The sequence below is a fragment of the Equus quagga genome, chromosome 17, assembly GCF_021613505.1.
Source record: "Equus quagga isolate Etosha38 chromosome 17, UCLA_HA_Equagga_1.0, whole genome shotgun sequence".
Taxonomy (NCBI): domain Eukaryota; kingdom Metazoa; phylum Chordata; class Mammalia; order Perissodactyla; family Equidae; genus Equus; species Equus quagga.
Window position 1 is genome coordinate 29,728,334 of NC_060283.1, and position 71,282 is coordinate 29,799,615.

At 47.7% G+C, this 71,282-nt stretch overlaps 1 protein-coding gene across 3 annotated transcripts; it reads right to left on the reverse strand.

Moving 5' to 3' along the window:
- Positions 1-13,811: 13,811 nt before the first annotated feature.
- On the reverse strand, positions 13,812-53,920 carry EHF (ETS homologous factor). 3 transcript variants are annotated; one of them, XM_046643549.1, is made up of 9 exons: positions 53,757-53,920; positions 33,018-33,117; positions 29,100-29,345; positions 27,005-27,067; positions 24,258-24,326; positions 24,071-24,139; positions 18,746-18,805; positions 17,307-17,502; positions 13,812-17,200 (listed from the first exon to the last, which is right to left on the reverse strand). In XM_046643549.1, exons 2-9 carry the CDS (start codon positions 33,112-33,114, stop codon positions 17,101-17,103), a joined length of 900 nt encoding a protein of 299 aa, XP_046499505.1. In that variant the 5' UTR covers positions 33,115-33,117; positions 53,757-53,920; the 3' UTR covers positions 13,812-17,100. The 3 variants fall into 3 exon arrangements, with proteins under 3 accessions (XP_046499505.1, XP_046499504.1, XP_046499503.1); XM_046643548.1 differs by having other exon boundaries at positions 18,746-18,808; positions 53,766-53,918; XM_046643547.1 differs by having other exon boundaries at positions 18,746-18,808; positions 53,757-53,918.
- Between the last annotated feature and the right edge of the window lie 17,362 nt (positions 53,921-71,282).

Here is a 71,282-nt window from a genome sequence, read left to right on the forward strand (position 1 = left end):
AAATCGCTTTTCTGAGCATGTTTCCTCCTATGTAAAATGGAGTTCTGACTCCAACCTGAGAAGGCAGTTGAGAGAAAAATGCAGTAATAGATGAAAATGGGCTCCACCGGTAAACGGCTAGCAGAAAGGAAACAACTGTTAGCTGTTAGATCACCAATCTGGGTTTTTCTTTTGGCTTGCTTTATTTTTGTGGTTTGTTTTGTTTTGTTGTTGTGGAAGGAGGGAAAAATTTTTTAAGGCTTAAAATGAGTAAAGAAAATGTATCTTAAAACAAGCATATATAATCACAAAGGCTGAACAATGCACATCCTTGCCTTCATTCAGCATTCACCACGTGCCCAGAGCTGTGTGGCACTGAGATGGAACAGTCAACATGACTAGCGCCTGCCCTGGAGGAGCCTGCAGCCCAGTGTATGTACAATCACACACACAGGAGAAATTTCCAAACCCTTCCCAGGGTGGCAGACTACGACAGTGTAGCGGCACGGAGCTCCGGGCCCAGGGAAGCCCTGTCCTGGTTCTGGTTACAGCAGGAAAAACACCAGAGTCTTCTCAGATGGGACAGGTTTGGTCTAAGGTCCCACTGGCTCATATCTGTATCTTTCCTGGATCTTGTTTGACTCTGGGATTCATTGTCAACTTCTGCCTTCGTTTTCCCAGGTCCTGGCATAACAGGGTGACTTGAAAAGACTTTCCTCTTTCCCACGAGTGCCCTTTCCACCCTTCAAAGTATTCTCTGGAAAGGAATATAAAGATCAGAGCAACAGTTTTAAAATGATACTTTCCTTGGGGACTCAGACATAAGCTTTCTTAGCTAATGTGCTGAAATTTGTAAGGAAAACAGGCCAAGAGGGAAACAAGTGTTCCCATAGCTTCTGGATGTAATAACAAGGCCAAGATTATTATCTCTTAAAGAAAATAGGCCCAGTCATTGCTGGTGGAGAAGGACGAACTCAAGCGGTAAAGCCCACAGTCTAACCATCTTGCCCCATCAGGCTGAACGCAGGATATAAACAGGAAGAAGACCTGGGGACACAACATGATCCGGAAGGCAGAAGGTAACTCATTGGTAGGGAAGAGGCAAGTGTGGGGTCTTGGGAAGTTACTTAATGTCTTGAAGTTAGGATGAGAAACCAAATACAGACGCATTAAGTTACTCCATAAATATTTGTCAAGCACCTCAATGGGTGCACTTGTACCTAATGCTGCATAACAAATTACTCTGAAACTTAGCATCCTGAAATAGCAAACATTTATTTTCTCGCACAGTTTCTGAGGATCAGGAGTCTAGGAGCTGCTTAGTCGAGTGTGTCTGGCTCAGAGTCTCTCGTGAACTTTCAGTCAAGCTGTCAGCCAGGGCTCCAGTCACCTGAAAGTCTGAGTGGGGTGCAAGGAGTCACTTCCAAGCTCATTGGTGTGGCCATTGTCTGGAGGCCTCAGTTCCTCAGCACGTGGGCCTCTCCGTGAAGCTGCTTATGACACAGCAGCTGGCTTCCCTCAGAGCAAGTAATCTGAGAGAGAAAGAAACAGAATGCCCAAGAGGGAAGCCTCAATATCTTCTGTAATCTAATGTTAGAAGTGACATACCATTGCTCTGCCACAGTCTATTGTCCCATGGACCAAACCTGGTACCTGAGGGAGCAGACTACAAGGATGGTAGTGCCAGGCAGTGGGGATCTCTGGAGGCCATCTGGAGGCTGGGTGATTTGCCCTGAAGTGACGACCCAGACCAATACCCTCCCAACTCAGACACTGTGGGATTCCTAGACTTTATTTATCTGAACAAAGTAACTTTTCTATCATTCTGCAACCAACAAAACCAGAAGGGCAAAGACTTCAGATGAAATCCAGCGACAGTGCAATTACCCCTTCCACGTATTGAGAGCTCCCCTGTCAGGCAGTGTGCAGACTTTCCACAGATTGTCACTGGCCTCCGAGCTGCTCAAGAGCAGTGAGCTTTGTGTTCCTAGAGGCAGAGGGAAGGATGCATGATCTTTTCAGGTCCTTTCCAGACCAAGATAGCTTTTTTTCTTCCTGGAAAACTCTTTTTAGTATTCATTTTCCTGTAGGTCTGCTAGCGACTAATTCTGTCTGTTTTCGTCTGCTTGAAAAGTCTTTATTTGGCCTTAACATTTGAAGAATATTTTTTCTGGGTATAGAATTTTAACTTGGAAATTTTTTCCAGAACTTTAAAGAAGTTATTTCATTGTCTTCTGGCTTCCATTGTTTCTTAAGAACAGCCATGTTACTCCTCTTCTGTTTCTCTGCTTACTTTTATGATTTTCCCTTTGTCTCTTGTCTTTGTGTCTGTTTTTCAGAGTTCAGGCATGAAAGCCTGGGTGTGGTTTTCTTCTGAGTCTTTCTTCTTGGAGTTTGCAGGAATTATTGAACCTGTGGGTTTCATCCATTTTGGAAAAGTCTTGCCCATTCTCTCTTCAGTGTTGCTTCAGCTCCTTCTCTCTCTTCTCGCTCTGGGACTCCAATTACACAGTTTTTGGACATTTTCACTGCCTCCATGTGTCTTTTCTATTGTTTAGTTCTTCTCTAGGTTTTGCTCATTTGCTCGTTTGGCCTTGTAATGTTTTATTGAATTGTGTATGAGAAATTTTCAAGACTCTGAATAACGTCATTCTCCTCCTGAAAAGGCTCACCTTCTCTTCGCTAGACAGATAGATTAGGGGCTATCGACTTTCGCCAATCAAGCTCATGTGAAGTAGATTTGCAGTCATGACAAGGATCCATCACTGCCGGTTTATCTTCCTTTTCTAGAATTCCCAATAAGAGCCTGAGGTGTTTATTGAAGATTTTTCTACCTGTTTGGTCCCGAATCCTAATTCTTGTGCCTTTGGCGTTATGACACTAGCAAAACTTCCTTCCACTTTTCATAGCCTAAGTTTATTAGTCTCCTGCCATAAGCAGCTTCAGAATTTGGCAAATATTGAGGGTTGGGGAATCTGATGGGATGTTGGCATCAGTTCTCTAGCCTTCTCTTCTCATTGGTGTTCTAATTCCTCAAGGATCTTCTTTTTGTCTCTCCAGCCCCATGAGACTATCAAACTCTCTATGCTTTCTCTGCCTCTCAGTAGCTGCCTCCTGCCTGGGCCTTGGTCTCAAATCCAAAATTGAAAAATGCCCTGAGTTTAAAAAGTCACTTAAGGGGCTGGCCCAGTGGCACAGCGGTTAAGTTCACACATTCCACTCCGGTGGCCCAGGGTCCGCCAGTTCGGATCCCAGGTGCGGACATGGTACCTCTTGGCACGCCATGCTGTGGTAGGTGTCCCACGTATAAAAGTAGAGGAACATTGGCATGGATGTTAGCTCAGGGCCAGTCTTCCTCAGCAAAAAGAGGAGGATTGGCAGCGGTTAGCTCAGGGTTAATCTTCCTCAAAAAAAAATAAATAAAAATAAAAAGTCACTTAAAATGTCAACACATCTTTTTGCATGATTCCTTCTTCCCCTCAAGTCCTAGTTGCCTTAGCAGCTCTCAGAGTCTTCAAACTTTTCTAGTCATTTTGCCAGGAGCTACTGTATTATAGTTGGAAGTAGAAGTCTATAGCATTATTTAAAATTTGAAGGTGTTTTGGTTTCATTGGACCATGGTTTTATTTTATTTTTATGAAGGGTAGGAATAGGAAATGCAGCTGAAGAGTCTGGTATGTAGATAACAGAAATATTTTTAAGACTTAAAGCCGAGAGATGGCGTGACTGGAGGTGTGTGTCATACGGGGTTTCCTGGCAGAGGTGTGTGGGATGGGATGGAGAGGGAGAAAATGGAGAGATCAGCTGTTGTTTCCCTACATTTTGTTCCTACTTAAGAAATGACCCAACATTTAAGGCTCCTGCTTCTTGCTCTGAAAAATCAGAAAAAGGTGTTCTCCCTGCAACAGTGAGCTTATGGGCAGCATCTCCTAACACAGTAAGGAAAGACAGTTCAGGGGCCAAAATAAGAACTTTGACGCCAGGTAGAACTTGGTATAAATCCGATCTCTGCCAGTAACTGAGTGTATGAATTGGGTAAGATCACAACCTCATTTTTCTGAATCTCATTTTTTTGCCTGTAAAATAGGATACTGATGCCATGTAGACTTGTTTCTCAAGTTAAATGTGTCTTTAGTATCACGGTTAAGCCCGGATTTAAGCCCAAGCAATCTGGCCCTGGAGCCAAGTGTTTAAATACAAATATATGCATCCTCTCTGAGAATCAGAGGTGGTTGTTGAAATTCCCCAAGTCAGATATTTCCAAAGGACAATATTTTCCATTGCACAGGTCAGTTGGGAGGCAAGAGGGATCCTCTCGAGGTCACCCGTGTCCTGCAGTTGTCCTGGGTCATAGTTTCAAGCAGATCAGAGATCAGTGGTTCCAAAGCTGGACCCTTTCAGGAGATGACAGGAGAGGACTTTGTCCTATAGACAGACCACTGCCATTAACATTTCTGATAAAACCTTGTCACCTTCATGAGTATGAGTCAAGCCTACTCTTACTCTGGATTGTCTCTACCTGTCCCAGGACTGAACTGTACCCAGTGCCTTAAAATACTCCACAAGAGGATGAAATGGGCTCCATCTCTTTGCCAGGACAAGTCTTTTTTCCATCTCCCAACACACCCACTGATTTCTTCTTGGCTCCCTTGCATTGGCCCAGCCCCAGGTACAATCTTCCCATAGGGAAATAACTTATACTCTGATAGGCAAGCTGTCACCACAATGTCCTACTCCTCTTTAATAAGAATAAAGCCCCAGAGAGAAAGAGAGAAACTCCCAAAGACTAGGCCACACGTTCTCTGTTCTCTGGCCTCTGAAGCTTTGTTTATGGCATTTTCTTTTCAGGAATACTCTTTTCCTTAGCCCCTGTCACCAACTACCCTTACAATTGTATTAATTAGTACTGTTCATTTTGCAATCAACAGAAAATTCAGAAATCTAAAATGAGGACATATTGACTCCTGTAACTGAAAAGTCTAGTAGTAGGGAGGGCTTCAGGTGCAGCCTGATCCAGGAGTCCATGATATTATCAAGGATTCAGCACCAGTTCTCTGAAATTAGGTTTGGCCTGCCCCTACTCAGTGTATTGACTTTATCCTCAGGCTAACTTCCCTTATGAAAGCAAAACAATAGTTGCAGTAGTTCTTTTTTTTTTTTAAGATTGGCCCTGAGCTAACATCTGTTGCCAATCTTCTTTTTTTTTCTCTCTCTCTTTTCTTCTTCTTCTTCTCTCCAAAGCCCCCAGTACATAGTTGTATATCCTAGTTGTGAGTGGCTCTGGTTGTGCTGTGTGGGAGGCCGCCTCAGCGTGGCTTGAAGAGTGGCACCTTGTCTGCACCCAGGATCCAAACTGGTGAAACCCTGGGTCACTGACCTGGAGCGCACGAACTCAACCACTCCGCCATGCGGCGGCCACTGAGTAGTTCGATGATTCACATCCTCACATCACACAATCTTGAGGAAGAGAGTTCTGTGTCCCAACATCCCAAGAAAAAGTCCCCAGACTCGCTCCGCCTGCATCAGCTCAGGTTGCAGAGACAACCGCCCGAGGATGCAGAGCGCTCGGATTGGCTCAGCCTGGGTCACGCGCTCCCCTGGAGTGGAAGGAAGAGCTGGTTTCCTCGGAATTACATGGATCTCCAGTGGCAACTGAGAACTAAAGAGGAGGATGTACGCTCAGGAGGGACCAATAGGAGTGCATCACATTACGAATCCCAGACACCCAGGAGGTGAGTCAAAATAAAGAAATGCAACGTGGACGACCGAGGTCAGAGAACCGGCGGCAAACAACACAAATTTAGACTTAAGACCAAACAACTGTGGAATTGGGATCTCGATTTTGTCGGAGAATAAATCCTCAGCAATGTAAAAATTTTTTTTAAACTAACTCAAATCAGTAAGTGGGGGAAGAGAAACGTGAGGAATAACGTGCATTAATTTCATTGTCTTTCAGAACAAGGAGTCGCTCAATCCTGTCTAAAATGGAAACGTGTACTTTAAAAAAGCACAATCACCCCAGTGTCAATACTTTCATACTTTATTTTCATGAACTTAAAGGCATCTTTTTGGAACTAATATGCTTTATATTAAACAAACGTTTATTTGAGTTCAGAGATTCCTTCCCTTTCTTTTTCTTCATGTTGAATTCAAGTCAAATCGAATGGTTTTAAATTTTTAAATAGTGTGTAAGATCCTATTTTTATAAAATTCTTCCTGTCTCTACACTATTCTTTTTCCATCAAATACCTAATCCATTAGCGTGCTCAGAGAGAGTTTCACAGTGAAAAGTCTTACTTTTGCCCGTGTCCTCCACCTTCCCAATTCCTGGGCCTCCATCCATCTCTTTATTATTCTAGAAGCCTGGAATGGTGCCCACCAAATGTGCACACTGGTTATTCTCAGTGGTGGAATTTGAGATATTTTTTAACTTTCCTACTATTTTTCTATATTTCTTTTTTTTTTTCAAATAGTGATCAAACATTATTTTTTAAAAGTTACATTAAAAATGAAGAGACTTCCTCTCTCTCAAGGGCCCTGAGGACTGGGTTGGCGGTCAGGAGCAGAGGTACCTTTCTCTTCTCTGTCACCCGGACCCCCTTGCTCGGCAGCGCTCACAGCGCACGCGCATCCCTGAGGCCAGCACTGTCTGCGGCCAGGCAATGATGCCTTCCTGTGGCTCCGCGGTCAGCAGGGCTGGGGCCATCAGACTCAAGGAAAAGCCATGGCTCTCATGAGTGCTGAATTTCAAATCACTCTCAGTGCCCCAGGGACCCGTTTATTTTTGCACTTTTGACAAAATTCTGCTTCTAAGAAAGCCTGCTCGAACAAAGAAAGGACTTCGCTCAGCTGTTCAAACCTGAGGGGCTGCTTCCTTTAGCAGCTTAGGAGTTTACTTGATAGAAAGGTGCTTGCTTGGGAGCTGGGTTCAAGTCCTAATTCTGCCACTTGGGCCAATTTTTTAATCCTTTCTGAGCCTCTGTTTCCTCATCCCAAAGGAAAGATGGTAATAATGATATTACTCACCTCAGAGAGTTAAACGAGATCATACAAGTAAAGTGCAAAAGTGCCTGGTACTCTGCCTGACAGAGTAAGCACCATATAAAGATCAGCCGTGGCTGTTACTGGTGAGCCATCACCCCAGGGGGCAGCCTCACCGGGTGGAGACATGGTTCTTAGATCCAGAAGAACCACTCCGCTCCGCGTGGAACGGGTTACCTGTGTCCAGGGATCCAGGCTCCGCTGCCTTTGTCTCAATGCCCCTCCCACCTCCCAGTCCTACAAAACCTCCAGAGACAACTCCCTGTTCACTTTAGCTTCCCAACTCATCCCAGGGCAAAAATCATAAACATTTCAGGATATTTGGGACTAGAATCGAACTCACTTTCATCAATTCTTGCAACTTTCTATTTGGAAAGACCTCAGAGATGCTCTAGTCAACCTGTCTATTTACCAATGAAGAAACCCATGGGAGAAAGTTTAAGAAACTTGCCTGACTTAGTGATGGGCCCGTCACTGGAACCCAGGTCCCATCTTCCTACATTCCCCTATTGTTGATCACACCGCAATGTAACACTCTGGCTATGTGGCCATCTCCCCCATAAAGCATAAGCTCCAACTTAGAATTCCTGCTTGTTCATGAGCAAGTTGAAATTTAAAGACGTTACGTCACTTGGCCAAGGTCACTCAGCCTGTAGGTGAAGGTGACGGTGTGAGAGTTGAAATTGAGATGGTTCCAAGTCAAAAGCCTGTGCTTTTCTTACTCCGTTCGTCTGCTTCCGGGTCCTGGTGACTTACAGATACCTCCTTCCCAAAGGAAGAGTGGGCATCAATGGAGACAGCACAGTGGGGTGGAAGTCAAGTGGGCTCTCCCACCAACCTGCTGTGTGATCTTGGACCAGTCACTTGACCTTGCCTTACTCTGTCTCGTGCTCTCTGGTGGCACCCAGTGCAGTGCCTGATGCCTTGGTTGTGATCAGCATGTAGTTGAAAATCGTTGAATGCGTGAAGCACTTTTTTCCTGGGACTGTGCTGCCACATCCTTTACTTCTTGCTTTCCCTCTACAGGAAACCTCACTGCAGAGTCAAACATGGGCCTGGAAGCCTGTGTATCCCCATTCGGGTGAGATGTGTCCCCAGGACAAACTTGAGATTGCCTCTGTTTTCGCAGCTCTGGCAGGGATCACTGACGCCCTCGAGTGTGAATGCACTGTTTGTGTTCCTTCTCTTCTGTTTGCCACTGGAGAAGTCCATTAGTGCTGAGGGACGTGATTAAACAGCCAGAGAAAGAACATCGGTGTGTTAATAACTCAGGTAAATACCATTTGCTATTGTCACCGCTGAGGCTTTCAGAGAGGTGGCACCAGTCCTGGTCAGGGACTGTCCTCTTGTCAGCTCCCTGTCTTTCAGCAACCCGGAGAGACAGGTTTGGAGAGGGAGGAGTCTGAAAGGGCCTGGTAAGCAAGAAGAAGGAAAGGTATGGGAAAGAAACGGAGGCTGTAAAAGACACACACGCACACACACACAGAACGAAGCGGAGGAGGGACGTCAGAGAGCTGAGGATTAATGGGACCTCTTACCAGATTCCATCCTCTCTCATGCTCCTTCCTCAGCAGTGCTAGGGACCTCTGCATTCATCGTTTCTTAGCAGCTCTGACTTAGTCCCTCTGGTTCCACCTCTTCTCTTCCACTAATGTCAAGGATATGCAGCTTTTCCTCCCTGTCCTGGCTCGGGACCCGAGGGGAGATGACGTTAGCTGGATTCGAAGAATCAACATAAGAAGGTTGTATGGCACCACCATGGAGGCCAGGCGGAAAATGAGCTTCCTTGAGGATGTCTCCATGTTGGGGTGGAAGACCCCTGTGACTATGAGGAACCCACTGCCAGGGAAGCACTAACTTGGGTGAAAGGATTCAGGAATGGGAAAACCGGCTTCCTCTCGTAGCTAAGAGCCTGGGCCACCGTGGGCCTTTGCATTAAGCTCTCTGTGCTCTTATGATGGGAGTTTGCACCAAATGATCTTCCAGTTCTAAGCATCTCTGGGGCTATGATTTTAAGACAGATCAGACACCAACTCCTCTTTGAATCTTACACCCTGCCTAGGGATGATCAGGTATGACTATCACGGGGTAAAATGGCTTAAAGACACCCGTGTCGGCTAGATAGCATTGTGTTCCCAGTCTAGACATTCTCAAGGCCTCTCTTTGAGTTGTCACAAGTTTAGAAATAATTCCTTTACTTTGTTCAGTGTTCAATTCTTTTCATAACTCTTCCCAAGAGAGACAATAGAGCATCATGGTTAAGACCCCAGCTCTGGACTCAGCCAGGCAGATGTTCAAATCTCAGCTCTGCCACACACCAGCAGGGTGAACTCAGGTGAGATTCTTCACCTCTATGAGCCTCAGTTTCCTCATCAGCAAAATTTAAATAACAGTAGAACCTATCTCATGGGGTTAGAGTAAAGATTAAAATAAAAAAATAAAAGCAAAAAGCTTAGCACAGTGCTTTCAGGTATAAACGCTCCATAAATTACAGAATGATCAAGCATTGGAATCTGTCCGCTCCTTTCCCACAACATTCCCCATTTAAGAGGTGAAGAAACTAGGGAATGGAGAAATTAAGTGACATGTCCACAGTCTCTGGCCAGTTAGAGTTGAAGCCAGGACCAGAAAGAAAACAGCCTACGCCTCCCCATCTCCTTAGGAAGTCCCTCAGCTGAGCTTTCAAGAGACTAAGTTTGAGGGAAAGAAGAGAAAGGGGGAAGAGAAGAGGGCTGAGGATGCACTCTTGGGGAGCACACTCAGTTAGGAGGATGAGAGGAGTAAGAACTGAGGAACGGGTTCTCAGGAAAGCAGGAGAAGAAAACTGCTGCAGAAAACAAGGGAATAGATCTCTTCCAGTCTGCGGAGGTCACCAGTGTCAAAAATCATGAAGTCAAAAGAAAAGCCTTAGAATTTTAAAGTAAAAAGTTCCTTCATTTATTCAACAAATATTTATGGAGTCACATGCATATATTAGGCACATCCTAACTCTGATAATATGTTGGTGAGTATGAAAGCTCCCTGTTCTCTTGGAGCTAACATTCCAGCAGGGAAAATAGATACTATAAAAGTAAAATAATAGAATAAAATATAATTTCAGCTGGTATCAGTTCTAAGAAGAAGATAAAATGAGGATAACACAATGGAAAGTGATGGGGGTTGGGTGAGCACCTGAAGCTCGAGTGATCAGCAGAGGTGGCTTTCTGAACTGAGACCCACATGACTAGAAGGAGCCAGCCGCGTGAAGAGCAAAAGTGCATTTTAGGCTTAGGGAACAGCCAAAGCAAAGTCCCTGAGGCAGGAGTGAGTTTGACTAAGACCTTCAATAGGGCCTTTTCAGTGACTTGATGTGAACAGAAGCCAAATCATGATAGTTAATGGAAAAGAATTGACTCATAAGGAAATAGAGAGCCTACAGGTAGACTACTTATTTAGGAAGGTGGTCTTGAACAGAAGGAAGAAAATGGTATTAGTGCCATTTATAGTGGGCAGTGGGCAGTGGGCAGTGCCAGTCATTTCTATTTGGGAACTTTTCATCTCACTTCACATTTCGGTGATCTCCCCCCATTGGCACTGAGAATGCCAATATCTCAACCAGAAAGCAGCATCCTTGGAACATTTGTCTTAATGACTGTAGGGTATCTGTGGGATTTGGAGATAAGAATAATGAAATCCTCCCCCTCCGAGGCTCCACCGACAGCATCAAGCGTGTTTGCTCTCGCAGACACTGTCACCGTTCCAGCAAACACAGACATGTTTGGTTTGGATCTTTGCTTTTTTGTTGCTGTTCTCTACAATCCAAGATCATCTTTGGTTTCCAGGGCTCACTGGATCTTATTTCACTGTTCGTTCGTTTTCCTCACTACCCTTTCCACCCTTATCCCACCCTCCCAGGTTGGATTCCAGAGCGGGGCTGTCCAATAGAACTTTCTTTGATTATGGAAATGTCCTGTATCTGCATTGTCCCACTGCGGTAACCACCAGCCACATGTGGCTGTTCAGCACTTGGAACGTGGATAGTGAGAGTAAAAAGCAAATGTTCAATGTATATAATTTTAGCTAATTTAAACTTAAATAGTCATATGTGGCTAGTGCCTATAGTTTTAGACGGAAAATTCTAAAGAGTTAAAATTCAGGAGAGTTAATAGTTCCCAAAGAGGACTCATTTTGCAAGTTCTTTGAGATTACTGAGAAATGCGTCAATGCAAATAAATAATTCCCAGGGCAGTGAGGGAAATTCTTCTCCATGAGAAAAAAATGGAATATATACAAAGTGGGCCAAATTTGATGTACGTGAATGCTATCAGCATACTAATTTGGCCCAAACATGAAAATACTGCTTCTTCTAAGTCAGAGAAGTAATCTCTAAAGATCCTCATTTCCCTAAGTGTGTTCTGAAGGGCACTGGTTTCACGAAGGCTTCTTTGACGAAAAGGGTGCATTGTCAAATAGGCTTGAGAAACTCGGAACGTTTTCTGCCTCTCTTATAGATTCACAATGCACATCATCACAATTAAGGCTCTGAGAAATCCTACAGTAAATAACTCTGTCATACATTGTTTAACTCAGTATTTCTCTAACGTATTTAACCATGAAACCGTGTGTGTGTGTAACATTAGCATTCTGATGAACTAGAGAAATATTAGCATTAAGAGTATGGACTTTGGGAAAAAGAGGCTGAGTGAACAACGTCAGCTTTAGCACTCATTCCTAGCTGTGTGACCTTGAGAAAGTCATTTAACCTTTCTGACCTTCATTTCCTTCATTTGAAAATTGGGGATAATATTTACATAGCACAGGCTTCCGTGAGGATTACAGGTAATAACGTATGTAAAGAACATGTCACAGTTCCTGGGACCAAGGGGATCTTCCCCACATGATTGGCTATTATTATTTTCATTGTTTATGAAGTTAAGTGGCTGCATGGCTGAGACTTTCCATGCCCTGGGAGACAGATGCTATAAACTGGTAGAGCTAGTGTTACCCTGGAGACCTGGATGTGAGATGATCTTTTCCACCTCTCTTTGTTCATCCTTCACTACGAATGGACCTCCAGCATTGAACACCTTCCTGCAATTCATTCTCAACACCCCCTCTGGCTCCTCATCTCACTCAAAAGAAAACTAGAGCCTTCATAACGGCCTCCAAGTCCTACGTGATCGGGCCTGCTGGTGCCTCTCTGGCATCACTTCCTACTGTTGCTTAATCCACTCTGCCAAACAGACTTCCTTCCTTGCTGTTCGTTGCACGTGTCAGGAACACACTCAGCTCAGGACCTTTGCACTTGCTGGTCCCTCCAGTAAGGTCATTCGCCCAGTGATCTGCATGGCTCCTGACCTTCCATCCTTCAGGTCTTTACTGAAATGTTTCTTAATCCTGCCAAAACTTGCAATACACCTTTACGTACTCCAGATCTCTCTGCTCCTCTTCCTTGCTCTACCCTTCTTGACTACACACCTGATATGCTATGCTTTGTTTATTTGTTCGCTAGAGTTTTATTCCTTGTCTGTTTCCGCCCAACAGAATGTAAACTTCATGAGAGCAGAGTTTTTGTCTCTTTTATTCTCTGCCATAACTCAGTGCCTAGGACAGTGCCTGGCACAGAGTAGATGCTCATTAAATACGGGAACTGTGTGTGTTTCATTGCTGTAGACCATATGCAGCTCTTCTAAGCCCAGTTGTGGATGGCTTGTTGAAGCACGAAACACACAGTTACAGGCTGGTCTCTGTGATTTTTATTAGTGTTTTCCGGGACCCATCAAACCAAAAAAAAAACATATTCTGAAAAATATAATGCTTTCATAAAAGAGAAATATCCAGTTTGAATTTAACATAAAGGGCAAGATTTCTGATTCTTTTAAAAATGGCAGCAGTAGGGTTGTTTCCCACAAATGGTCAACCCGGAAGCCAGATGGGAAGAAAGCAAGAATGTGCAGATGGCTACAGGAAGATTAACCCCAATTTAGCCAAACTTGTGAGGGCTCGTACATTGGAGTGGCCCGTAAGGCACAGTCTCAGTGGGTGTTCAATGCCCTACCCTTTATTCCACTCTTGGAACCCTGAGAACTAAGGCTGAGGTTCATTCAGCTCTGACACTGTGACTGCTGTGCTGCTCTTGCTGTCACACAGTAGGTGTCCACCCCACAGGTGCATGTGGAGGATCTATTACACCCCGTATAATTAGACAAGCTCCTCACATATGTGGGTCCGTGCTGTGCACAGAGTAGACACTCACACGTGCTTTCTTAACTGTAGAAGAATAATAGAATTGCCTTTCCCTCTTACTATTTTACTTTTTCCTATATTTTATGCATTTGAAAAACAACACACTTGCAAAACTAAAACCTTATATGTGTAGCTAACCTTATCAAAAGATCCCTCAGTATTTTTCAAACAGAAAAAATATATATAAACCAACCCAAAAAGACTAAAACTTAGAACTGCTTTATACTTAAATAGCAATTTATATCATATAAACATATTCATAATCTTCATTGGTTAAAACATGACAGAGGTTCATTACTGGCTTCTTGTATCAGATAATTCTCACAGTTCCTCATAAGGCAACAGAATTCTTATCCATCATATATTGACTTGCAGAACCAAACAGGCTGTTTTGGTTTCATTTCAGCACAGGTAGGAAGGCAAACTAAACAGTCTCACAGTAAAATGTTCATCTAATAGATAACACATCCTTGAAGGTTTGGCATTGTGTTCTTACCCCAGTGAAGAAATGGTTCACATCTTGATTATGGATGTGGCTCCCAATCGAAGAAGTCTTCCAGAAGACATTCATTCGTTAACTCAACAAATATTTATTGAGCCCCTGTCTCGTGCCAGGTACTGGGAAAACATTATTTATAAGACACAGTCCCTGCCCTCAAAGAGCTCACAGTCTAGCAAGGCAAAAACATTGAGGAAGGACCAGCATGTCCAAAGGAAAACACATAACCTGGGTCTGCCCTGCTCAGAAGGCAAGTTCAAGGAGCTGTGGGTATGTCCCCGGGGGCCAGGGCCTTGCTCAAGTTTCATCAAGTCAAATATCTAGGAGCCTCGGATCATCTGAGTCTGGTAAACTCTTAGCAGTACATTTCCTGCCTCAGGTTTCCATGAAAACTACAAATAAGAGCCCACGCCTTTAGCTTAAGGAGGGTTCAAGAAGACCACGTGTAGTCACCATGTGAGCATCCAGCACAAATGAGCTTCTCAAGTGAGAAGCCGTGTGTCCCCCAAAAGAAGGGGGCTTCACCCGATGCTGGCTTATCTTTGGGATTTTGCTCTCCCTTTCAACACCATGGTGGGGGGTATTTGGTTCACACCCCGCATTGGCATGGCTCAATTACCTTGAGTTCTCCAAATCATGAACAGCACATAGAAAATGCACCAAACTCAAGCCAGTAGAGAGATATGCTGAGATCTTTATACTCCAGCCTATTTAAGTAGGAACTGGGTGCCAAGAAACTGTCACTTTCAAGAAATAGCACAATCTGTTGATTACCTGCAGAACTGTCCCCGTTGGTACTCCCCAGACTCACTCACCACCTAGCAAGGCTTGCTCTTCAACAGAGAGGGTGCAGAAAGAGCCAAGGCCAATTTGGAAGAAGGTGAGAAACTTACTGGTTTGGAGAAAGGTAAACTCAGGGAAGGATCTAGCCACTTTAGGTGGTGAACTGGCAAAGCCAGGGAAGGGCTAGCAGAGAGCACATTAGCATATGTCCCTAATAACATCACACAATCCAGACACACAGAGACACACGGACATTAGGTGTTTACAGCAATTTAAATATCTGGATGTTTAATTCATTCTGTGGGACGTACAGTCAAAGGCTGGGAAGGCCTCATAGTTCTTTAGCCTTGCTTGGAAGCAAGGTGTGTCTTTTATGCAAGAATGTCTCAGATCTGTGCGGCTCATTGTTATTTCTCTCAGGTCCCTCAGTAACTGCTACTTGACAACACCTCTGTGGAGGTGACCAAGCTCGACAGAAATCACAGTAGGCTTGGTAGTACCTTCAGAAGGTCATCCATCTCACTAAGTTTCTGCTTCCAAGGTCATCACCCATAATGGTTCTCAGTATAGTTGGAACAAATTCTTAATTCTTCTTGCTTCAAGACTTCTGAATGCAGGACAAACACTTTGCAACTTTGCCTGTGAATCACTCACCCTGCTGGGTAAGTGCTCCATCAGTTGGTGAAGAGCACTCCCTCTTATTGGTAGGAGTCTTCATCCTCCTATTATTGCTCAAGATGGAGAGGCAGGAGGGAGGAGAAAGCCAAGGACGTGGGGAACCAAAAAGAAAAGTCGCAAAAGGGATCTGGACAGTCAAACCCAAAGTGTCCACAGGCTCCTGTTCCTCGCAGCTTGCAGCGCCCAACGACAACTCTGCAGGTGCCTCAGAACAAGCCATCGTTGAAGACCAAGTCCACCTCCTTACTGACAAGCCTCCTGAGCTGAGTTTTCTGTTTTTCTTTTCCATCCTTCCTTTCTTTTCCATTTCTTTCTTTTTTTATAAAACATCCCTCTGAAAGCAAATGTGGGCATTCACTTTAGGATGAGTTGCTGATGAGACAGGAAAGAGGTGCTCCCAAAGAGGAAAGATTGTAAGAATGAACAGCTGCAAAGAAGACTTTCCCGGAACCAACTCCCCCTCTCCCTCTCCCCCTCTCCCTCTCTCTCTCTCTCTCTCTCTCTCTCACACACACACACACGCACACACACACACTCTTCTCTCAGCGTTTCCTCCTACAGTATGATTTTGAGTCTGCTTTGTTAATCCCATTGCAAAAGTCTTCTACTATAGTTCTTGCTGCGTGATTATGTTTAATTTATCTGACTTTGGCTCTCATCTGGGCTTCTGAAAAGAAGTACCTCTAGATATTTCAACCCATTGTCCCTACCATTTTAAAAATTAAAAATAGGTTGACTTTGAAGTCTTGCTTCTGCTTCACTCTTGGGACTAAAAGATCTCACACATCTTTTTGTTCTGAGAATAAACTACCGTCTTCATCTTAACTGGCTACATCACTGGTTCTCAATCATGGGCAGTTTTGCCCCCCAGGTGACATTTGGCAAGGTCTGGAGACATTTTTGTTTCTCACAACTTCAGGGATGGGAGTGCTACTGGCATCTTGTGAGAGAGGTCATGGATACTGCTAAACAGCCTGCAATGCACAGGACAGACAAACAATGCACAACAAAGACTTATTCAGCCAAAAGTGTCAATTGTGCCAATTGAGACACCGGGGACTATAGGAATCCAAGAGCAAACTCATCACCTCCTCCTTTTTCTCATTTATTTTTAAGCAATTGGGATAAAAATAACCAAGGCCGGACCCTTTCTTAAATAACTAGAAGTGAGCAGAGGTGGCAATGGAAGTTTTTCACCAGTCATCCAAGGGGGAGGAGGAAAGACGTTCTTGGCATCAGGTAAATCATTTCTGAATGAGTATGAAGCCCCCCACCATTATTCTTCTCGCTGATTTAAACATTGCAAGTCACAGGATTATGCAGTAATTACAGTCCGGCTGGATTTTGGAAGTCCTCATCTTCCACTCACTGGCTCCGAAAGGTCGGGTTCCACTTCCCAGCGTTCTTTGGTTCATCCCGTCAATCTGAGACGCCGGCGTCCATCCAGCAACCGCGCCCACCTCTCTCGTCGAGATCACGTGGATGCTGGTGTTCGGAGCACACGTCACCTTGTCCTAAATCATTTTTCAGATAAAAACATTTAATGCCCTCTGATTTTTTTTCTTTCTCTTGGCAAGAAGCACAAGGCTGCAAACCCTGTTTCTCTTGCAGTGGAAAAGAACTTCACAATAGAGGCCAAACACGTCACAGCCACATACAGCATCATATTTCACAGAAAACTGTGTACGCTTGTTCCCCAGATAGGACATACTTCAAAGTAACAAAATAATTTTATCAACTGTAGTGTTCCTTCTTCCCGTTAGAAGTAGATATTTTTTCCCCTCGTGGTACATAAATATCAGAGAAAAGTAGTCTTTGAGATATTTATGTCCAGGAGTTCTGGGTTTGTTATCCTTTGGGGTCCGTCTTGGTTTGTGTTCAAAGTGTTGGCAGCTTCAGTTTTCGTTTTCTCTCCATCCACGGGCATTCTTCCCAAATTTATAAACCAGCCTTCGTCCGTCCACACGTTCCAGAATTTCCCTTTTGTAGTAATATCTGTAACAGAGGACGTGGCATAAGGGGGCCGGTCAGATAAGACTGCGAGGGACACGGCCGGCCGTGCGGCCCGAGCGTGTGCGGGGCCCGAGCGCGTGCTCCTCACCTCATGGCTCGGCTGAGCTTCTCGTAGGTCATGCTACTGTTGTTCTTCTTTCTTCCCCACAGCTGGGCCACCGCCTCCGATTTCAGGAACCTGAAGATGCCCTCGGACCGGTCTTCCCACTTGATTAGCCCTGGGTTCTTGTCTGGGTTCAGGAGGATGTCACGGATGAACTCCCACAGGTGAGTCCCTCTCGGATCTGAGGAGAAGCAGAGAAAAAGAGGGTCACGGAGGCCGAAGTCACAGCGAAGCGGCAGCCGAGGGGGCGCAGAGTCGGGACGTCTTCCATCGGTCAGGAGAGACTCAGTCCTCCCCTCCCCTCCAGCAAAGCCGGACCACAGAATCACCAAATATTAGATATAAAAGAACGCGTTTGAGGATGAGCCAGCCCAATTTTTTATTTTCTAAATCGGGAAACTGAGACACAGAGAATTTAAGTGACTTGACTTGACCAAGGTCACACAGTAAACTAGTGGCAAAGCCAAAACTAGGGAACAGATCGCACGCAGCCTCCAGCGCCGGGGGACGGTTCTTCTAAGTACTGTTGACACATTGCTCAGGATTCATTTCAGCTTTTTATTTCCTCGGAGAGCAACTTTCGACCACGTTTATTTAGTCCCTCAACCAAGTGAATCGCTCCCACCTAGTAACTGTGCTTCAGCTAAACACAAGTCCATGGAGTTCTAGAAGTTTAACTTCTGGAAAATATCGGGGGAGGAAGGTCGTGTTGAGGGGGCCCATTTGAAAATGAATCAGCGCCGGTAGTAAGATTAGGAGCCAAATTCAGCTCACCGTCAGTAGACCTGTGACATGCAACCCCCAGGTGTTAATTCAGTTCTGTGGGGTGACCTCACGTAGCAGATAGTAAAGATGTCCCGTCCCCTCTAATTTCTACTGTCCATTGTCTTGGTTTCTTTTTATGCCCCCAACTCCACGTCTCTGGCGTTTCGTGTACTGTCATAAGGTTTTGTTATTGGGGAAATAACAAAACGAGTCCCCAAGCACACTGTTGAATCTTAGGAATAAACAGTCATTTCTTGGGACAATCACTCCACTAAGGCAGGAAGGGAACAATCAGCAAAAGAAAAAATAATGCATCTCAACTGTTTCTTCCCAACTTTCTCCTCTTCCCATCCTTTTTTCTAGACAGAGGGAAATCGCTAACTCGCACCCACAGGTTCTTATTCACGGGGTGTCTCAGATGTGGAACAAACATAACAGCACGAGAGGAAACACTCGATGGGGCTCCGCTTTGAGAAACAGTGGGGGCGGGGCAAGCTACTGTCCAGCAAGTGCTGCCTGCATTTTCTCGCCTCACCTCGTCCGGGGCAAAGAAATGGAGGCAGCAGGCAGAGGCGATATTTGTCTAAAAACAAGTGGCCTCCAGTTACACCCAGCTTGAAGGGAAGAGCCAAGAGCCGTCGGAAAGCCAGCCAACTTACTGTGTTTTTTGGTGTGGGACTTGGCGGGGTGGTCTTGCTCCTTTTTCATATCAGGCGACTCTGCTAAGGGGAAAAATGAAAGCAGCTTAATTTACTTATTTCCTATAATCATCATTTTCATTCACTCACCCACTCATTTAACCAATATTTATTGAGTACCTACTGCCTGCCTGGCACTGTTCGCATATGTGGTGTATGCCAAAACAAAACAGAGATGATAAGTACTGTGGAGAAAAATATTGCAGCATAAGAAATGGGGATAGAAGTATAGAGATGGGAATAATTTACAATTTAATATAAGGCAATCACAGATCTCTCTGATAAGGGGACCAGAAGGATGTGATGGAAGCAGTCATGCAGAGAGCTTGTGGAAGAGCCTTCTGTGAGTGAGAATTATAAGTGCAAAGGCCCTGAGGTCGCTGTGTGTTTGGTATGCCCACAGAACAGAAGGAGGCTATGAGTAAGGGGCAGCGGGTAGGAGCTGAGGTTCACATCACTAAGGCTTTGTGGGACGTTTCTGGATTTTAGCTTTTATTCTGAGAGAGAGGGAAAGCCAGAGGAGGATTTAGGTAATTGAAAGGTTGGAGGTGTTTTTACATAATACAAAAATGTAAACATTTATAACAAAGAAAGATGGCATTTAAACCAGAGGAGTGCCCATTTTTGGTATGCAAAGTTATATTTTAATCAGCCTGACAAAGGGGCCATTGACTGGCCTGAGCTCAGTACAGAGGCCCATGGTGGACTGTGGAAACACACATTAGTTTAACAAATGACTCATTTTGGTAACCCTTGTGACTGACACCAAAGAGGGGATGACAGAGGCACATCTGTGAAATAAAACTTCTTGCAAAGAAATGATCTAGCACTGTGTGTGTGTGTGTCAGTGGGCCCTTCGGGAGTCAGGAGGACCAAGGCAGATCTTAGCAAAAAATCTCACAATCAAAAATTGCCAGTTTTAATACAGAGCAGTATCTAAACACAAGCCAATCCTGTTAAGAAACTGGGCCAGGGGCTGGCCCCGTGGCCGAGTGGTTGGGTTCGCGTGCTCTGCTGCAGGCGGCCCAGTGTTTCATTGGTTCGAATCCTGGGCGCGGACATGGCACTGCTCGTCAAGCCACGCTGAGGCAGCGTCCCTCATGCCACAGCTAGAAGGACCCACAGTGAGGAATATACAACTATGTACCTGGGGGCTTTGGGGAGAAAAAGGAAAAATAAAATCTTTGAAAAAAAAAAAAAGAAACTGGGCCAGTCAAATACCCCTCTTTTGTGCCCGTTACTCCAGGGTGTCCTAACCTAGGGTTCGCTGACCCATGTGTGGTCTTCAAGGGCATTTTGGACTGACTGAAACTGGACGCAAAAGGAGAGGGTCCATAGCATTCATTCCGACTGTCAAGAGGGGTCCATTATCCAAAATAGTTTGAACAGCCCTTAGCTACTAATTCAAATGGTTGAGAAGCATGGCTGCTGTTGGTTGAGCACTTACATGAATCACCGTATTTAATTCACACGGTAACCCTATGAGGCAGGTACTATTATGAGCCAAAGTTTACAGCTGTGGAGGAACCGAGACACAGAGAGGTCAAATGACTTGTCTAAAGCCACACAGCCTGAAAGTGGAGCCAGGATGTGAACGTGGTTTGAACCCAGAGGCACTTTACTCATAGCCACTATTCTGTGCCACTTCCAAAGAGGGTGGCACATAGCAGATTTCACAGAAGTCTTCCCTGCCAACAATCGAGTTTGGTTCCATAATGCTCTGGTTGGTGAGAAAAAGTAATTCCAATTTGATGATTCCGTATTTCCCAAGGTGCACGGACACATTCACCGATCTGATCACCCAGCTTGTCACAACCCAGCGCTCCCAGCAGTTTCTCCAAAACCTCTGGCCGGATGCAGGAGAGGGATTTCCTAAGATCTGGTTAGAAGAAAAACCTCTTCTTCTGGTTAAGAATTTCTCCCCTAGCGTTGTCAGCAGGAGGGCTTGCACCTGACTTGGGTTTCTCTGAAATCTCGAAGGACAGATTCACAGGAAATGCAAAGAGACTCCACTCTCCCTCCCTGTAGGTTTCAGGGTGAGGTTGCAAAACCCCATCAGGATGTGACAATATTGCGACAGGTCTGGCACGCACCCCAGTTTCCAAGTGATACATCAGTCTGACAGGGCCACGTTGTTCTGCAGACAAAGAGTGGCATTTACCCAGCAGGCCACAAGCAGAGCCCGTTTCCAAATGGCATCCAGGAGGGATGCAGGGCCATTATTTCAGAGCCAGGGGTGAACTCAGAAAAACCCAGGCGTCTTTCAGCTTATTGGCCTCAGCCACTGTTTAGGGTTCCAAGCCGACATAGAATCAATTACTGGGGGTTAGGTTACCTTCGTGAATAAGATGGAAAATTTGGACCCTCTCCCCAGAAAAAGGCACATGTGTGTACACTCGTGAATATCGGTGAACAGTTTCAGGGGTTGGTGGCTCACTTTGGAGTCCACAGTCTCTAGATTAAAAAACCCCAGACCAGATAGAGCACGAGGGAATTTTCTTTTTGAGATGTCAACCCTTGACCCAGGCTAGACTTCCTTCCAACTACCAAAGGAAAGAGCAAAAGGAAAAAAAAAATCCCCAAATAAAAATGTTTCCGTCATCATATGGAGGAATATGCAACCAAAGGCAAGAGAAAAGCTCAGATTTCTGCCAGCCTCCCCTTCCCGTCCCCTGTGTGCGAGGCCAGGCTGTGGAATCACTGATCTCCTTAGTCTGACATCTTTTGATCTGAAATCTCACCTGAATATGATGGCCTCTCCCCCATGTCTACCTCTCGCCCCCAAATAAAAGTCAGACCCTTTGAAGTTAGCCATGTGGTGAAGTGAATCATTCTTATAAAATAATGGCTTGCTCTGGGGAAGTTGTCCGGCTTAGCTTTCTCTCGCTCTGCCCCCAGGCACCTCAGGCCAAGGTGGTGTCCGGAGGGGCCGCACCAAGCCACGGGCTGATGATGAAAGTCCCAGAGCGTGACTTCAGCTGGGCTGCTTCGCAAGAAGCGAAGATTAGAAGTATTTGCATATGATTCAGCTGTGAGCCATTTCTTTACGGGATATACAAATTTCAGTGTTATAATAGACTGTGCCGCCCTAGCTTGAGGCTCAGCAAGTCAGTGAATAAACACATCAAGCCTGAGTTGGCGTGATTGGCTCGGGACTATCGGGCAGATCAGGAACACTGGTGGCGGCCATTTTATGAAACAGGCAGATGACAGAGAAATCAAAACAAAAGCCGGCTTCCCAGCTGCGTTTATCGCAGAGGGCATCAGTTTACGTTGGGCCTCGCCTTTGCTGGGGCTTGTGACTTGCGTTAGAGCATAGAAAGATGTTTAACTGCACTCAGTTTAATGGGAACTTGAAATCTAAAGACTCAGACAAATGACAAAGGTCTTTGCGGGGGTTCTGGTCCCATTTGGTAGAGACTGAACTATTCTGAAAGGAATTGGCCCATACAAGGCTGGAATTAACTATCCTACTGGAGGCTGTTCCTTCAGAGAATTTACCAACCGCAGACAGTGAGTTGGTTCTTTAATACTTCCGACAGAGATCCTGGATTGCTTCTCTCATTTTCCAGCTGGGTTGCAACCGCAGGATAGGAATGGGGGGTGGAGGATCAAGGATCAAGGATCAAGGGAGATGAAGAAGAACGGTTTGTAAAGCCCTTTCTAAGAAGGACTATTCAAGAATAGAATAGGTGGAATGAGGAGTAGTGAGTGGCCTACGACTGCAAATATGAAAGCAGAAACTGGCCCCTATTGATTCTGAGATTCTAGAAGGTAAGTCAGGACACAGAAGAGAGAAGGATGGTCTGGCTGTGAAGGCAGTAGAGCTATGACTATGGCTTTTAGGGTTCCCAGGAGCCTCAAAACCTTAACAACCCCTGAGGCTCAGGAAGTGGTTGGTTCAGCTTTATTCTCAGTTGGAATCTTTTGCCATAAGCCAAAGACCCAACAGGAAGGACGTGGGAGGCAACACCTTAGGAAGCTTGAGAGGAAGTCAGAAGGGGAGCCGAGCGGGCAGTTTCCTCGGCTCTGAAACCCTGAGACTGGGTGGCAATGACTGCCACAGAAATTTCGCCGCAATTGGCTCAGTTCTCCCAGAATGGCCAGCACACTGCAGAGCCTTTCCAGTGTTTGATCTGTTTCTTAAGTTCGACAAATGCTTGCAGTGACACATAATGCTAGGGGCCGTTGAGGGGAGGGGGAAGTGGAGAAATGAACTGGCCTCCTTCCTTAACCTCAATTCCAGAAGCATTTACACTGGCTCCCAGTTCTGTCTCATTCAAGGGGCTTGATCCGAACAAAACCTCAAACCAAAAGCTTTCATTATTTCAGTTCTCAAAACATAATCAACAAAAGAAAAAAACAAAGGCGGGAGGAGGGGTTGTTGTTTGATTCTGTGCTTTCTTTCACAAACACTCTTCTAAATCCCAGTTCTGAAGTTGCCCCAAATTCAATTCCACGAAAAGAGCAATTCCCTTGTGACAAGTGTAAGCTCCATGTCATAGACCCACACAGATCACAAGTTTGCACCCAGATCAAGGGATAACATGCAACCCCCTCTCCCCTCGCCGTGCACTCTGCCTGCCCTGTGCCCGCCAGGGCACCTGTTTGTAAGGGGAGGGCAATACAACTGAAAGCTGCTCGCCCGGACCCCAACAGGCCAGCACTCTCACTCAGTGGAACCCTGGCTGAGGGTCACGGACAGCCCCCAGTTGCACCCAATGTTAACCAAATACAACTAACATGAGGTGGTCTGAATAATTAGAGAGTCCTGATGAGCCATCAGGGCCAGACTTAAAAACTGACTGAACAGTGTGATTCCCAGGGTTCTGGAAATTTCCAATTGCTACTCCTCTACCCAGTCACCACAGGTTCACTGACCTCTGAGTGCCACTGTTAGAACTCTTTCTCTAAAGCCAAATATAGTCTGTTGAAAATCAAATAGAACCTCGTTCCCCCCGTAAGAATATCCACGTATGAGCAATTTTATCAGACAGTTTCCCAAGAGCGATTTTTTGTGGAAAGAGAGTTTTTGTTGTTACAACAGAGCGACTTGGTTTCACAAGAGACCAACACTTTGCCTAGAGGCATCCTTGCTGGTCATTTTCAACGTACAAATTTTGACTCAAAAGCAGATCTTTTATAAGTAGGAACCCCATTCCTTTCCTAGCCCTTTAATGAGACAGACTCCAGCAAAGCAGAAACGGAGGATGTCGGTAATTCTCATTAATTCTCAATAAGCACTTGCATGAGGCACACTCAGCCTCAGATGTCAGGACAACTTACCGACAGGAAGGTGACCGGTGGTTGTCATGGAGATCTGGGCCCGGCAGAAAGTTTTGCTGTCCAACAAATCTATGGCAATAAAAAGATAAAGGACATTAAGATCCCCCTCCTTACAATATAAATTCTCAGCTGTTAGAAAAACAGAATCAGAATGTAAAAGGGCCTTAAGTATTGGGGTGTTAGTTACCTACTGTGCTACCATAGTTGGCATCATATAAATAATTTTCTTCTTTCCAGGTGTTCATGATGGAAGGGTCTAGAAAAGACAGAAAGTGGGAATGGTCAGCAATCACCTTCCCCAGGTTAAGAGATTGCCTTTTCTAACTCACTGCTCCTCAGAGAATCACGGGGCCTAGGAGGTGGTGCTCAGAGAGAAGGGAGAAGGGTCAGCTTCAGCCGCGTGTTACTTTACAGTAATGTTATCCTATTTTCTTCCAGTGTCCTGGGGGAAATGGACTTTCTTATGGCCCTATCCATGTGTTCTGCATCTGCTCCATTTGTAGGGAAGTTGCCACCATGGGATCCTGTCCTAATCAATACTTTCCTGGGAATTTTCCCAGTCTGCACATGGCAGGGGTTGGTTTGGGAGCTTGACATTGTCTTGCATCCTATTATATAATTACCAGAATATTTTTGACACGAGGACAAAAAACACCTTGTTAGGGACAAATAAATTCATCATTAATGAACATCTTTTCCTAGTCATATCTTCCTGGGAAAATTAATGATGTTTCCTTCAGAAAAAGTCTAGTCGGTCTTATCACAGTTTCTTCATTGCTGAAATCCAGTCTCTCCTCAAGTTGGGTGACAGTCCCCTCCCTCCGAGTTCTCTCCAATTAGCTTAAGGGATGACATAAAATTCTCAGAGCAAGACTAAGGAGAAGAGGAGGAGAGTGTCCCCAAATCAAACAAACAGTTTTTAAGAGTAGGACCCCATGGCCTCAGCTTGGAAAAGAAGCCCTCCCTCTCTCTCTCTGTCTCTCTCTCTCAATCCATCCCTCTCTCTATCTATCCATCTTCAGTGTGCTGGGCAAGCACAACGCCCTCTGACTGACTCTTTAGATTTCAGATTCAAAGGAAACTCCCCTCCATCTACTCCAGATGAAGCCCACCTTCTACATAACCCCCACCTCTGGGCTGGCCTCCAACAGAAGCACTTTCTTTCCTGGCTGGCCAAGAGCTATTAGATCTGGCAGGAGTCCCACCTAGTCCCCACCAGGAGCTTCCTGCTCCCCCTCTTCACAGATGGGGTCTGCCCTGAGCTCCCTGGCTGCCCAGGTCCTGAACTTCAGGGCTGGGGTGCTACGCCACTGGCCGAGTTTCCTTTGTTTTTACAGCATAAATGGGATAAAACCTGAGTCACTGGCTAAGTCCTCCTGTTTATGACATAGGGATTTAGCTGGTATTTTAACTAATAGCTACATGTTTGGGCACCCCAAGCCCAACCCCTTGGGGTTACACCCTCTTCTCCTTGTTGGGTCACCTCGTACACCTGTTGTTGTCTCTGAAAACAAACTGAACCAAAAGGGTTTGGGGGCGTTGGTCCATCTATGAGCCTCTTCTCCCCTCCCAGGCGGGCCTGCTTCTCCACCCTTGGGTTCAGCCTTTCTGAACTGGCAGCACAAGAACATCTGGGCGGTCAAGGAGGGATTATCAAGTTACTTGGGACCTCTTCAATATTACCCTGGCTCCTCTCACGGGGCTGCCTGTCAGGTTATGGTGAGGAGCACCATCCTCTCGGCCAAGTCCTGTGTCTGCCTCTAGCACAGTCAGGCCCATACAGCACAGACCATCTGGGTAAACCAAGCCCTGGTCTCTGGGGGGAAGGGCAAGGCTAAGAAAATCTAATTAACATGCTTAGCAGCTATTGTTTTTTCTTTAATAATGGTAGACTAACCCCCTTATAAAGGAGTAAATAACTGCATGGAGCCAATTTCAGCCCCAGGTGACTCACAAATCACCCAGGTCAAATTCTGTCCTTGGTGACTGGCACGCAACCCTCAGGGAGGCCTGTGGCAAACCCATCAGCCCACGTGGCTCGCAGTCTCACTGATGTGGACGCCAGGAGCGGCCCTGGAGCAGTGGCAGCTGCACAGTTTAATCTCGGCCAGTGGACTTTGGGGGACTTGAACAGTTCTCCCTGGACTGAGAGGGCATAGGCCAAAAGTCAATATGCAAGGAGCTCCGACTGGTGCAAGGCCAGCTGCTGCCCGCTGCAAGTCCAACTGACTGACAAGAGTCCCCAGGAGAGAAACTGGGACAGAGGAAGCGGGGCTGATGGGGCAGGGGGAGGAGAACAAGAATGAATGTAGATACTATGGGACTGCAGACCCTCCTCAGAGCCCGGAATAGTGTCTTTAATCTAAAAGCACACTAAGGCAGGAGCTGGGTTCTGCAGCTGCCTTTGGACATCCCTAAGGAAGCTCCAAGGGACCCCCAGAAACCACAGCAATGACAACAGCAAGTCCGCATCTTTCTCCTTTCTGTGAAAGACATTCCCATTACGGGAGGAGAGGAGAGGAGACACTGCCATTTCCTCTTCTCTCCTTTGGCTTCTCCTAACGTGGCCAAGTCCAATTCCCTGAGTTTCTTTGTGGTGAGGACGAGGCCTACCTACACTCTGTGTTTTTCCTAGCTCCTGGACCAGAGCACGGGTGATGCCCTGACCAGCAGTGGGAAGCAGAGAAGTGTGGGCAGAATTAGATGCACCATCAGTCTAGACATCAGAAACAGTTGCCAGGCACTGGTCCCAAGGTCAAGGAATGAGGCCCATGGCGGGGTAGCCACTGGAGACAGCCAGGGAAGAGGTGTCCCTGGGTCTCCTGCCACTGTGTTGGCTCTGTCCTGCTCCCACACTCTCCCCATGCTCCCTCGGAATCGTCCTCCCCAGGGCTTCACCCACCAACGGGGCTGCCTGCCTCTGCTGCTACTCACCGGCTTGCTCCGTCTTGACGATGACATTGTGTGTGGACTGGAACAGGTCACTGGTGCACTGGCCTGAGAAGAACAGATTGGGAAGTCAGAACGGGCCCATGCGGAGCCCAGACTCGATGCTTAAACACAGACGGAGCTGGCTTCTTGGAAGAGCTCTGCCAATCCCACGGCCTGATCACCGCTCGTTGCTTCTGGGAGCGGCTTCCCTCTCCGCAGCTACCAACTCAAGCCTGGGGTCCCTGGCCCGGCAAAGGAGTAGCTGGGGCACCCACATCAGATGAAAGACTTTGGCCTTGTATAGGGAAGGCAGCCAGTGTGGTGGAAACAGAACTTCAGGAGTCAGAAGTCCAGTTTTTCCACTAACAGAGGGCAGGCACGTCACCTTTCTGGGTCTTGGTTCCCCCATCTGTAACCTTAGGGGAATAAACTAGAGAAGGTCATTAGACAGCCTCTAAGGTGCTTTCCCATGCTAAGATAGGATATGGAATGAAGATACAAATATAGGCAAAACCATTTTAACTAGCTTGATTCTTCTTTCATCTTAAATTTAATTGGCCTCATTTGATTAGGTCCAATCCGTGAGACACGGCCGGATGAGTGCAATGATGCTGCCCTCGTTTATGCCTTACGACTCCTCTCCATGTGCGGTATGTAAAAGCCATACATGCATGTGAATGAGTCTCGCATGTTTCTCCTGCCCAGACAGATGATAAATATCTCAGGAGAAGAGGTCATGCCTTTAACCTCTCTGACTTTCAGTTTTCTTATCTGTAAAATAGGTACAATATTTATTTTCCCATAAGGTCACTAAATGAAGCAATTCACTTAGAATGCCTAGTGTAAGTAAACAATCAATACATGTGACTTAATAGAATGTCTGCAGAAAGGCGAACAAGGAAACAGAAGTGAGAAATCTGGTCACGAGGCGCTCAGAGGCCCCAGCAGCATGCAGGAGGACCAAACAAGTCACAGAAGGTCAAAGGCAGAAGGTCAGAGACAGCCACGTCACCCCGCCGGCCTCCTGCCTCGGGCTTCAATCAGGCATAGCTTTAAAGAAGTGGATTTAATTGGAGGTGGGGATCTAAATATTTTTAATTCATCAAGTACAAGTCTGCTCTTTCTGAAGATTCCTGGGGGTTATTTATAGAGCCTTGTTTGGTTTGGTTCTAGTAAAAGAAAAATGAGCAATGGCCTCTGTGAGGTGGGTGGGAAGAAGGGAGTGCCCCGAGCTGAATGAGGTCATCCAAAATGGCCGCCAGACTCCGGGGCCGCTCGGTGTTGACAACAGCTGTCAGGGTCTGAACCTGTCAGAGCCCTGGAACTCATGCTTCCCAAAGTCCCAGCTTCCTGCCCCAATACAGGTGCTGCTAAGACAGACATGCCCGTTCTGATGTGGACAGGCCAGCTGACTCCTCTTATGTGTTGCTGCTTTTCAAGATGCCCACAGTTCTCAGAGGAGCTAATTTTTTACAGGCATGTGTGCATGTGTGAATAATCTGTCATGGATGGGCAGCACAGGGAATGTTGGCTCGCCTCTGTTCTAGGTGAGGCCTGGAGAGAGGCACATTTGGAGTACTAGGGCGACACCACTTCCCGAATTCGCTGCAGAAAGATCCCACATGTGTCTGGACCATTCTCGCTAACCTTCTTTTTTGTTACGGACCTTTAAGAATCTGCTAAATACCGTGAGCCTTTTCCCCTCCCGAAACACAGACCTAATTTTGCACATCTTCTTACCACCCATAGGTCCCATCTTAAGAACCTAGGGAGAAAAGTTTAAAAAAAGAAAAGTCTATGATGATCTTGACAAGGAAGTGATTGGAAGTCAAACCATCAAACCCTGTTTGCAAGAGAAAGAAGAAAAGTTTTTCTGAGAGTGGCAAGTATTCTGTGAATACTCAGGTAGCCCTTGTCTCCTGGAAAGGTAACCATTAGGAGAGAATTCAATTACACTGAGTTCTAGGGTGTGAGACCCACCTTAGACCTTAGGCTTTGTGCCTGTTCTCACGGCCCTCTCCTCCCCTCCCTCGGGAAACAGTAATTTGGAGGGGAGGCCCTGCTTTGGCTCCTGACGGGGAGGGAGAATGATAGTCACCGTTCCACTTGAGATGCTGCAGGTTGCTGTAGAGCAGCTGCCCGGCCGTCCCCGCCGCCCGGGTGAACTCCTGCAGACTCATGCCACACAGGTGCTCGCCGTTGATGTCAAACTCCTGGAAAGGGATGCAGCTAGCGTCCAGCTGGTTGGTGTCTAAGAGATGCTGGAGCCACTCCCACACCTGATACTTGGTCCAGTACTGAGGATGGATTTCATGCCACTGGCCTCCAAAAAACCCACTGGAAACTGCAAAACAGGAAGCGGTCCGTGAGTGACCCGTGGCTGTTCCCGGGCATAATCTCAGACACGGGGAGGCACGCTGGTGGCCGGACGTCGTGGGGACACAGCCACAGTCCGTGGGCGTCAGCATGGGGGTGGAGCACAGACAGGCTCTGGAGAGGAGGCTCTGGGAAATGTGGTTCTTTTCCCAGCTGTGGCGGGGGCTGTCATTTAGCCTGCGGCCATCTCCATGTCCTCCTTAGGGTGATACTTAGCCCTGGGTGCTATGAGGACACCAGACCTGAAGTGCTCTGAGATGAGGAGCTCTTTCCCCGCCTCCTGCAAATGGCCGCGAAGGCTCCAGCATTGCTCCAGTCCCGGCAATTTATAAGTTCATTGCCCACACCCACACAGCTCTCCTCCTCTTTTCTCCCTCCCTCTCTCTCCCATTTTTCATTCTCTCTTAGACACACACACACAGACACATACATACCCAAAGTTCAGACCATTCTCAGCTAAAAGTGAGGCCTGAGAGTAAGGTTCTTTTCTCTGTGACGCCCTCGCTTCTCCCCAGAGTGGTCCAGATGACTCATGTGCTAACTGTGCTGATACTCCGCTCCCCACCCCCCACGGTATGACAGCTATGATGTCACTTCCCTGCTCAGTTACCTTCAGGCGCCTCCCATTATCCCCTGAAATGAAGTACAAAACTGCCAAGCGAGGCACTGAGGCTCTTCACGGGCTGTTCGTCAAGCGCCCTGTGACTTGTGCCTTTCCTCTGGCTTGTTCTTTCAGCCCAACCACTCCGTGCAGAATTCCGGCCCAGCCTGCAGACTTCACCACCCATGATGCCGTCACAGATGCCCTGACTTACTGCAAGGGCTGCTGTCCTCTGACTCTCCGGGAGACACGCTTGGTGTTTCTCCTAATGGCTTTTGTCACGTTCTGTCTTTCTGTGGGTCTCTAAGTACCATCTTATTCTCCTTTGTAGAGCATATGCTCAGGGTCGTGGACACTGTCTTACCCATCTTTGCATCTCCTGTAAAGACTATCTCAGGGACTTTGCCATAGTGGTGCTCTGTATATTTCTTTAGTGGAATTTGTTGCAGAAGAAGAAATGATGTAGGAATCTGGAAGAGTTGGGAGGTACATTCACAAAATGGTTAATTTGGATACCAGTGAACAAGTAAAGTTCATGAAAGCCGATAAATATTGCTGAGCTTACTGTGGGCCAACCATCCATGTATGTGACTCTTTCAGGCTCACTTAAGAGAACATCACAAAGTCAGCTCAGAACTCTGGGGGATGGAGAAAAATGAGCCGGCCTCTGGGGGCATGTAACAGGGCTGAGATCTTACAGTCCCCTTGAAAACAGAGAAGAAGGGAGGAGCGCTCTTCCAGGAAAGGGGAGGGGCAGGAGCAGGCAAAGACACTTGTCGCCCTCCAAGCTGAGGGAGGGGAATCCAAATGAATATGACCCACAGGTATTTCCACAAACTCAAGGATGGACCAATAGAGGAAACCACAGCGCAAGGACACTGTCCCTAACTTTTTCTTCAAGGTCATGCTAAATCAGTACTTCTCAAACTCTAATGTGATGATGAATCCTGGGGAATGTTGTTTAAATGCATATTGTGATTCCAGAGGTCTGGGGTGAGGTCTGAGTTTCTGGATTCCTAACAAACTTCCACATGATGATGAAGATGCTGGCCTGTGGATACAGCTCGAGTGGCTAAAGAACGCCAAAAGGTTTGATTCCCATAATGCCTGCAGCCTAGCCCTCAATGCCCCCAGAGGAGAGGCTGAAGGGGGATGTTTCCAACCCAATCCCACTTTTCCCCACCTCTCAGAGTCCATCCTCAGGAGCACGAAGAACAGGAGGCCGAGACCATTTAGGCACAAAGGTGACTGCCTTGAGTAATACCTACCACTCACAGTACGTGCTTTACTCCTCATATGTCACAGCCAGAGGGAGCAGCCCATAACTTTCAGCCAATCGTGGAGGGGCATGGGGGCAAGGATTGGAAAAATCTAGTCTAAAACTTAATTACAGAGAAGTATTCCCAAACATACAAACACAGAGAGCTTAGACTGGATGTTTCCATTTCCCCCCAATTTTTGGGTGCCCCAAGGATGAGAGATATTTTTTGTGGCTCTCTGAGTCTTTGTTCATTTTTCTAAAATAATTGTGTTGCTATGACGGTGCTGCTCTGGGTTCGCAACCGTGAAGCCACAGCTCTCAACCATTGGACACCAGGCCTGGGGTGATTTCTTCTCTCAACTTTGCACGACCTAGGTCATGGGCTAGTTCTTGACAGCGCATCCTGTTAGAGCTTGGGAGAGCCAGGAGACTGTGTCTGAAGTATTCTGGGGGTTCTCCCCACCAGATTCCTGAAGCCTCAGGAGGAACACTGAAAATCCTATGAGTTCCTCTCTTCTCTGTCATTCAACTGACCTGCCCTACCCCATCAGTCATCACCAGGAGCGGGGCCTTCTTTGGGGCCTCTGGAAGTTAAGAAGTAAAAGTGTGCCTAAATTCTGCTCCTTGTGTAGCTCACTGCCCCAGCCTTCTCCAAAGCAGACGGGAGGAACGCTGCCTTAATCCAGGGTCCAGGGGCCTGGGGATGCCAAAGACTTTCTAGTCTGAAGAACCTTCCTGCCCTATTTGGAATCCTCCTTTGAGGTCCGCATGGGGAGTCTGAGGCCTGAAACAGAAACTGTCACTGCCCAGAAAGGGCAGCAGTTTGGTGGGACCTTCAAATAAAGGAAGGTCGCCTGTTCCCACCTGCAGCTATGCTTGGCTGGGGTCCAGCTTAGAAGGGGTGGAGCCGCACGTGGGCCAGCTGCTCGCTGGACAATATAAACCTTCTGTCATCCTCCCACTCCTGCTTCTCAGACTCTGTTCACCAACAGGGCATTTCCATTCTCCAAGGGAAGCGAGAGCAGCAGAGTCTCCAGCGGGGAGGTTGGCAGCGGGAGTGGGGAGGGGTAAGGCCCAGAGCTCCTTAAATCCACAGCAGTTAGATGCACAGCAATCTGCCTAAACTGAATGCCTTCACAGTGGGGTGTGGGGCCCTGATTCAGCAACGACTTTGTTCAGTTCAGCTTCAACAGTAAGCCACGGGCTTGATCACCAAACCCTCTATAAGCCCCACCACCGGGCCCTGCCCTCTGCTAATCAGGAGGTTCTGGATGAAAGCACTAAAAGAGGGCACATGGTCTCCTAACCAATCTCCTCTCCCCTTACAAAGGGAAGTCACAGGAAGATGAAGTAGAAAGGTCAACTGCTGTTGATCTCCTCCTTAACTTCCATGCTTCCATGCGACACACACACACACACACACACACACACACCCCTTCCTCTCCTCTCCTGTCTTGATAGCCCAGCCAGACACTGTTAGAAGCTTCAACAGGTGGCCTTCCCTTTGCATATCTCTTCTACCCCCCTCTCTGCCAGGCTGCCAACCCAGAACCTTGAACACTGCGGGGAAACAATGGAACATCTCACAGGGGTTTCTGTCTGGCTCTCTGGGGGCTGCAGGGACCTCCAGTGTGAAGCTTTCTCCTTCCTCCTGGTCCTCACTCCCTCTGCTGAATAAAACCTATGTTTTTCAGACAGTAACTTGGGAAATGAAGCCTGATTAAAGCAAAGAAGGAATCCCCATGGTGGGTGACCCTGACAGCACCCGGCCTCCTTACCATTGCACGTGGGGTAGCTGTCTGTCCAGGACGGCTGCTGGTGGAGGAGGTTGTTGCTGGGGTTGAGATTCATTACCCCACTTCCTTCCAGAATCATGATCTGTGAGGGAATCAAAGAGCTTGTTCAGTCAGTGCCTCCTGGACAAACGTCACTTGAGAGCACAAATTACGGAGTTAATTTAGGAAGAAAACAAGAACGTGTCCTTCCGACCACTGCCTCCAAAGCATGTTGCCACAGCCCTTTCAGTAAAAGCAAAACTCCCTGGCAATTAAAAATTTCCAGGTTCAATTTTCATATGTATGAGGCAAGTTTTTACAGCCACCCATTCATAAATGAATAATCTCTGATCGGGAATGAAGCGGGAGGAAAATGCAGTACCTGCTCACAGGGTGAGTCTGGCCAGCAGCCACGTTTTTTTGTTTTTTTTTTTTTCTTTTACAAAAGCGAAAATGCCTAGAAGCCTTCATTTAAAGTGGAATTGCAGTCAACACTAATCCAAGCTGGCAGCCGGGCCTGGCCCCCAGTGCAGGAACCCTGAGCAGAACCCAGCCGTGCTCGCATCCCAACACACCCAAGCAACCCGCACCAGGCACCCAGTGAGCGCTCAGCACAGATACCTGCCTCGGGACGCGCTGATGTCAGAGGCCCTGGGTCGTACCTGAGCCAGAGCTCCCCAAGGATTTGGCTCCGTGATAATATCAGGAGTCACTTGCTTTCTCTGACAAGACACTGCCTCTTCTCATCCCTCCCGGTGAAAATTCGGACCAGCTTTCCCACTCTTTTCAGAGACCTGGGGAAAGCACAAGCCTCGAGCTGACCCCAAGGTGCCTGTCTCAGTCTGAAGCTCGCTTTCTCATGTAGAACCTGGGAGAGGAGACTTTCTTCCACAGGCCTGTTTGGATTTTTCTTTTTCCTGGGAAAGTGTCTCCCTGAGCTAACATCTGTTGCTAATCTTCCTCTCTTTTTTTTTCTTCCCAAAGCCCCAGTACATAGTTGTATATTCTAGTTGTAGGTCCTTCTAGTTCTTCTACGTGAGCCATCGCCACAGCATGGCTACTGACAGACGAGTGGTGTGGTTCAGCACCTGGGAACTGAATCTGGGCTGCCAGAGCAGAGCACGCCAAAATTTAATGACTAGGCCCAACATAAAAATTTTATACTTCAAAGGTATTCGCTTCAATCCTCCACCATCTATAATATTCCTACCCTCCAGCTGGGCTCTCCCCACCTTTCAGACTCAAGCCCCAGAAGTACGTTCAATCATTCAAAAGAAGAGCAGCCTGTTTCAGAAGGCACCTGAGCATTACCCACCGTCTTGAAAGGTAACTTGCTCTTTCAAAATGTCGGGGTGGGGAGGGGAAGCCAGCTTTATAGCAGCGGATCATGAAAATTTTTCTGCCTGTTTTGCAGAAAACTTGCATCCTCAGGTGTCACCAATGTCCCCAGGATTGAAATTACCCACCCAGAGCAGTTGCAGGCTTTAAAACCCTTCCTCTAATTTAGCTACCGCTCCTCTGGCTCTGTGTGGGGCCTGAGCAGGGAGAAGAGGGGTGTGGGGAAGGCACAGACATTCATTCAGGTTTTCACGTATTCAACAAAGATTCACAAGCCCTACAGTGAGCTGGGCACTGTTCTAGGCACCGGGGAGAGAGTGGAGATTAAGAATTGAACTAGGCTAGACAGGAGCATTCACAGTGATTATTAACATCATCATCATCATCATGGTTGTTTGGCAAATAATTAGGTCTGAATCCAGCCTGCGTGGAAGGTGGAGGAGGAAAGACAGGATTGGAATGATGAGCATCATAACAGACCACCACGCGGGAAGATGGGAGCACTGGGGTCTCTGTGGTGGCACCATGTGGAAGAGTTTTGAAGCCAGAAAGCACTGGGTTTGATTCCAAGCTCTCCCACTTACTGGCTCAGGTGAGTAGGAACCCAGACGAGTCACTAACCTCTCTGAGCACAGTTCCCTCATACGCACACTGCACAATGCAGATCGTCAGACCTACCAGGCGCCTTGGCTGGAGATTAAATGAGTTTCTACACCTTGAGCACTTGGCACAAAGTAGGATGCGAGTGCATAGCAGGTGTTATATTGAGGAGAGTCACTACCTTGTGGATAACCCGAACTGGAAACAACCATGGGCCTCGGTTTCCCCAGGCGAAAATTTAAAGGGGACCAAATTGATTCTTAAGTTTCCTTCCAGACACCTCTTTGATTCTCACCCTCAGAGAAGGAAGAACAACTCAAGCCAAACCTTGCTCTCTTTTTCACAATAACCGAGCCTTTTCCCATCCAGCTTTCTAGAGCAATTGCCCGAAGCTAAGAAATCAGACAGGGGACTTCAAGGCAAAGGAGAACTCCACGTCCCCAGAGGGGTGGCTGGGGGAGGGAGGGAGTACGGCCAGTCTCCTGTTTGCTCAAGGCTGGGCTTGCTCCTTGCCAGCATTTGCTCAATCACAAGCAGTAGAAAGGTTACTGTTTAACCCCGAAAAGGCTGAAGCTCAGAGCCCAGCCCATCTGTGCAGAGGGATGGGCCCTCAGGCTGGGGGAGGGTGGGGGGGTCGGCGGGCAAGACTTCCCTGAAATTCTTTCACAAGGATTTGCCTGCAGGACTGTTTCAAAGTGGCTGTTTCCGTGGAAGGAAGACCGGCCTGGGCCAGCCATGAGCTACCTTCTCAGTCAGCTCCCGGCTTCTGCTCACCACTTCCAAAAACCAGAAGACAGGGCCGTGTGCAGGCTCAGCACAGCGGCCTCGGAGCTGGGGAGAGGCGCGCTCGCATCCCAGCTGCCATGCCCACTGCGCGAGCAAGTTCCAAGGCTGTCTGGCCAACAACTTTCTGATCCTCACTTTCCGCACCTGTAAAATGGGAACGGCCCCAAACTCAAAGGGCTGTGAGAATCTAATGAGGTCGTGAGTGTAGAGAGCTCAGTGGGCAGTAAAAAAGAATTCGATCAATGTCACAGGACCACGTGGGCCAATTCTCCGCTTGTGACCAGTGCTCACAAGCCCCTTTCCTCAGTGCAGACATCATTTCTCACCATAACCTCCTGGGGGCATCCAGAACTACCCTCAACCACAGAGAAGCCTTCAGGCGTACGAGGTCACAGCTGCCCCTTCGCCACTGGGCCCCCAAGAGGCTGGCCTGCGTGCAGGAACGTGCTCCCCGCTGGCACCCCCTTCGTAGGGAGAGCATTCAGCACGGCGAGGCACCCTTTTGCAGGGCACAGTAAGTGGCCACCACTCATAAAAGAGTGTATTCGGCTCAACTCTCAGTGAGTCAGAGTTCGCCGAGCTCACCCAGGCTTGTGTGGAAAGAAGGTCAGCGTCTCCAGCCCAGCGTGGCGCTGCGTGGATGGTGCCTCAGGGTGTGCCCAGAAGGCCCAAAGCCTGTCCCCAGGTCCTTCCTCCTCTGAGGCCCACTTCTTCAGGTGTCAAAGGAGGACATTTGCGCACCGCCCCCCCCCCAGCTTCATAAGACTCTTGAGAAGATCAGATAATAAGAAAAGTGCCTTAGAATTGTAAAGAAAAGCATTATTGTGACCAACTCCCCCACATGTGTGCTAATATAGACTTTCTACGGCACGCAGCGCTCCTTTTCATTGAAAAGCAGGCGGATTATTTCATGCTCCTCGTTGGGCTTCCTACTTCTCCTCTGTCATCACTGTCATTATTTCCTGGATACATATTTCAAGTATGTGAAGTGGACTGGAGCCTGAGGCCTGGGTTAGAATCCAGGGTCTTTGTGCCGTGTAGCCTTGCGTATATTAACCTCTCTGAGCCTCAGTTTCTTCACTGGTTTCAAATTGGGAATTGGGGGCAGAGGACGTCGATTCCTCCAACCTAATACTATCGTGGATTTAAAGGTGCCGCATCTGGCGCCAGCACACGTGCCCTCAGTAAAACTCAGTTTCCTTTTCTTTCTTTAAACATCAGTTCTCAGGAGTTTCTCTATCTGGCACACTTTACTTCTTCCAGGACTAAAATCGAATTCAGAGCCCAAGTAAGAATGGTTGCGCCTTCGAGTGAACAGCGAGCTGGGAAAGGCCTTGCTCATCTTCATCTCCAGCTCACGGGGGAGTCTGCGGGTGACGCTCAGCCACACGGGCCAGATGAAAAGCACAGTCTCTCCACCGCTGAACGACTGACAGTTTGGGCTGAGATGCTTCTTGCTCAGGGGACTGTCCCTGCGTGGTAGATGTTCAGCCACAGTCCTGGCCTCTAGCCACCAGATGCCAGCAGCAACCTACCCCCCAAAATGGCCCCTAGGGCCAGGTCGCCCCAGTTGAGGACACCGGTTAGAAGTGGAGCCTGTGGAGGCCACAGCTCAGGCTTTGATTTTGCTGGTGTGGTGACCTTGGGTTGTCCCCTAACCTCTCTGAGGTGCTATTTCCTGTCCTGGGAAACTGGCATGGCGTTAGCACCTAGCCTAGGCTTGCTGGAGGACTAAACGAGCTAAGCAGCTGTAAAGCCCCCAGCACAGTGCCCGGTACACGCAGAGTAATTGCCTCCCATGTGGAGGTTGAAGAAAATGTGCCGGGTATCGGGGCCAATTTTGTCTTTTCCCAGGTGGTACATATTCTGGGAATACAGTGTGAGCTGTTACTTGGGCTATTAAAAACTGCACACACAGGGCCGGCCCGGTGATGCAGTGGTTAAGTTCTCATGTTCCGCTTCAGCAGCCTGGGGTTCACTGGTTCGGATCCCGGGTGCAGACATGGCACCGCTTGGCACGCCATGCTGTGGTAGGCGTCCCACATATAAAGGAGAGGAAGATGGGCTCGGATGTTAGCTCAGAGCCAGTCTTCCTCAGCAAAAAGAGGGAGATTGGTAGCAGATGTTAGCTCAGGGCTAATCTTCCTCAAAAAAAAAAAAAAAACCCTGCACACACACAAAAAAATCTATACACTTTATTTCAAACCCAAAGAGTGATGAACTGTGGATTATCCAGGAATGCTTTCATCTACATTCTCTGATCCTCCCTTCGTGTGTCGGAACATCAGAGGAACTGTATTGGACTCCGGGCCGTTGATTGTCCAGGCTTTCACACGCACCCGAGACGTCGTTTCTAAGACCAACAGCTCTGGAGACAGAAGTCTGCTCCTTATCTGAAGAGGGGGAGCCCGGCAGGCTACCCAGCAGGCCACGGGACGCGACAGGAACCCCACACCAGGCTGCCAGCCAGGGCCTGTTTGACCTTAGGCAGCAACTTCCTAGCAAAGGATGGGTCCCTAGGGTTTGGCCAATCCGAAACCCATTTTTGCAGCACTGTGTTGTGCTGGGGTGGCCACAGCCTGTCGTGGCGGGAGAGACAGGTCACTCTCTGTTTCCCATTTTGTTAACGGGCAGTTTCAGGTGAAACAGCAGCTCCCACAGCCCCCTAAGTTGCTAAGGGCTTGGACCGTCCCTGAGCCCACGCCTCCTCCAGGCCGTCACTGAGGCTGGATTCCTCCCAGCACCGCCAGCTCAACCAGCACCATGCATAGTTGGGATGGGGGGCCGCGGAGCACTTGGCCTGATTGTGAAGTTTAAGAATCCCACATTTCGGGGGCCTCTCAGTGGCACAAACAAGAGAGCACGAGGCCCAGCCACAGCGACTGGATCTCACTCCATCTGAGTTGAAAGGACATCTTCAAGGTGTGAGGAGCTCCAAACCCAGCCCCAACTCGCTCTGTCTCGTGAGGGCAGCTCTTAAGAGTAAGAGGTCATCACTCAGATGGCGAGGGTTGAAATCTTGATTGTGCCCCTTGGCGGGCTGTGTGGACCCTGGGGAAATACAATCCTCTCTAAAGCCTCAGTTTCCCCATATGACAAAAAACGGAGTTGATGTTCAGATTAAATGCAACTATTTGTGAATTCCTCACATAGCTCGTACTCAGCAAGTGCCCAAGAAATCTTAGCTATTATTATAGGGTCTGCCCCCGGGTTGCTCAACTGTGTTGGCTGGCTTCAGGGGCATCCTTGGGGTGGGGGTAGACCCTTCAGAGGCAGGATAGTGTAATGGTTGGGAGCTCCAGGCTCTGGAGTCAGACAGCCACAGTTTGAATCCCAGCTGTGCCTATGTGCTGATGGGGCAAGCGTGGGCAAGGAATTCGACTTCTCTAGCCCTCGTGTTCCTCATTTATAAAATGGGGATGATATGAAAAGGGTGGTTGAAAGACAAAATGAGATGACACTTGTAAAATGATTAGAAAAGCGTTTGACACACAGTAAGTTCTTGGTAAACGTTAGCTGGTTTTTATAATAATAGTAATTGTTATTTATTATGTTACTATTATTTTGCTCAATCTCCAAGGAGGAAATGGAGGACCAAGTTTATTTCAAGCAAGACCTCTACCCTCTACCGTCTACTCGATATTCTGCAATCCCGGCTAGCTGGCACAGGCGAGCCGAGGGCTGAATTTCCTGCCTCCCCACCCCCATTCTGGGCTGCTGTGTGTTCGCGCTGTTAGGCTGAGCTGTGACCAGCATCTCTCAGTCCCTGTCACAGAAGCCGTGCTGCGCCCTCTGGGCATGGTCTTGCTCGAGGATCTGAAAGTCATCCCTCCTGCCCCCCTTCCCCCCCGCAGACGCCCTGTGCCCGGCCGCCAGGGGCAGTGGGAGGGCACTCTCTGCAGGCTCTGGGTACCGCCCTGGCAGTGCACTCCCACATCCCACGGTGGTTTGCAGGTGCAAAGGAGAGCAGCACGTCTGAAATGGGAGCTCCTGGCAGAGTGTGGTCAGAGGGTTTCTCTATCTACAGGGCCCCTCAGCACCAGGAATGCTCCATTCCTGCAAAGAGCAGGGTCTGGGACTTGAGCCGATAGGGACAAAGAAGCGAGGGGAAGGAGGCACCCCTGGGACTCTGGTGGGGAGCTAGAGCCATGCACGCCAGGGCCCGGGACACCCGCCCAGGCTCAGGATCCAGCAAAGGCGGACAGCTCAACTCGCCTCTCTTCTTAAAGAGAAAGACGGACCTGCCAGCGGAGACAAACGCAGCCCAGCTTGCACCTGTCAGCTGGAGGGAAGCTCGTCTTCGCTCCACGGTGGGTCTGCTGAGACCCAGGACCTAATGCCAAAAAATAATAATAATAATAATAACTATACTATAGTATCTAGGGCTTATTGAACCTTTGAAATGTGCTGGCTCTGTGCTAATAGTTTTAAATGCATTATCTCAGTCAATACTCACAATAACTCTATAAGGCATTATGTCATTTCACAGATGGCCTATCTAAGGCTCAGAGAAGTTAGGTAACTTGTTCAAGGTCACACAGCTTAGCAAGAATTGGAGCTGGAAGAGAAGTCAAAATCGGACTGTCCAGCAAGAAACCCTGGGAACTTAGGGACCTAAATTGAGACCCTTCCCTTCTTTGCCAGAGCAACCTGAGGCCGCCCCTCCCCAGTGTATCCAAGAGCTCCTTTGAGGAGGAAAGAATAGCCTTCATTTTGCCACTTAGAAGATATGCTCAGGTAGGAATATGTTAGTGATTCAAAAGCTGGACCAGTTTTATCCATGATACTCTTTTAGCCATTAAAACAGATCTATGTGTATATAATCTATGTACACATAACATACATATGTATATACACATAGATACGCACCCATACATACATAATATAAATTTTCTCCCTGTGACTCAATGAAGTTTTTTTTTTAATATATGTTTTAGAAACAAACTGGTCTACAATTATTTATGCTTCATCCGAATTAGACCTCAGGCCACAAAACATGGTTTGCTCCTGCTGTGAGGGTGAAGATGCCCTGGGGGCTGTCAGGGCCACAGAGAGACCCTAAGCAGAGTCTGTGCCTACCTTCTGCATCCCCAGCCCCAGGGCACCGAGAGTCAGAGCCATGGTCTGCCTTCTGCCCGGTTCCTTTGTTCATTCAACCACATCATCCCAAAACCACCACGGAACTGCCTGCCTTGTGGGTATTTTTACTCGTCCCGCCAGAGGAGCAATTAGACATTTTAAATAATTACTTTGGGGATGACAGGGATATCCAGACCATTCTCGGTCCTTAATCAAAGTTACCAGCAGGTGGATTCACAGTGTTTGCCCTAAGGATGTTGCAATGGCTTACTGACTTCCTGTTTCAATATGACTGTCATTTCAGTAGACCTACTCCCAGCAGGAGAAAGGCAAATTCACACACATGGGAAATCTAACTGAACGTAACGCAGACAATAATTCCTGTTTTTCAAATGAATCAAAATGTGAATCCAGCTTGGGGAATGTATTGGATCCTCTCGGGATTACATCACAGGTAATTTCTTACCCTCACAGTGTGTTTTGAAACAGACATTTCACGTTCCCAGGAGCAACATCTGAGGTGCTATCTTGGGCTTTCATGACATTTCACGAGCCATGATGCAGGATTGGAAGGCCAAGTGTTGACCCGTTGTAGATACACTTTTTCTGACAATAAGCCACTTGGAAATGTACATATTATGCTGATCTTTATCATTCTTGGTGCCAGACCCAGACAAGACACAGACACGGACAGCAGACAGCCACCAAATTTGATCAAAAGCCAAGATTTCCTTACATGACCCCCGGGGCCTTTATCAATCCCATTCAGATATGACAAACTAAGAATAGGGAAGCTTTGAATCTTAAAAGGTCACAGAGCCTTTTGAGACCTCAACAGAAACTAGAACTCTCCTACCAAAAATGCACATCCACTCTTGGTTTTGCACGTGTTTTGTGAGCCCCAGGCCCTCTGAAGACCATCCATTGATCCCTCCAGATCCACGGACACCATCATCTTTAAAAAATCTCTCTTGCACTCATTTTGGATTGATATTTAAAGAAAACTTTGTAGTGGGGTCAGAATTGGGAGACAAGCTTACTCAACTTATGAGAGAAGGCCTGAGAGACGCTGGTCTTGCTCTCTTACTGGGCATGGGCATCGCCTTGCTCCCCTACAGTGATACCAGGGAGAGCCCCACTGCCCTCTCCGTCGGCCGCTGAAGTAGGAACCATGCTGAATCCAGCAGGGTCGTTCTGGACCTCTGTTTGGCCATGCAGTGAAGAATTCATCATTTTCCCCACCACCCTGACCCTCAGTATCTGTCTCCCCGCTAATCCCCACTCTCTATTCTAAAACCAAATAATCATAAAGTAAAGAACGTATAGCAAGAAAACCAGGCCTCACTCCTTTTTACAACTGTAGGTCTTTGTAGGTCAGAAAGGCCCAGTTATGGGGACTGGAGAATTCGGGATTCCTCTTACCATGTTTATTTCCCTCCTTGGCTGAAGAGGCCATATAGGTGTTTCTCAAGGTTTGGTCTATGGACCGCTGGTATCACCATCACCTGGGAGGGGTTAACCTGGTCCCACTCCACACCTCTGATTCAGAATCTACATTTCTAAAACCCTCCCTCAACCAGTCCGTAAGCATTCTCACATTGAGAACTTCCTACTTGCCTTCCCTCAATTTCCTACAACAAGATAACTAACTCCAGGAGAGATCAGCCTAGAAGAAAACACCCACAAATTCTAAGAAATCCTTGTAAAGTCAGAGACAACACAATCCGTCTGGAGAACTCAAGCTCCAATCCATCTGTGGAGACGCTATCCCTATATTATTTGCCAACTTGAAATAGAGCAGATCCTAATGCTCAGCGCCACGAAATTTTTAACATTCAAACAACGCTCAGCCACTTACAAGTGTGAGTCTCTGAAGGTCGAGCAAACCGACCCAGCCTCAGGACACAGCACTTGCAGAGGAATTTTGTGTTGACTACGTCCATCAAGAGATCTCATGGCTGGCTGAGTCACCCCTGACCCAATCCCACCCCACCGTAGCCCTTCAAAGGATTTCTTAACCACCCTGGATTTTAGTCCTCAGACCCAAGAAGATTGGTGTCTTAGCCTTCAGTGGAGAGAAACGATCACCAAGAAAAGCCAGTCCCGCTAGTGAAAATATGTACTCATTCCCTCCAATTAATATGTACTTATTGAATGTGTACTAGACGCTGGGCTCTAGCTCAGTGCTGGGGATACCATAGTGAACAAAACCCAGATGCTGCCTGGCCCTGACAGACTATCCAGCAAGGACGCCACTTCCAACACCATGGTCACTCCGAAGTCATCTGAGCTCATTCCCCACCTCTTGCTGGGGGCAGAGTGGAGAAGGGCAGAGAGAGCCAGGTTACCTGCTCTGGTATTGGAAGGAACTTGACCACATTTAAACACAAGACTGATCCTCTTCTCTCTAGCAGCCCCCTTACTGAGACATGCTGTTGGCAAACAGGGTGATACCCCTGGGTTTCACAAAGCAGCCTCAGCCAAAACCAACCTCCATTCAGGACAAAATAAAGCAGTCGCTTGTCTGGATGGTGGAACGTGTCTCCCTGAGACAATGGTGTGTTTATGTGTTGGAGGGTTAGGAGTAGGTTAACATAAACCCACCGTCAACAGAGCTGTTAATTCAGTTGCTGGCAGGGGCTTCTGTTGTCTTCTGAATACCTCCCAGAGGGTATAAGCTCTACCTTCTCATTTGAGTTGGCAGCAAAGTTATTTTTTTGCACCTGTTTCTCTGCTCTGATAACAACTCAGTTAAGCATTGATTTGTTGGAAAATAAACAGAAAAAAGCAAAGAAAGGCATCTGCCCAAACAGCCTGAGCTGGTTTGACTGAGAGTTCATGCCAATTTGTTTTCCTATAAAAACCAAAGAAAAACCTGTGCTTTCAGTTTGGTTGCTGCCCTCCCACTCCCTCAGAAGAAAAGGAGGTATCCATCGTCCAGCCAGAGCTGGCAGGGCCAAGAAGCCAGGAGACACTGTACTTTTCCATTGGCTGGCTCTGTGAGGGTGCTGAGGGGTGTCCAAGATCTGCAGAATGACATGGCTAGCCTCCAGCCAGCCCAGGTTAAGATCATGAATCAGATTAACAAGGGCAGAGAAGGGGCTGCCAGGATAGGATCAAAACCCCAAACCATACTCTTCCAGACGGTTGACTTCCAAAAGTCAATATGGTTCAGGGAGTAGGTGTGGTCTACGGGTTACCTCCAAAAGCAGAGACTCAGCATGCCTGAATCTCAGTCCAGCTTCTCTCACAGACGTCCCATGTCCAGCCCTGGGCCGCAAGCATAACTGGAAAGCCCTCAGTCCCTGGACCATTGTTTTCCCAGCAGGCTCCACACCTACCTCAAGGGCTAGCTGAGTATACTTGCTCACGTCCTGGCAAGTGACTTGAGGTCCCGGGTCCCAGGTGGAAAGGACCTCAGATGTTCAAGGTGTGATTACTGCATTAACGCAAGCATCATCATACCCTCATTTCTCATCAGTTTGTCAATATCACGTGATGAGCGCAAGCCAAAAAGGGTCACAAAGAGCTAAATAAATCACTCGAGTGGAGATCATGACCACACCAATTAAGCAATGGCATCGTCACCCAGCCTTCAACACACACACACACACACACACACAGAAGTCTCTTGCTGTCTCGTTTTAAGCCTTGAGAAGAAATCAGCGGACACGGGCAAGGCGCTGCGTTCCCCCAGGCTCCCACCCTCCCAGCTTTCCCTCATGTCGGACCTTCAGCGTCACCAGGCCACTGGCTCAGTGGGGAGTCACAACAGCGGGAAAGGCCTGGGAAATGCCGCTTCTCAAGGAGCATTAAGAACAGGGTTGGGGGGCCGGCCGGTGTCCGAGTGGTTAAGTTCCCGCACTCCGATTTGGTGGCCCAGGGTTTCGCCAGTTCGGATCCTGGGCACGGACATGGCACCGCTCATCAGGCCATGCTGAGGTGGTGTCCCACATGCCACAACTAGAAGGACCCACAACTAAAAACCCACAACTATGTACTGGAGGGCTTTGGGGAGAAAAAAGAAAAATAAAATCTTTAAAAAAAAAAGATAAAAAGAATAGAGTGTTCCGACCGCGGAGGGATACGCCTGGCTGAGCGTTCCCAGGCATTCTTGTCTGAGCAGCGCAGGGAGAGAAGTGCCTCCACACAGAAGCGGGCAGCCGGAAAAATAAAGGGCTTAATGACACCCTCAGTTGACTGAAAAATAAATAAGACCAACTGCACAGGAATTCGGAAAGGGTAGAGGGAGGGAGAGGCGGGGACTGGAGCCAGGGAGGGGCTGGGATGGACTGGGACAATGGATTTGACCATTTGGAGACTCAAGTTTCTTCCCAGGAAAAGACCGAGATGATTCAGCCGCGGAAAGATCAACAGACACCAATTTGGAATCTCACAGACTGTGTAATTACAAAACAACCATCAAAACTGTGCTGATGGGGAGGGTTTATATTTATTGAGTGTTCACGATGTGCAAAGAATTGAGCTAGGCTTTGCATGAAATTATCTCACTTAATCTTTGCAATAACCCCCAACATTGGTTATTTTATCCTCATTTTACAGATGAGGAGGCACAGAGAAGTTAAGCAACTTACTCAGAGACACAGAGCTAGTAAATGGACTGGATACATTATAGTAAATGTCTCGGGTGGGGGAGAAGAGCAACATCCTTCTTCGTAGCTTTGAAAGTGGATCTTTGTGTTTCTAAAGAGGAGGACATCTCCTAGGACCTCATACTTTTATTTTGAAAGTTCAGATCCTTTAAGCATAGCTCCTATAAGTTCCCCGCTAAATGTGAGCAGGAGGCATACTAAGCACACTTGAATCCTGATAGGAAAGTTCCCTTCAGCGGACGTCAGCACAGGTGCTCCAGAAGCATCAGTTCACGGCCTCTCAGACCCGTCCGTCAAAACTTCAGTCTGGCTTCCTGTTGAAAGGCCCAGATTGACTCAGGGGTTGGGCTTGGCTGCCTGAAGCCACCTCAGACTTATTAGCCATGATAAAAGAGCAGAGTTAATAACAAGGAAAAACTCTTGAAAAATTAAGGGGAAACTGTGGCCCCTTTGGAAGAGCACCTGAGGTCTGAGCCATCACACACAGGTGGGTCCTGACAACAGAGCAGTGTGTTGTGGACGGCACACCGACAAGAGAAAGACTGTGGATGTGTCATTCCAGTAGCCAGAATTCCATCACTCTGACAAACAAATCCAGGAACGTTCTCCCCCTTGCCCACCGCATCCATGACCCTGATTGAAACCTTTGAACAGTTTGTAAAAACGTAACTGTAAAAGACAGACAGCACCTCATACGGCTTATTCTGTTATCATCTTTGCGGCTTACGAAGCAAATAATGTCTGAATTTTCTCACAAGTTAGAGGATCTCCTTTTTAGAAGAAGTAGGGTTTTCTTTTGTACAGATAATCATTACACGGCAGTTGGCAGGAAGGCTGCGTTCCTTTCCAGCGCCTTCCTGCTAGAACGGGAGACTCTTGGCACCCTGGGTCTCCTTTTCCCTTCCAGAGCACACTTTGCAAGGCTTCTCCTAGCTCACTGGTCTATGGAGTAAGCCCTCTGGAAAATGAAAAGTGAAAAAACCCATCAGCAAGGCAAGCAGCTCCTACCAGAAAGATTTTCCAAGGAGTCAATTATTCAGCTGATTATTCAGCCATTCCTCTAGTTGCTTCGGAGGAAACCTTTGGTGCTCAGACAAAATTATAAAACTCACCAATTCAAAAGCAACAACATCCCTCCTCAACAGGCCGCAGCTTTCCACCCGAGGTCAGCTGGGCGAGCAAGGTGACAACGGGCAGGGGCTCTGCACAGCTGCTTCCAGCATGGGGAGTTGTCATGTATTCAAACATTTCTCCACAGCCGGGGGTAGGCCCAGCTACAGAATTTGCAGGGAAGGGTATAAAAGAAAATGTGGGGCCCCCTGTTCAAAACGTGTTAAGAATTTCAAGACAGCCACAGAGAACGTTCAGTTTATCAAGAAGCAGACCCTATAGTGTTTTGGCAAAATAAGCAAGTAAGGATTTTTTTCAAAGCACAGGGCCTCTCTAAGTGTGGGGCCCTGAGCTGCTGCACAGGATGCGAACCCAGGACACAGGTCCTGTCCAGGAGGTCGGCCTCATCCTCTACCTTCACCTGCCCCGATGTCTATCACCAAGGTTGGGGGGTGAGGGGGATTTTCTGTCTTTGCCCCACGAACGACTCCTGAAGTAGCTGGAAGCATTAAACAAAATATGACATTGAACTTGTCTGTAATAGCTCCTGGCTTGCAGCAGGCACTCAACAAGTGTTAGCTATTATTACCATTATTACGATTATTATTATTGTCATTATCTTCATCATGCCAAGGTCCCTCCACAACTCCAAAGCTGCCCCTAAGCAGGAACAATGAGTGGGAAGAACACAGAGCCCTATTTTTGACAGAGACCATCTATTAGCTGATGCTGGTCAGAGGTCATTTCATTGGCCCTGAATGAGAAAATGCTAGAAACTAGGGGTTCTTAGCCTTTTATTTATACCATGGACCAATATTGCGATCTGGTGAGGCCCAAGGGCCTCTCTTCAAAATGTTTTTCAATTACAAAAGATTAGAAGGGAAGTTTATATTGAAATTCAATGATCAAATTCTTTTTAAAATAGGTGTGTGATGTCATAATAATATATGTGCTTCTTTATTAACACCAGATAAGAATATCCAGTGCAGATCTAATACCCTCCATGACATCAGTGAAGTGGGGAATATCGATACTTTGAGACATTCTGCAACAAGTGTGATGTGATATGAAAATGTCACTTTTCTTGGTGACAGTCACAGTTACAACTAATGCTCCTGTGGATGTTTTGCCTATATTTGCATTGAAAGAAAATGTTGAATTCTAGATTCAACATTACTGAATGTTAGATTACTGAAAATAAAAATGTGCTTTCTTCACATCCAAGTTCACAAACCCCCTTAATTCTCTCCATGGACACCAACAGACCCTTGGATCCTGGGTTAGGAACCCGTGCTGTTTTATAGCAAAGACAGCTTGTTCAACTCAAATAGCCTCTAGAAACCACGTCTATGTGGCCAGAAGCCTCACTTGAACACTTTACCAGGAGGCAGACCTGACAGTGTCTTGGAAAAGTAAGTTAAGTATGAATATTTTTCAAAACCTCCAGAGTGCCCAGGGTAATGCCTTAGCTGCAGTGGTCAGTGGACATCTGGAGTGAGGGGCTGGCAGTAGTCACAGAACTACCTGGAGGGGACCAGTTTCTTCTGAGACTCCTATCTGGCAGCATCAAGATGCTGTGTACTCACCCCAAGTCTTCCACGGAACCCCCATGGGTTGCAGTTTGCAGTCAGCTCAAGACAAGGCTCAATCTGGAGGTCCACTGTCGACGTGGTCGACCTCATCTCCCTGCTGCCCACCTTCCCCAGGGAAAACCCTGTTGTGTGTCTTTCCCAGGGTCACAGTATAAAACCAACGTCAGTCGTTAGAAGAACAAAATCCCAGAACTATTCATCTACTCCAACGCAACAGACACTCACTGAAGACACCCATGTTAGGGATTTACCCTCAATTTCCACTCCACAAATTACTAATCATTTATTCACAAACATTTGCCCCATTGCTTTCAGGTTCTTTGTCTAATTTAATCCTTACGACAGCCCGGTGCAAAAGTCATTAACCCCATTTCCCAGATGAGGAAACTGAGATTCTAGAGCTTACATAACTCACCCAAAATCACTTGGCTACTCAGCAGCAGAGTCACATTTGAACACAGCTGTTCTGACTCTAAACCCAGTATTTTTTGCACCACATTCAGCTGCTTCCAGGCAACAAAAACTCATAGCCTCCTGCCCCTTCAGATACATAAGCAGCCAAAGTCTGCTCTTCACCAGCGTTTCTCAACCCACAGCCCTCTGGTCAGTGGAGTTAAGATGGGTGAAAGGTGAGTTAGGTGCGCTAAGATTTTCTAACTGGACATAATTGAGACAGAGGCTGAATTGGGGCCAAATCTAAAACCCACCGCAGAGACAAAACAAGTCTTGTCAGTAGCCACCAGGAAGACACGGCTGAAAATACCTTCATCTTTCAGACCCCACCTACCGCATCCACCAGAATATATCATTAGCTCTCCTGAGGGAATTTTGTTTAAAGGTTCCTAAGAGGGATCCCAAAATGATCTTTATGAGACAGCCATATTCTCCAAGCTCCATTGTCATATACGAAAGTAGAAGACTTCTTTCTATTCCAAGAAAGACTCAAGGGTACTCTGGAGGAAGTTTGCAGCAGGCTGAGAAAGGGTTGGCAGGGCAACTGAAATTTCTTAACTCCACATTTGAACCAACAAGGCTCCAGCCCCCAGGATTTTGTGTGTGTGTGTGTCTATGATATAGAGTGAGGAGGAAGTGACAGAATATGAAATTTTAAGTTCACCACAATTACAACAACATCAAAGAAAGTGTGCATCTGGATAAGGTCATACAGAAGTAAAAATGAGTAGTTATGTTAAAATGGTGGGGTTAAAAGGTGATCTAACAGTCCAATAATCACAATATTATAATAGGCATTTGGGCTTCTTTTTATTTTTGGCTTTGTTTTCTTCAGAAAGTATGTTTTGAATACGCCTACGCTGGCCCTATTTGAAATAAACAGTGAGATACCCTTAATAATGATTAAGATCCTTCTGAGAAAGGAAGAGAAGGAGGCTCTGAAGGCCAGGATGTGGGGGAGACTGGAAGAGAAGAGATAATGTGAATCCAATGAACCAGAACAAGGGGCCCAGCCCCATAAAACAAACCAAAGGCAGAGTGTGGTCAGGCGCTAGTGAAATAAATTTTCAAAGGAGTATTTTTACAGGATGTCTCTTTTAAAAAAAGGCCAATTAAAATCCTCGGAGCCTCTTTAAATGGGCCACCCCGCTCAACCCTGTTGCAGCTCCCGCTCTCCAGATATAGGCTGAGGCCCTCTGGGAATACCGGAGTCGCCAGGTTGGGCTGCCCTGGGGCCGGCAGCCATGTTCCCCTTCTGATTAACCCTCAGAACTTCTTCTAGGAATAATGAGTCCACAGCCATCCAATCTACCCAATAATTCGTGGACAATCAGCCCTGCAAGCTGATCAGCACCACACAAACCAAGTAGACTCTGTGGGTGCCTGAATGTTCACTCTTCAGCAGGCTATGCTGGTGTCTTAGAGAAGACGTCATGAAGAGTGCCTACTCGTGTACACTGACTGCTCCCTGTGGCCACGGAACAGTCGGCTTCATCCATTTCTACACTCTCACTCACTTTGGACACATGAGGCAAATTGATAAAGATGGGATGTTGTCATGGGAACAGACACTAATACCCCTAATAGTCTCCAGGGATCCGATCTTAGTACCTCCACAAGGTCTACCCATTAGCCAACATTCTGAAGACACTACGGAAGCCATTGAAGGGCTCCTACTGATCTTTCCTGTTTCGTCCTTAGGAGGGCATCTCCCGTCCTAGTCTCAGCTGTCACAGATTCAAGCTAAACCTGCTGACCTCTAAGCACAGCCGGTCGCCCCCAGTCATCAGAATCTGAGGGTTGAAATGGATCTTAAAGAGGATCGGGTTCAAACTCCTAAAGCCCAGAGAGGCAGAGTGTGTTGCTCTGGGCACACAGCTTTGCCAGGGCTAGAACCCCAGGCCTCGTGGCTGCCAGTCCCAGCCCTGTCCTACACACTGCCTTGTGCACGCTGTGCTCCTACTACCAAGCGTGAGTCTGAAATTCTTCAGGAAGAGTCTTAAAGAAATACCTTTTTTCCTTCTCTGAAGACCAATATATTTTTTATCAACTCTGAGGGATCCACAGACATTTTTACTCCAGCACATCTCTGCTTCCTGACATCAGTACCATTTGGCTTGAACATATGTCCCGTCCTAATATTAGCTTCTGTGGGGAGCCATTTTCCCCCCTGCAGTGTTTCCTGCACAGCTTAATGGTCTGGCCCTTTAAAATCCTGTCCAATTTAAATACACATCATAGTCACATATTTCTAATAAGAGCATAATTGCCTGCTCCTTAGAACAAATCCTATTACTTGAAATCATTATTATTTACCAACAAGAAGATTAATTCTCCACTGTTCTCAGTTCAAAATTAGATAAGAAAATGTTAAATAAAGTTTATTATCTTCCCTGTCTCTTTAGTTGTTCAACAACAGATTTAAGAGAACCCTGGCAAGATATGGCTGCCGTCCTGCCTCTCTCCAGATGACAATCCCACCACAGATCCGGCTCACCTAAGCTGAAAGCCACCGCACTCCGTCAGTTACCCAGGAACAAAGCCAGGGTGAGAATGTGTGGTCTCTGAACACCAAGCCTGCAGTGAAGTCCATGCCTCCCGACCAGGGCCCCACCCACAACCGAAATGATTGTCACTTCCATTCTGCCAGAGAGCGATCTTAACAAGAGAAATGGGCTGAAACGGCAGCCAAAGGTGTCACCGAAAATCAGGTTCCAACTTTATATTTGGTTCCTTAAAACTGTGGCATTGCTTCTCAAGTGTGTTAGCAGGTTCCGTCATGGCATTCTTGGTATCCACCCCACCCTATCTCCCAGATGTCTTTGAAAATCACATCTGTTTGAGAGGACTGAGGCATGACTCCATCTGGAGGAGGGGGAAACACTGAATAACTTTGTAATGATTTGTACAAACCTCTATGACTGTGCTTGATGCTTTAACATTAAACATGGTACTTACACTGGGCTTTCAGAAAATCAAGATGCTCTGCAGAGCACAACCCCGGGATAGATTTCCCTGATTTGGGGCAGAGGGGGCAATGAGGAGGAAGTAAAACATTACAAGATTCCAGAAAGCTAACTTCTACTTCCTATGAGTGAACTTTGGCCCAAAGCACTCACATACTGACCGAAGACCTGATGTGAGTTCCCCCCACTTTCCAATCAGCTAATTGAATCCAGTTGAGTAAATATTTTAACCTCTCAGTTTCCATTTTGTCTCAGTCTCTCAAGGAGTCAAAAAGATATTGAAAGAGGATCTGGGTAAAGTTGGTAAATTAATGGGAACATAAACGTGGAATCATAAGTGTGAACGTAAGGCTTCTCAGAGATCCAGAAAGGATCATAGCAGTTCCATTTGGGGGAACTCAGAATATATTAAAAAATGGAAAGAATATCAAAAAAGGATTTTTTTAATTTAACAAATAGATTCTTTTTAACACAAAAGAACAATTAGAATTGAATTTGAGATCTTTTGTGTATAGAGGGCCAGGTCAAATGCACACACACACACACAACCGCCTTAGAAAAGTCCTGGCTAATGCCACCATCTTGAACAGTAACGCGAGGGAACTTACAACACAGCTGTTCCCTCAAAGTTACTTTCTTTTAAAACGCCTCTGTGAAATACTTTGGCAACACGGAGAAGGATTGTCTTCATTATAATTGTTATTTTTTTCAAATGTTATCACAGACTTCCAAGCGATCCTCGTGTCTTGTTTCATTATTGTTTTTAAAATCTATCCATGAGCCATTAGCAATTGGTGTGCAAATGGCGTGATCCTACAACTTCAGATTAGAAGAAGATAGAATTGATGAGTAATTTCATAGTCTCAGAATTCTAGGTCTCAAAAAGAGGATTAGTGGAGCCTTCTGCAAAACTCCAAATGCAGCTATTAAAGTCATTCTTAAAATCTCTTAAGAGCCTTTTCTGATAGTATCGCTTATCCATGAAGTTCTTCCTACTAACGCGACTTCACGTCTCCTGTTGGAAATCGACTCTTTCCTCGACCTCAGTGGAATCAGCATATGAAAGCTCAGGGTCCCCAAGTCCTCTTTTACATGTTGAAATGCTCCATCTGAACACACCCTCATTCTCATGCCCACAGAACCAATACCTGAACAAGACCTTCCATCAGAAAGTTCTCAGAATCCAAACTCTGCCTTTCTCCCTGCACCTAAGGTCAGTGCAGGTAACCAGCAGAGAAACCCGTCCACTTACACTCACAGAATCTTACACTTCCTCTTGAAAACACACATGTTCCCACAGTACTGAGCGTATGCTAAAGCTTGGCAAAGACAGATGGTGAAAATGTAGCTTTTCCAGCTTGGGGCTGTTATTTACCTACAAGATTAGTTCTCCACTGTTCTCAGTTCTGTCCACACTGGGACCATCTCCATGGTGTCCAAACAAACTCAAAAGAGTCTTAGAAGGCATGTGGTGCTGCTGACTCACGTCTGCCTGTCTGGTCACAGTATCCCATTATGGGACAGACAAATGGTTAGTTTGTCCCCTTACGAGATGTTGAAACTCTTTGCCAAAATTGATGGGTTTTTTCCCTTTTTTCTGGACAGAGTCATTTTCAGGTGGGCAGCTCTCCTCAATGCCCTTGCCCACCTGGGCTGCCTGACCACTTTTTCCAGTGTGCATTCGCACACCTTGCCTGTTTTCAGTCATTTTTCAACACCAGAATATGCTGAAGATGAATCTGCCTTTCCCTACAACTAATGAGTGAGAAAAATCACCAACAGGCGACATCTCTAGAGAGTGAGGACATGTGCTCTGAGCCCCACAGCTATGTAGCCAACCATCACTTCACCAGCTCTCTCAGAGCCACCTCTCTCTCACTGCCTGTTTGTTTCAGAATTCAACCCAGGGCAACAGCTCTGTCACACAGATAGAGGGAAACCAGGGGGCTTCCAAATTCACAGGGACTGGAAGTCCAGACTCAACACAAGAAATCCACAGGTACCATCCGGAGTAGCCCGGCTGCCCTCCAGAATGAAGTTCTAAGGAGACCCAGGGAGTTGGGCACAGGTGAGGGAGCGCCACTTCCTGCCAGCTGCCTCAGGGAGTCTGCTTTATTTTCATCCGCCCGATTCAAGGCAGCCTTCTCTTTCCACTCAGGTGTTTGAATTCCAGATTCAAAAGAAGGTTTAAAAATAAGGACTTACCTCATTTACCTAAAGATTCTGGGTGGGAAATCCAACAGCCGTGGCTAATGGAGGGGGGCAGCAGGCAGCACGCACGCCAGCTCCCACTGGGATCAGAAACCAGGGGTGTTATCACTTCTGAGCCCTCATAAGAGGGAAGATAAATGCATATGACAATAATTTTAAGTCATTTTGTAGGATGTTAAGCAATAAGCCACCAACCGGGAATTCCCTAAGTCACTTCCCCCTCTTCTGATTGGCTGCCGGGCCCTTTAAAAAAATAAAATGAAGGATTACAAACATTGGCTCATTTGCATGCGGCCAACTCACACGTTAGTGTTCAAACAAAACAGGTCTAACCAGGTTATGCCTGTCTCAAGAACAGAGACAACCTGTTAATGGATGAGGAATTGATTTGGTGGTGCCTGTTCTTTTCAGCTTAGAGGCTGTTTCAGGTGAAAAGCCCACGCGTGCTCCCCAAAGACACCATCAGGAAGGGAAAATATAAATGCAAAGTGAGCAGAGTTCGCATCTGGAGGAGGTGACGGTAGAGGGGAGAGGGGCCCTCTTAAATCTCTATCTCATGTATTAATCTATATTTAGTCCACTCTGCTTTGGCGTCAAGGTCTTTGCCCTGGCTGTGCAGTTACCAGGTTCTGAAGGAGCTCCTGGCCAGGTAGCCAGCAACACATGTTCTCTCACCAGGCCGCATGATCACCTCTTTGTCAGTGACCCTTGGCAATTTCAAGGGACTTTGAAAAGTCAGTCTCCCCACTCACCCCAGGTAGCAGCCTTGGGAGAAGGTTGGAAGGGAGGGTCCCAGGAGTTGTTCAGGTGGAACAGTCAACTCTCAGCAATGCAAGGGCTGACTATCCAGTTGGTGGGTTGTCCAGCTTCTTTACTTCCTCTTGAGACATACATGGTCTTTTTTGCTATTTATCAACACTCCCTACGGGTGCTAGAGAGGGAAAGACGGAGAGGCTGAAACTGGACATGCATCACAGTCTGGGTAAGAAGAAGGTGGAATCCTGGTAAGGATCCATGGATCTCAAATGTCCGTTCAATCCCCATCTGCCTGGGTCGGGGGCATGCTTCACTGGGTCACAAATGCACTTCCACCCACGCAGGTGAGTGACGGCTCCTGGCAAGGAAAAATGCCATCCCCTAACCATTAACTTCTCTCTTGGATCTTCCTGGACACTGGCCTGGCCTGAGCTGAGTGTCCAAGCAGACTTCTAACTCACCAGGCCTTCCCTCTGTGGGAGAAGAAAGGGAAATTGAGTTTTGGCAAAGAGACAAAGATTTTGGGATTAAAACCGAGAAGTTCCTTGTGTAAAAAAGAAAAGTCTGCACATGGGCAAAGCCTGAAAAGAACACTGAACAAAAAGTGAGAGGTTATCCCATTAAGGTGGAATGGTGAGTGAGCGGTGGTGAAGTTCTTTTCTTGGCTGTTTTTCTAGTCTGTGCAACACGAATGCCGAGGGTTTTGAAGGTGCAAAAGGCTTCTTGGGGGGGGTTTGGGAGGGTCTTGGAACTCAGGAAGGTCTGGAAGGTTTTGAAGGTTTGGGGAGTGCAATTTAGGGAGGCTCTGAAAAGCCCCTCTGGCTCCCTAGCCTTCGGTGAATGTTCCCACCAGGCCATGTCTTCAACCTGTGTCCTTCCCAGGGCCCTGTTAAAATGCAAATATCTGATAAAAACAGTAAATGTCATTATTGCCCATTATCACATTAGCCCCAATTAGTGTATCAGCTTCCAATCTGAGAGCAGGGCCCTGAGGGAACAGACTGGTGACATTTTGCTTGAGAGATGAATCAGGAGCAATCTGAGGTAGCAGGTCCACCAACTGCAGGGAGTTTGTTATGCAGGTATGTACGGGGGGGCGGGGGTGGGTGTTAGTACCACTGTGACTCCAGGAAGCAAACTTGGCCTTCTTTATCATTTTTTCCGAGAATAAACTGACCGCGGGGGTGGGGGGTTGTGGGGGGCGAGGGGGTAGGTGAGAGCAAGGAGTTGTGTGGTCAAGAGATGGTGAACTTCAAAAGCAACTCCAAAAGTGGTGTGGCTCGCAGGTCCAGTCCCAACAAGCTTTCATCATAAGCCCTTTTTTTTCATTCTTCTTCTCCCCAAAGCCCCCCGGTACATAGTTGTATATTCTAGTTGTGGATGCCTCTGGTTGTGCTATGTGGACGCTGTCTCAGCACCACCTCATGAGCGGTGCTGTGTCCGTGCCCAGGATCTGAACTGGTGAAACTCTGGGCCACAGAAGCAGAGCACTCAAACTGAATCATTTGGCCACGGGGCCAGCTGGCCCCATTATAAGCCCTTTAATTTCTAGCTGAAGAGTTCCAGTTACCTCTCCATTGTTTTATCCACCCTTGTCCTGCCCATTTTAGATCAGAGGACTGCTCCTCTAAAGTCCTCCTGAGAAGAATCATTTTGGAATGCTGGTGGTGAAAGGGGATGGAAAGATGTCACCTCATACTCACAAGCCTCTTTGTTCGTGGAGTCTTTATGTATATTAAATACCTAGCAATGGATCTGGTCCTTACTGTGCTCTTACTGAGTATTGGTTTTTTTCTTTACTTGGGACTTAGTTGAACCTCCTAGAAGGAGAACAAAAACAAAAACAGCATCTCCCTCTCCCCTAAAAAAGCTAGAATTTTAGGCATGTCACATCTATAGAGAAATTCTTTCAAAGTCTGTGGTCTTTTATCCTATGATCAACTTCAACAAGATAGCACTTGCATCAAATTAGATAGATGGGTCGATCACTCGATAGATAGATAGATAGATAGATAGATAGATAGATAGATAGATAGAATGGATGGAAGTCCTGAATTTTAACTGAGAATGCTAAAAGTTGGATTTGATGCTGAGGTCTTCTACTGCAAGAGTCTTGACTACATCAAGCATGTCTCTCCTGGGTAAGAAGATTAAAAATGTAACCACAAAATCATCAAACACACCAGAGCCTTTAGATGGGCACATTGTTAGTTTCCTGAAAGTCATAACCTTCACACAGAGGAATCAGGCAGGAGTCTCACATCGTGTTAGGCTTCCAAGCCCAGCACGGATTCCATTTGTTCCGTGCTCCCCAGATGCTCTGGGAGACGGATGAGGACACACGGAAGCAGACAGAGTGAGGAGACAAGGCTGCTGGCCTGGGTTTTCTGGACAGGAAGACTGAAGCGAGAGGCAAAGCAGCTTGCCCTCAAGTCAAGGTCAAGATAATCCTGGGAATTGGAACCCACTCTGCAAACCCAGTTACTCTGCACGGAAATCTTCCTGGTCTTCCCTGCAGATAAAGGCCTTGTCATTGTCTCAGACCTGGGCAAAGACGTGAGCATTTGAGTGGAGTCCCTGTATTCTGATGCCCACAGAGGAAAAGGGGGGCGGAGCAAACCAAGCCAGCTGTGTGCCGTGGCCTGGGGACCCTGGGTTCAGTCGAATTGTTTACTGGAAGATCCACATCACAGAACCAAAGAACCCTAGGGACCTTAATTCCTAAATCAAGGCCAAGACAAAGAATCTCTCTAAGCCAGGTATCAAGCCCTGAGGGGTCTGAGTCTTAGTACCAACACGGGCTGCGATTACAAGATTAATGAGAGTTGCGTGCTTGCTCTGCAAGAAAGAGGATGCTTGCTTGCTTTACACAGCACCTTTTAAATAGAGGCCCTATATTTATTTTTGAAAGCAAGTGTGTGTTTGTGTATGTTTCTGTCTGTCATCCCCTCTTGATGACGTGGAGTTACCTCCAGGGCAGAAGATGCCGACCATTCCGTGAAAGCCACACAAAAACGCTATTGTCAGCCTGACAGGAGCAAGAACCTCTGTCTGGGGATGGGGGGGCCAGGGGGAGGGATGGGGGGGGAATTAGAGCAGAATATTATCATCAATTTCTTGGCTAAAGTCAAATAAGGAACTGGGGCTAATAAATAGCATCTTGCCTCTTACCCTACACCCCTCTATAAGCCACATTTCCAAGACGTACATTTTGGATTAGATTAAATTCCTGGGAATCTTCAAATCCTCTGAGGAGATGATTCGTGGGCACTAGAGGTGGTACCTGCGTTCTGTTTGAGAGCTCTAACATTGACAGCTGTCCTGACAGATTTGCATGGCACCTTCTCAACGTGTCTTTTGCCATCGCATCTGTCCCTGACGTGCTGTGCAAGTCCTCTGCTGAGGGCACGTACCACCGAGCTGCTGAGGTGGGGGACAACCTCGCTACTCGAATGGGAGACGGTGGCTCGCCATTTCTGTAAAGAACGACCCCTGGCATATACGCATGCACGTGAATACACAAATACCCCTCGGGCATCCGAATATGTCACCAATCTTACCTATGCACCAACAATGAATTTTCTGAACTCCCCCTTCACACTTTATTCTCAAGACACCTCCATTCTTGTCAAACTTAACTCACCCTTGCCCTGCCCTTTCTGCCTCACCTGTATCTTATTATTCTCTTTCTGGCTTTATCTTTCCTCACAAACAGCTTTACATGGTGCCCTGACTTGATGCCAACTCAACTATTGTGATAAGCACTTTGGTTCCTGAATCAAACTTCTTTGAGTGTCTAAACAGCATTTTCATCAGGGTCTTCAAGAAGACTCGTCTCTCAGTCTCAAGGCTGGAGGGAAGGCTAGGCCAAGGTTGGCCACTTTCAGGCAACATTCTTGTAGCCAGTATTTTCTTCTTTTTTGTGTGGAGAAGAGTTTTTAATAATTATAGCAGTTGTTTTTGTGTATTATTTAAGCATAAGATCTCTTTTTCCACTATCATGGAACCCCAAAAGATAAAACAGAATAGAGATGCTGCTGCGTCTGGGTTGGAGGCGAGGCTGCTGCAGCCTCCCCTGATTGATTGCCTTCCCCGTGCCCACAGACTCTCAGCCTTCTCTGCTGTATCATCCTGACTCAGTGTCCTTCTCTAAGCCAGTGGAGCATCAGAATCGCCTTTGCCATTCAGGACTTCCTCCCCACACCTATCAAATTGGACCTCCAGGGGTGGATGATAGAAGAAACAATAATCAATTTTGTGTCCATCACTATTTATATTTTGTGGGTTCCCATATTATTCCAGTAATGATAAACCAGAAGACTCGGTTCCTACTGTCCAAGCAGACATGTTAATGGAGCTGACTTTGGGTGAAGGTCTTAGCGCCTGGTCTCTTTCACCCAGGGACCAGGAGAGACAGCGAACTCTCAGCCCCAAGTAGAAAATGTGTAAAATCACCATCCAAATGTCTAATTATTTGGGCGAACCTGTGGTGTTGGAAGACTAGGGATGTTCGGAAGCTATTCCCTCACCCTAAAAAACATGAGATGGCCCAGCTTTCTCAGAGGCAGCCTGGTACAGTGGAAAGGACCTAGATTTTGGAGCCAGACAGATCAGGACAACCTCGTCATGTTTACTTAAACTTTAGGTCTCAATTTCCCCATCTGTTTACTGAGAATATGAATGTTCTCAGTGAGCTGTTTGGGGAGTTAAATGAGAAACTGTATAAGCCATTATTAGCGGGAGCCTGGCATTTGGTGGGCTCTCAGGAAAGATTCACTCTCTCCTCTAAGTATGGAGTTGAACCCCAAGACATCCCCTTAGCGATATATGAAGCCACATATGGGTGGTCAGAGAACTAATTCTCCTTGTTTCCAAGACAAAGTAGGAGAAAGGGGTGAAGCTGGAAAAGTTATAGGAAAAAGAACGAGTAATAATGTCTAGTCGCATTTATTAAGTTTTAGCATGTCTTTGTCACTCAATTAAGAATTAACTTGCATCAGCTCACATAATCCTCACAAAACTCCGTCAGAAAGGTGCTGCTACTATCCTTCTTTACAGATGGGGAAACTGAGCGTCGCCAGCCTGGTAAGTAACTTGGCCAAGGGCACACAGTAAAGTGTGGCCGGAGCTCAGCCCGAAGTCAGTGTCAGCCCAAAACAAGATCTCTTAACCACAACCCTGATCAAAAAAGAGAAGCTCGACAGCGTGTTGAAATTTGGAACTAATATCTTACATAGACGTAGAAAACCATGCTCGGTTCTGGAAGCCAATTGGAAATGTGAATGTTTCTTAGAAGAGTGAGATTGTAAAATTGAAATGAAAAAACTATGAAATAGGCAGACAGGTCTGGGTCTTATAGGACAGTCCTCAGCCCTTGCCCTTTAATACCAAATATTTAAAGAGCTAAGTGCTCAGAATAAGAATTGAGGGGAAACCCATTGGAAAAAGTTGTGACTTGGTCTTGCCTGGGAAGTCATGAGACTCTTCTGACACAAAGGTCACTCTGCCACCCTCCAGGCCTAATGGTACTGGGGAGGCTCACTGCCACAGTGAGAAGCCCTTAGGCATCTGGATCCAGAAATGGCAGAGAAATAGAGTGAAGGGTTGCAGTAATGCTGAAGGCATTAGACATGAAGGTTGAGGGCAGGAGTGGAGCCTCATTAAGGGAGGAGGTTGCCATCAGTTTCTCAATTCCCATCCTTCATAAGCAATTGAGAGTGACTCAAGAAAACGTAAAATGTTAATCAACCAATTCTGCTGCTAAATGCCTTCCAGACAGAAATTAGGAATTCTGGACCTACTCGTGCCTCTGGAAAGAATGCATCTAGAAAACTCCTGGAAATGATAGCTGAGAGTTGACAAGCTCATCCACTGGGACTAAGCAAAAAACTCATTTGCATAAATAAATTATCCACTCAGTCCATTCAAAATATACGCACCTGCACATTGGTGGAGTGTCAGGAAAGAAGCCCTTGGGATTATTTTTGAATAATTCCATATTTGGGGGAAATCCAGATGAAATCTCCCCGCATGCAGCATGGCATCTCTATGATTTTTCTCCCTTTCTCTCCCCCACCCCCATTCTTAGCAACCGCATGTGAGTTCAGGGTTTGGAATTAGTCAATCTGTCTTCCTGGACAAGGACAGGAGGCCGAACAGTCCTATTTTGAGAACTATTTCTTTTATGACAGTGCCCCAGGAAAGTTTTATGAGAATCCTGATTTAAGGTTGGAGGTTAAATCTTTGAAATTCTGAGAACCAAAAAGTAGTGTGTAGGTGGATGTACAGTAAAACTGAAATAAGGAACTTCTCTGCAAACTGAACTAAAAATCTGCACAGTCGGTTCATCTGAAAACTTGTCTTGAGAAGACAGCCCTGCTGTGAGAGGGACCAGCCAGGGTACCCACTCTCTTACAGCAGAAACATGAGGGCCCTTGAGCTCTGTGATGCTGGAAAGAATGGGGTCCGGGAGCCCAGGGGCAGCAGCTGCCCCTGACACGTTGCGTGTGCAAGAAGGGCATGGTCAGCTTGCTGCGGAAGTTCCCCATCAGCACCCACGTCCCACACCGATGGACTTTTGCTGTCAACACCAAAAGACTTCGAAGTCTGCCCAAGGTTTACGGTCCTCAGAGTCACCAGTCTGTGGTTCTCTAGGAGTCGCCAGAACCACCAGAGCAGAAAACCTCAGGGAGCCCAACCTTAGATCTCACGATTGTGTGCGGTTGCGGGGGCACAGGGGAGAGTTCATTTGGCCAGTGTCTCATTTTTGCTAATTCATTTTCTTTCCAGCTTGGCAGGTCACCTTAACTTGGAAGCTCCATACACAGCTGCGAAAAATGGGCTTGTCAGAGGATGGGTCAACACTCTGTGAGCTTGAGCCTTGGCTGGGAGTAACATTCTTTGAACGCCCAGGTAAAATGAGCCCAGGAAGCTACAGCACTATTCCAACACGGACCCGTCGCCAGCCATCCAGACCCACCACAGCTCCCTGCACGACCCAGAGCCTCGGTCGGAGGGGACCCTTCCTTCCTGTAGCTACAGGCCCTCTCCATTCCTCAGAGCTCTCGGCACGAGCACGAGGCAGTAGGCAGAGTTGCTGGGAAAGAAGGAAAGCAACAGAGAAAGAGCAGTTCCTGCATGTTTTAACCTGATGCCCATAGAGAGACTGTGAAATGCCCCCGAAACTCACCTGGGTAAGATTTCTTACCATTTTAGTCACAATTGAAAAAGAATTTGATATATTCACTCCCATTCCTCGTGGTTGCAGCTTTCTCAGAAAGCGACCAGGTCACTCCCTCCTCAAGCTCTTTGCTGGGTCCTCACTCCCAGAGCGCTCCTCACAGGGAGGTGCGCCTGCCAGGGGCCACACACAAGATGATTTTAAGTACAAATAGTAATTTTTATAACACTTATATGTTTTTGATGTGAAAACAAAGTTAGTAAACTGAAAAAGAGAGTCAATATAAGGAAAATTATTGAGTAAATAATATAGGCGGGTATACAGACGGGGCAAAATGGTGACAATAAAATGTGAGTGACTGACATTTGAAATGTGAGAAACACTGGCTTAAAGGTGGGCCACACTCCCTGAGGGCACACCATTGATCAGTCCTCCACCACGTGGTCTCCACCCATGTCCTAAGACCCCTGGTCTCCAACTGTACCTCACAGGGTGCATCCCAGACACATGGGTGGACCCACGTCCTTTCTGCACGGGCCCTGCTTCCTGCTTGTCCCACCACATGGACCGTCCTTTCCCCCATCTTTGCCCAGTGAAACCCAACCCATTTTCTCCATTCGGTCTTCCCCAATTGCTTCATCAGAGTATAAATCTCCCAGAACAGTTTGCTTGTACTTGGAACCACTCAATGGTCAACGTTCAACAAACGTTTATTGGGCTTCCATTCCGTGCCAGGCACTGTGATAGGCAATGCAGATTCAGCCAAAGGAGAAAAAAAAACCCAAAATCTCCTACCATCACAGAATGTAAATTCTAATGAAGTGAGGCGTCAGCACATAGCCTATTCTGCCATGTGGGGCAGCTTTGGGGTGCTGCTCTTCCCCAGCCGGCCTCGGTAGCCCGGGCAGACAGGGTCTTCATCATCCTTTTCCCAGAAAAAGGGGAAAAGGAGTCGTGTCAGGCAGAGATGACTCCTCCCAAGAAGCGGGATGTTGAAGTGACATTTTTCAGAGGTTGAAACCCCAGAGTTGGGGCTCGGGGGTCTAGAAGCTATGAATGACCCACACACATCCTGTGTGTTTCTGGCATTTTAGAAACTACTTCCTCTGTGTATCTTCTTAGATCTCCCAATGCCCCTGGGACAAGTGATGCAAACGAGATGGTTGAAATGATAACCCCATGGGGCTTGTCACCTCTCCAGAGATTATGCAGATAGAGCCTGGCAGGCAGGGCTGAGGTCAAGTTCATGGGCCCCAGGGGCTGCTCAGGGAGAGGCACCTCCCAGCGCAGACAACCCTAATTCCCAACGGAAGTCAGACCCACAGGTGACACTGAGCAACGACAGAGCGAGGCTCTGCAGTGACAGCTGGAAAGAGGACCCCTGAGAACACTGTCAAGAGTGGGAGAAGCCCCAACACCTTTCCAGAAAGAAACAGTGTGGAGGGGCACTCGCCTTTGTCTCCTGCGCCTCCCTCCTCTCCACTCTCGCACTGCGGCCCGGCCTCAGCAGGGAGGCTGCACGTAGAGTCACCAACTCCTTCCAGACTTTCCCAGTTTTAGCACCAAACAACCTGCGTCCCAGGAAACCCCGCAGTTCCGGGAAAACCAGGAAGATTGGTTGGTCTGGCTGCACGTCACATAGACTGTGCTCCAATCCGATCTCTAACAGCTGTGTGTCCTCAGGCAGGTACCCACCATCTCTGAGTCCCTATTGTCTCATCTGTGAAGGGAAATAACGCCATCCCCAGGGCTGTGGTGGGGATTAAAGAAGTAATGTGTGATTAGGGAGCACTCCAGTGTTCCACAAATTATTGCTATTACTATACCTTTGGGAGCTGGAGTGAGAGCAGCATAAAAAGGAAGGGCTGCGGTTGAATCAAAGGACCTGTGAGCTGGTTGATGCCTGCTGAGTGGCTCTCTATTGGAAGCTGACGTGACAAGGATCACGTGGCCGCAACACGTAGTCTCGCCAGGCTCTCTGATTGGCAGGAAACAAGAGACTTGCTGGCAAAGGGCTGTAAACCAAACCCCCAATCTCCCCAGCTCTGCCTTATTTTTATTCAGCACTTACTATATGCCAGACACTAATATTTACGTGCAATTTCTTTTTTAATCCTCACAGCGTCCCCTCCAGGTAGCAGTATAACCCCCATTTCAAGGATGAGGAAATTGGATCCAAGAGATTTAGTGACTTGCCCAAGGTCATGCTCCCCGGAAGGATAGACAGAAACCAGGGCTGCCTGACCTCAGAGCCGCTATCTCTGACCCCCATCTCACCGTGTGGGGGAAACATCCTCTCCCCGAGCCTCGGCAGGAGCTGGCCGCCATTCTCCCCTCCCAAGAGAAGGAAATTGGCGTTTGACTAGGCACGGGGCAATCTGACCAGCCCTGGAGACAAGAGGAGTTAGCAGGCGACCCTTGCTTGCGGGAGATGGCTTTCCTGAAACCTGGGTAAATATTTACATAATCTCATCGCATTGCTCTCCAGCTCAGACAGAGGAAACACATGGAACCAACCCAGGCCAACAAACCATTGCAGTTGGACACGCTGTTTTCAGCCTCCAACAGTCCACTATGTGGATTCATTCCTGTAGACTGTCAGTCACAGAGAAAAGGGTTCTTGACTTGGAAACAGACTGGAGTTTTCATCCCAACTCTATCACTTACTAGCTATGCCACTTTGGACAACTTGAGACTCAGTTCTCCCATCTATGAAATGGGCATAAAGTTTGTCCCAGTATCATCATCATTGTCATCCTCGTCACCCCTCGTGGAGCGCTTAAGTATGCTAAGCACTATGCCTGCATCTTTGTGCCAACTCCTCTCCAAAGCCCTTTAATGCAGTTATTGTTTTTAACTCTGTTGACAGCTGAGGAAATCGAGGCTCAGAGAAGTTGGGAAATTTGGCCAAAATTGGCCTTCTACCCCTCTGCACTTCATCACCCCTGTGCCCCATCTCTCGTACCATGTCCTATAAAGCTTTCAATGAGACGCCATGTGTGAATGTGCCCAACTCACGGGTCGCCCTATGGTAGCATCCTCTCTCCGGCAGCCTCAGCCCACTGCTCCCTACTCACGCCTGGAAAGAAGCGAGGGGTCACGGCGGGAGCACCCTCCCCACAGGGTCACCTCCTCCTTCTCTAACTGCATGGTCCCCCAAGCTGATAGCAAATAACTCACCAGGGTAAGCAGCAGGAGCCTGAGGGTGACTCAGGAGCCAGAGGGACCAACGAAGAGCATCTCACTGCAGAACAAAGGCGGGAGGTGACCTGAGGCAAGACAACTACAGACAGAAGAAGGGCAGCTCGCGGGCCAAGGGCTGGCCAGTTTGTACTGTCATGACTCACAACCTCAAAGACTGAGCAGTTCTAGAGGCTGCACCAGGCCACTGGGGACCCAACTAGAATGTTAAAAATAACCTCCCGCCTCCCGACTAGCACACCGCAGCATCACCTTGCCTTTCCTCTCTCCACAAGTCCACGCCCAAGACCCCAGCGCTGCCCCCACTAGCCCCATATTCTCAGAAAGGGCGCGAGAAAGGTGTGCTGTTGGAAGTACGATAGCATTGTCAAATATACAAAAATCAGCAACACGGTGGGAAAATGGAAGTCATGCTTCTTCGTGTTGTCTTACCAAAGGGTTAAAATAGCTCATTTTTCATCAAGATAAAAAATGAAAACCTAGCACTATCGTATCCAGAAATGTTTGACATTGACCTCCGCCCCAAGTTGAGCCCTGCCATGCCGAAATAGACGCCGTACTCAGTACTTCTTTTTAGGGTCAGAGAGACCTAAGTTTGTATTCCAGATCCACTACTTGTGGCTGTGTGACCTTGGCCAAGTGACTTGACCTCTCTGAGATTCCACTTCCTCATTTATTAGATGTGTGTGGACTATAACAGTGCTAACTCTGTAGGGTAATTAGGGGATTAAATTAGCTAACACATGTAAAAGGCTAGTTTTGTCAGTTATTTGACTTATTATTTCTGCAATTGTCAATTCTGCCTTCTTCCCCAGTCCTCAGCCATCTGTCTTACACAAGTTCCATTGATCACCATCTCCCTATAGTCCATCGGGCCTGACACCCTGTCGCGCCTGCTTTTTGGGATACGGGACCAGTCGAATTGTAACCAACCCCATCTTGGGTTCTTAAGTCTTTTGTTAACCCAGGCATGCTGGCAGTGGGGCCTGTAGTGTCAGTAGTCGCATTCTGGTGGGCCCTCGTTTTGCATTTCAGGGGCAGGAGAGGCCCGTTCTGTCCCGCCCTCTGCCCCCGCCCCCCTCTGAGAGCACTCACTCTCCCACTTGCACATGGCACCCAGAGGTCACAGGCTCTTTCCACAGAAATGCTATCTGGTTCCCTGGGGTTTGCATTTTGTGACACCAAAGGCCCAGCTGTGACCAGGATGTGTGACCAGTCACAGCTTGACAATGACAAAGTCACGCTTTTTTAAAGTAACACCTCACATCTGCTCCACACCTTCCTCCTCCCTCCAAACACAGCAAAGATCTGTGTGTCGGAAGCTCCTATCATGATGACAACACCGACCACGATAACGTGCTGCCTCAGGCGCTGTGCTCAGAGTAGATTGCGCCGTTGCATCTAGACTTAGCGTTTGGAAGTACGGGCGTTCCATTTACCCTCGAGAAGGCTTTCCAGGCATTTCCAAGTATATACGTCCTACTGTTTTGTCGGGCCACCATTTCTCAGACAGCCCGTGCCCACTGCCGTCACAGACAATCTGCTCGTCAGTCCCCCTGCCGGGGCCCACGTGGCCAGCGCGGGGGGAGGCCTCCTAGTTTTAAAAGCCCCAGCAGAGCTGGTGACGCACACGGTTGGTCTGGGCATGGGGAGGCAGGCGCGCTGCATGTGGGAGGGGATGTGTGCGCAATCTTTATGGAGGGCAATTTGGTGGGACCTGTAAAACTTTAATGTTTGCATCCTTTGACTCAGCAACCCCATTTCTCAGAATTTCTCCCGTGGATGACCTATGTACACAAGCCCACAGAAATTTATGATGCAAAATTGAAAATTATGTTAGCGTTCATCGATGGGGGAATGCTTAAACTATGTTGCATTGATACCACGAAGTAATATTAGGAAGACAGAATTAGATCTACCTGCTATGACATTAAAAAATGTCCATATATAGTAAAAAAACAACCTAAAGAACAAGGCTTATGATATGACTATATTTTTTCTTTAAATATATGTATTTTGTGTATATCTTGGAGAATATATAACCAACAATCAATAGTTGCTGCTGGGGGGCAAAATTGGGAGGAAAGTTCACATCCTTCTTTGTCTAAATTTTGTGACAGGTGTATATTTATCTATATTTATATCTACGTGACAGAAATATCCCCAGACAACAGATCTCTTTGTTATTGTCCCTGCCATCCCTCTGGTAGAATCCTCTAGCAAAGCAGTGCATAATAACCCAGAATAAACATTGATTCAGAGCTTTGCAGTTTATAAAGCACTTTCACAAATAAAACCTCAGTGCATCCTCACACCATCCATGTGAGATTAGCCCCATGTTACAGATGAGGAAACAGGCTCATAGACGAAAAGTGGTTCTGCGCCATGCCAGATGGCTGGAGGCTGGTAGAGCCAGGACTAGAGGCCCAGGTTGTCCAGCACCAGTACCAGCGCCTTTCCAGCCCTCCCAGCTGATACCTGCAGTATTTCTTCCCTGGTCAAAATCAAGTGATGCTGGGCTCAGATCTTCTCTGGCACACGGTGGAAACCAGAAGACCTAGGCTTGGATAACAAAGCTGAGAGTGGAAGGGAGACGAGCAGAGTGGAGAGGAGGTGGAGGGCATGATGCAGAAGAGAGATTTAAAAAGGTTTTAGAAGGACAAGAGGCTTGCATCCTGTTCCACAATTAAACGTGCAGTCCACCAGCAAACCAGGTAAGCTTGACGCTCACAGGTGCCTCCTTCCCATGACTGCTCCGTCGTGTCATTTGGGGATGAGTCATCTGTCACCATCTTGCTCTAAGCTGTATGTGAGCCGGGCCTAAAACTCAGTGTGGCAGTGGGACCACTCCCATCCTAGGTATGTCACATGAACTTCTGCCCAAGAGGCTCTTAGGGATCTGTCCTCAGAGCTGCAGGAGGGAGAAGAAGAGATCTCAGAAGCCTTTCTAGAACACGCATCTGCTTGTTAACACGCTTCAATGGCTCCCATGCCCTTGAGAAGAAAATACAGCCCCCATAACATGATTCACAGGCCCCCGGGATCCGGCCTCTACTTATTTCTTCAGCCTCATCTCTAGCCGTTTCTAGCCTGGCATTCTACATACTGACTCCATTCAGTACCCCAAACAGGCAGGTCTTTCTCCCATTTCTCTCTCTCTCTCCCCACCAACCCCACAAACATTCCATATGCTGCACCATCTGCCCAGAGCACATTTACTCCCCCTTCTGCTGGCGAACTGATGCTCGTTCTTCAGATCCCAATGCAAACACAGCTGCCTCCGGGGCCTTCCTGATCGGCTCAGCCTGCCACCATCCTCCCCTGCCCTGAGCTGCTGGCTCCCTTCTCCCGGGTCCTCCTCTCTCTAGCATTTACCATACTGCACATGCGTGTAATGGCTGATCTGCTGGCTCTCTCCCTGGCTGGACAAGCACAGTGGCTGGTGCATCATAGGAATCCCTAAATACGTCATTAATGAATGGGGAATGACGTGGTATGGCTGGCACCTCACAGTGGACGACAGTATCAGACTTCATCAATGGGACTTAGCTTTGTAGCCCTGGAAGGTAGGCTTCATCCACAGGGCCGGTCCCTCGCTGCCATTGTCTGGGAAATCTTAAGCCTGGAATGACAAGATATGTTACAAAGGGCAGTGACAATTGAGAGGCGTATTGTGAGAAATTTCTGGCAGGTTCTAACCACAACTCCTTAGGAGGAAAAGCAAGACACCCTCAGGTTTACACAGCGGGTGATAGTGGAACCAGAGGGCTGCAACTGGGTCAGGAGGCCGGGAGGCCCTTCTCTGCCCCGGGCAGGACTGGCTCAGTTACAGACCAGGATGTCCCCTTACATTGTTAGTAGGAATAATATTACTATCAGTATTAGTAGCAGTATAGGAATGGTTCCACTGAAAATAGACACGGGGAAGATGGTGTCACGGCTTCCCCAGGTCACCCTTCCCGGGAGTCAGCAGGACACGGACGGGTCTCAACAGTGTGAGGTCTGACCGCATCCCTCCCGTCAGCATGATGCCCAGTGTGACGAGCAGGGGAGCAGCAGGTTGCCTTCGAAGACGGCAAAGAAAATGTTCGAGGGTCAGGCTGTGGGTGCACAGTCACCAGCCACGATCAGCGTCTCCCTGCCATTTATGGAGACTCACTCCTCCCTTGTGCACAGGGCTTTACTGGGGCACCGAGGCCTCGCTCGCGCTGTGATCTCATGGGATCCTCACAACGCAGGGTGGCACGTGCAGCCCAGGACCACGAGGACGCTGAGGCCAGGGCAAGCTGCAGGGCGGCTTCCCAGAGTTCTCACAATGCAGGGTGGCATGAGCAGCCCAGGACCGCAAGGACCCTGAGGCCAGGGCAGGCTGCAGGGTGGCTTCCCAGAGTGCTCAGACCTAAGCAAGCTCAATCAAAGAACCTGTCTGACACCTGCCCCACTTCGATATTCTGCATCTCAGTCTGGAAAGAAGATAATGGATGGAGCAGACAGCCCACACGCCCCACGTCCACGCTTTCAATAAATACATAAGCGCCTACTGTGCTGCAGGCACTGTTGCAGGCTCCGAGGATAGCACAACAAGCAAAACAGATTATTTTAAAACTCCGTTTCATCGTGGAGCTCACGTTCTGGGGCTGTGGAGTTTATAAGCGGTGTGATCTCAGATGACACCCGGGCCTGGACTTCAACGCTACTGAATTGCATAGTTGGAAATTCGCACCCTCTCCAGTCCCCTTTCGTCCTCCGCAGACTTCAAAGGAGGCCTCGGTCCGCCGACAGCCTCTTTTGACAAAAGGCCTGGCTGCGGGATCCAGTGAGAAGGGAATTCCGTTGTTCCGTTTCCGTCCTGTTTGTTATCAGTTAACGCCTACGTGTGTGCGGCTCAACTTCCATTAAAGGTAGTGATGGGGTCGCTTTTTAAATAAACGTAAATCCTTTCATCAGTGAGTCCCTTTAAAGAAGGACCAAAGAGGCTGATGGGACAAGTGGTCACAGATGCGGCCCAGCGCCTGGCGTCTGGGACATTTGAACTGGTGTGTGAGAGTGTGGCCCAGGGCACCTCTGCTTCTCGAGACCCAGACACGCCGTGCCACCCCGCTCTTGGCTTATCAGAACCAGAGTCAGGATAGCCCAAAGGGTCCCTGCTCAACGCTTGCATTAATCCCACACCTGTCCCCTTGCTGTCCCCTGCCCATCGTCCAGCACCGCTGGGCTCACCCATACGGTCTCCAGGAGAGAGGCCACAGGCGCTGAGCCCGGAGCCCGACAGCAAACACCTTGGCCTTCCTCCCCCCACCGCCACCCACCGAGATTTATCTCCCTTATCTCTGTCTCCACACTTTCACTGAGGGCGAAGGCCAGGCAGGAAGCTCCCTCAAAGTTAATTACCCTTCATTCTCGGAAGCCAATGCCCTCCTCCTTCTCTTAATGAGGAAGAGCTGCGTCTAGACCCACTGAACCCGCTTGCTCCCCAGTCGGTGGGTCCCCTGCAGGCTCAGCATCAGAAGCACCTGAGGAGATTTACCAAAATATTAGGGGCCCAGCCGCACGCAGCTCACTGAGCCCGAGTCACCGAGAGGAGGGCCTGGGAAGCTGCATTGCTGTCCTTCCGAGGGTCTGAGGGTCCGCCAGGCAGGAGGCCCACACTCTCGGTTGGAAACGCCGCTCAGAGTCCCTCCTGTGTGGCCGAGGGACCACCCGCAGTCATCTCATCAAGGCAGGAAACGTGGAGGTTAGGACTCGGGCTTTGGAGCTGAGCAAACCTGGATTCAAATCCTGGGTTCACCACAAGGAAACGGCTGAGGGGCCTCAGGCCAGCGGCCCTGCCACTCTGAGCCTCAGCTCCTGGCTGTAAAGTGGGGGTAACAATGGCTCGTACGCATCCTCAGCGTGTCTGAAGGAGTCCGTGACCTAATGTGTGTAAGGCATGTCGTACAGTAACTGGCTTGAAGGGAGAGCTAAAGAAATACTGGCTGGTATTAACGTAGGATTGGTTTTTATCTTTGTAACCAAGAGGGAGCCAGCCCCGGTGGTCCAGTGGTTGGGATTCAGGGCTCTCACTGCTGAGGCCCAGGTTCGTCTCTGGGTCAGGGACCCACACTACCCACCTGTCGGGTGTCACACTGTGGTGGCTGCGTGTGGCTGTGATGCTGAAGCTACACCACTGGGATTTCAAATTCCAGCAGAGTCACCATGGCGGACAGGTTTCAGCGAGCCTCCAGACTAGACAGACTAGGAAGAAGGACCTGGCCACTCACTTCCGAAAAAATCGGCCATGGAAACCCTGCGAACGGCAGTGGAGCCCTGTCTGATAGAGTGCTGAAGGTGAGAGGAGGGTGCAAATGACCGGGCAGCGCCCAGCTGTGCCGCGCAGGGCGCTG

Excerpts from the sequence above, each read along its gene's own strand:
- EHF (XM_046643548.1), bottom strand. The coding sequence starts at position 33,114 with ATGATTCTGGAAGGAAGTGGGGTAATGAATCTCAACCCCAGCAACAAC. Across the intron at positions 24,327-27,004 it reads CGTCAAGACGGAGCAAGCCG|ACCCTTCCATCATGAACACC; the intron begins GTGAGTAGCAGC and ends TGTCTTTTCTAG. Across the intron at positions 24,140-24,257 it reads CAACTATGGTAGCACAGTAG|ATTTGTTGGACAGCAAAACT; the intron begins GTAACTAACACC and ends TTATTGCCATAG.